Source organism: Camelus dromedarius, chromosome 6 (assembly GCF_036321535.1).
Source record: "Camelus dromedarius isolate mCamDro1 chromosome 6, mCamDro1.pat, whole genome shotgun sequence".
NCBI classification, from domain to species: domain Eukaryota; kingdom Metazoa; phylum Chordata; class Mammalia; order Artiodactyla; family Camelidae; genus Camelus; species Camelus dromedarius.
Window position 1 is genome coordinate 26,926 of NC_087441.1, and position 71,070 is coordinate 97,995.

The 71,070-nt window shown below is 42.3% G+C and overlaps 3 protein-coding genes across 8 annotated transcripts; 2 read left to right on the forward strand and 1 right to left on the reverse strand.

Annotated features, from left to right (window-relative positions):
- The first annotated feature begins 6,284 nt into the window (after window positions 1-6,284).
- On the forward strand, window positions 6,285-14,727 carry PDCD2 (programmed cell death 2). 2 transcript variants are annotated; one of them, XR_010381168.1, is made up of 7 exons: window positions 6,285-6,625; window positions 7,055-7,297; window positions 7,671-7,802; window positions 9,095-9,198; window positions 10,424-10,537; window positions 11,772-13,969; window positions 14,168-14,727. XR_010381168.1 is itself a non-coding variant. In XM_031456765.1 (6 exons), exons 1-6 carry the CDS (start codon window positions 6,343-6,345, stop codon window positions 11,928-11,930), a joined length of 1,035 nt encoding a protein of 344 aa, XP_031312625.1. In that variant the 5' UTR covers window positions 6,285-6,342; the 3' UTR covers window positions 11,931-14,727. The 2 variants fall into 2 exon arrangements, 1 of the variants encoding a protein (XP_031312625.1); XM_031456765.1 differs by having other exon boundaries at window positions 11,772-14,727.
- Window positions 14,728-15,685: 958 nt separating this feature from the next.
- On the reverse strand, window positions 15,686-35,095 carry TBP (TATA-box binding protein). 5 transcript variants are annotated; one of them, XM_064486436.1, is made up of 8 exons: window positions 34,803-35,095; window positions 30,249-30,451; window positions 26,884-27,263; window positions 24,376-24,463; window positions 19,582-19,673; window positions 18,625-18,792; window positions 17,297-17,391; window positions 15,686-16,612 (listed from the first exon to the last, which is right to left on the reverse strand). In XM_064486436.1, the coding sequence occupies exons 2-8, from the start codon at window positions 30,300-30,302 to the stop codon at window positions 16,533-16,535; spliced, it is 957 nt and encodes a 318-aa protein (XP_064342506.1). In that variant the 5' UTR covers window positions 30,303-30,451; window positions 34,803-35,095; the 3' UTR covers window positions 15,686-16,532. The 5 variants fall into 5 exon arrangements, with proteins under 5 accessions (XP_064342506.1, XP_064342507.1, XP_031312626.1 ...); XM_064486437.1 differs by having other exon boundaries at window positions 30,249-30,454; XM_031456766.2 differs by lacking the exon at window positions 34,803-35,095 and adding an exon at window positions 33,418-33,653.
- A 55-nt stretch (window positions 35,096-35,150) lies between these two features.
- Window positions 35,151-49,785, forward strand: PSMB1 (proteasome 20S subunit beta 1). The gene is made up of 6 exons (XM_010985815.3): window positions 35,151-35,324; window positions 38,644-38,751; window positions 41,583-41,664; window positions 43,944-44,073; window positions 48,393-48,499; window positions 49,502-49,785. Exons 1-6 carry the CDS (start codon window positions 35,206-35,208, stop codon window positions 49,685-49,687), a joined length of 732 nt encoding a protein of 243 aa, XP_010984117.1. The 5' UTR covers window positions 35,151-35,205; the 3' UTR covers window positions 49,688-49,785.
- Window positions 49,786-71,070: the final 21,285 nt, after the last annotated feature.

Below are 71,070 nucleotides of genomic sequence, written 5' to 3' on the forward strand. Positions count from 1 at the left end.
AACGACTGTGAATGAAACCTGGAAAAGAGAAATGAGTTGATAAAGGGCAGATGGTGGGATCCAGGCTCCTCGCTGTGGGAATGGGAAGTCACAGATGAGCAAGGGGAGAGCCTTGGCCCTCATACTCCTGGATCTGAGTTTCCTAGGTGGGATGGCATGGGGAGTGGACTGGCCAGGGGAAGGCACAGCTCTTTACCCTGGGAAGGTCCTGCAGATGTAGGAACCTCACACCCCTTCCTTACCCCCATACCTGCTGGAAACACCCAGACCTGTGAAATCAGCCAATGCAGCTTTTCAGACATTCCCACCCTGAGGCAGATAAAGGAGACTGAGGGTCTTGCACTGCTACCCAGCTGTCCCAGAATCCAGGCCCTGGAGGGTGGAGTCAGGACGGGGTACCTGGATCTCTGACCAGCACGTCAGAGCAAGGAAGAAGACCAGTCCTGACAGCAGGGGTCTCCTAAAGTCTGTGAGCCTAGTGCCCTGATGAGGTTCATTCCCTGTGGGGACATTGGCGGGACCTGCAGTGGTTCTGTTTTCCACCTGAGCCCCTTGGATGAAGCCAGGGCTGCAATGGGCTCAGGAACCCCCTGGCAGTGTTTCAAACTCTGACACAGTGGCTTTACAAAGGAACAGGAGAGTGAAGCTGAGCACCTGACATCCAGTCCTCTCACTCTGAGCTGCTTCCATCAGGACCACAGTCCCCTGCATGGAGTCTGCTGTAACTCACCTGCCCCGACCTGGGCTCTCTCCTTCCTCCCTGGACCCATCCCCCAATTCCGGCCACCTCTCCAAACCCTGCATCCCCCTCTCACCTTAGGACTAACAGGCCCCTCACAAAACTGTGACCCTGCTCCTCCCCACACCCCAGGAGGCAGCCAGGCCTCCCCTGGTTGCTGAGCCCAGACACCTGGGGCCTCCCAGTCCCCCAGTTTCCTTGTGCCCCAGTGACTGTCAGCTCCTCCTCTGGAGTCTATGGCCAGTCCTCACAATAACAGCACTCTACAGCCACAGGCTTGACGGTGGCCCAAACCAATCTTGGGCCCGGCTCCTCCATCAGGCTCTGACAAAGCTCCTGCCCCCATGGTGCATCTCACATCCCATCCCAAAGTGGATTTCATAAACCAGAAATGAGACTGTGACTCTCTCCCACCTGTAATTCCCCAAAGATTCCCTCACATTGGCTGGGCTGTCTTCTGGAAGGGACGTCCGCTGGGGCCCGGAGAGTCCCCAGCACCCTCGCTAGGCTGCTAGCTCCCATTCCTGGGAGGGGCCTGCCCTCATGAGTCCCATGGGCTGCTGGGTGCCTGCCCAGGTGAGCTCCATATCCTGGGAAGGGCCTGCCCACCTAAGCCCCATGCTCTGGGAGGGGTGTGTGAACAAGCGTCCTCTTTTTGCTGCCGGCACAGAGGTGTTTAGCAACTCTCCCATGGGCAGTACTGGGATGAGGTGAGAACCAGGAGATGCTGCAGGTCCCTGAACCCCGCCTGGGCCCACCCAGCAGTTGGGTGCTGGCTGCTGTGCTGTATGAGGGTGACTCCATAGGTACCTCCTGTTTCTTCTACCTGATGCCACAGAGGCCTCCTCAGGACAGAGCAGACAGACTGACTCAGGCAAGTGGGGGTTCCTGGTGACCCTGCAGGGGACACAGGAGAGATGGACCAGGCAGAAAGGGAGTGTGTGCCCAGGCAGAGCTGTGGGTCTTGTGGTCCATGGGGCCCTTTCTGGGCCTGAGCTGGAAATGGACAAGCAGGTGGTGGGTGTGGGTAGTGACCTAGGAAAGCCTTCCTGGTGAACCCATAACCTTAACCTGAGTGCAGGCTCTGACCACATCCATGAACTTGCCCAATTTCTGTCCAGGGGACAGTCAGCCTCAATTATGCTGGAATAAATTGGGGTTCCTTGGAGGCCCTGGGTGGGCTGTCCAAAGCTGCAGTCTTTGGAATGCAAAGAATCACTTTCCCTCTCATCTTTTTAAAAAATTTTTTTTCATTGAGGTTACTTTGGTTTATAACACCTTATGTCTTCATGTGTACGACACTATAGTTGTACTTTTGTATACACTACAGCGAGCACACCACCAGAAGTATATTTTCCTTCATCAACATACAGTTAGCCCCCTTCACCCATATCTCCTTTTTCCCACCCCTTCCCCTCTGATAACCACTGCTCTGTATCTACCTGTTTGTTTTCATTTGGCTTGGTTTGTTCATTATTTTGTTTGTTTATATTCCACATGTGAGTGAAATCACTCAGTATTTGTCTTTCTCAGTCTGACTTATTTCACTTAGCATAATGTCCTCATGGTCCATTCATGTTGTCAGAAATGGAAAGATTTCATTCTTTTTTATGGGTGAATAGTATTCCATTGTGTGTATGTATACATACAACACATCTTTATCAGTTCGTCTATTGATGGGTACTCAGGTTGCTTCCATATCTTGGCTGTTGTACACAATGCTGCAGTGAACATATGGGTACATGTATCTTTTCTAATTAGTGTTATTATTTTCTTTGGATAAATACTGAGGAGTGGAATTACTGGACGGTATGATAGTTTTATTCTTAAAGTTTTGCGGGATCTCCATACTGTTTTCCATAGCAGCTGCACCAATTTACATTCCCACCAATAGTGTACGAGGGTTCCCTTTTCTCCACATTCTTACCAATGCTTGTTATTTCTTGTCTCTTTGATAAGAACCACTCTGACAGGTATGAGGTGATATCTCATTGTGGTTTTGACTTGCATTCCCTAATAATTACTGTTGTTAAATGTCTTTTCCTGTGCCTGATGGCCATATGTATGTCTTCTTTGGGAAAATGTCTATTCAGATCCTCTGCATGTTTTTTAATTGGGTTGTTTGCTTTTTTGTTGTTGAGTAGTATGCATTCTTTTTATTTTAGGTATTAACCCCTTATCAGACATATGACTTGCAAATATCTTTTCCCATTCTGTAGGTTGTCTTTTCATTTTGTTGATTATTTTCTTTGCTGTGCAGAAGCTTTTTAGTCTGATGTAGTCCCATTCATTTATTTTTGTTTTTGAAGTGTTGGGTTCCTTCAAAGGCTGAGATTCCACTTTCATTCCTTCTCTTTAGAGGCTCTAGTCTAAGTTTGTGGATCCCAGTGCACCATCAGACTCGCCTCTCTGGGGTGCTGGTAAGACATTCAGAAGCAAACCAGTAAGTCCAGCTCTGTCAGTGATGGGAGGCCCACGTGCTCCTGGAGTGGTGCCCTGTGAGGACCGTCTGCATCTAGTGGGTGGGCGTGATGGGCAAGGCCCCAAGCCACAGCACAGTGGGAGCGAAGCCTCCAGAGGGGAGGCCTAAGCTCCTGCTCACAGTGGCTGTGCCTCCTGCTCTGGGCTTCCCCGCCCTCTGCTCCCAGCCCCTCTGCCGATGAGTTCTGCTGGACCTCATTTTCATCTCATTAGGTCCCTCCAGACCCACAGGGTGATTCCAACTGAGGGGTGTGTGGCTCAGAGGTTCAGACACCTGCCCAGCCTGCTGTGGTCCCGGCCGACCAGGGCCCATCCAGCCAGGGTGCTGTAGCCTCGCCTCCCCGCCTATCTGGGGGCTGTCCTCTGCCTGCATGATCCAGCCAGTGTGTGGTTTCCTGGTGATGGTGCAGGGTCCCTGTGGATCCTGTGAGATGACACTGAGCTAAGGGAGAGGAGACACTACCCAACCTGCACCCAGCAGCCAGCTCTGCTCTCAGCTGCCTAACACATGGATCATACCAGCCCTAACCCCTAGCCCTGACCCAAGCCCTGACCCTGACCCTACCCCTAAACCCCTAACGCTTAACCCTAAAACCCTAACCCTCTAACCATAACCCTGACTCAGCCCCTGACACAAACCCCGAACCCTAAACCGAACCCAAACCTCGAACCCTATTGAACCAAAATGTCGAGCCCTATCAAACCCGAACCCAAACCAGAATCCGAACCCTAGCCCAAGCCCTACCCTGAGACCAATCCCGAACCCTGAACCCTCTAACCCTCTAACCCGAACCCTGAACATGACCCTTAACCCTGACCATGAGCCTTTACCCTGACCCTTACCCTCACACTGACCCTCACCCTTAACCCTGACCTTAACCCTCACCCTTGTCCTAACCCTGACCCTACCCTAACTCTCACCCTAGCACTCAGCCTAGTCAAAACCTAGCCCTAACCCTATTCCTAACCAAAGCCCTAATGCCAGCACTAACCACAGCCCTAAACCTCAGTCTAACTCTTGCCCTCAACCTATACCTAACATTAATGAAAACCCTAACTCTAAATCTAAGCCTAGACCTCCCCCTAGCCATCACTGTAGCCCTAACCCTAAACCTAGCCCTAACCCTAGCTCTCAACCTAGCCCTCACCCAAGCCCTAACCCTAGGCTTAAACCTAACCCTAAACCTAACCATAACCTTCCTGCTAGGCCTCACACTAGTCCTCACCCTAGCACTCAATCTAACCCTCAACTTAGACCTCACTCTAGCCATAAACCTAGCCCTAGCCCTTACCCTAACCCTAGTCCTAAACCTAGCCTTAACCCTTGCCCTCACCTTAGCCACCAACCTAGCCCTCACTCTAGCCCTCATTGTAGCTGTAGCACTAAGCCTAACCCTCACCCTAACACTAACCCCTGACCCCTCCCCAATTTCCCTGTTTATTAATTTCTTAGTGTGGGACATTTGTTACAGCTAAAGCCTGTAATTTGCCTCAGGGTTCAATCCTAGGGTTGTACAAACTGTGGGTTTGGACAAATGTAGGTTACGTCCACCATTAGTGTCTCACAGAGTAGTTTTGAGATGGGAAGGGTGCAGGGCACAGCCATTCAAGGAATGCTACAGCAATTAACATCAAAATGGTGAAAATATTCAACCTCCAGTAGGTCTTGAGGCTCAAGATGAAGAGAGATTTAACTTCTAGCAGATCTTGAGCTTCATTATATGCCCATTGTAATATATTAACATGGTGAATAACATGCCCACAGGCACCATGGCAGTCCCAAGGCTAGCCACAAAAGGTCAAAGAGTGGGAAGTGGCCAACTTCCTGGGAATCCCAGCCCCTTCCCCAGGCTAGTTAGACTGGCCCTTCCACTTATAAGCACATGAAGCCACCAAGCCCATAAAAAACAGCAACATGGCGCCTCGTGGCCGCCCTTCTCTCTCCCTCTTCAGAGAGGCCCACATACTGTCTATGGAGTGTGTACCTACTTTTAGTCTGAGAACCCAACCCCCACGCCTTGTGGCCTTTCTCTTGCCTTTCAATGTATCTCTCTGAATAAATCTACTTTCACTCAACTGTGGCTCGCTCTTGAATTCTTTCCTGCCCGAAGTCCCAGGGGCTCAACCGAGACCTGGGTCACAGCCCTCCTCATGCCCCACATTTGTTTTCCTGCATCATTTCCATGGGCTTCGGCCAGCTCATGAGTTACTCAGTTTTTCCATTGTTGGCCTGAAACAGATAGCCGGATATTTCTCCAGCAAAGATGGATTTATTCAGGACCTGGAGAAACTCAAAGCTTGTTCTGCAACCATGGCAACCCAGCTGCCAGTCCCCACAGTCAAGGGAAGGCAAATACTTTTTCAGGAAGGAAAAGGAATTTGCGAGGGTTACAGTAAACAGAGTACACAGCTTTTCATCCGCTGCGTCCTTGCCAGGAGAGAAGAGGAGTCTTTCCACTTACTGTTGCGCTCTGGTATTGCAGCAAGGAATGAGAGCTCCCCTTTATGATCTCCCAATCCTATTTAATTGAGGTTTCTATTAATTTTTACAACTCTAAACTCTTAACCCTCAGCCCCTAGCCCAATTCCTAAGCACAACCCTAACCCGTAAGTTTATCCCTTCCCCCTCATCCTAAACCCTCTCCCTAACTGTGCTCTTCATGCCACCCGCCACCCACTTCCTGAACCAACTGGGTCAGTGACATTTAGGAAACCTCAGCATCTCCGCCCTGCTTCTTCCGGCCCCTTACAGCCCCGCCTCCAGAGACCAGACATGGCTGAAGTCATCGGCCCATAGATGAGCAGAAGGGTGCTCCCGGGTCAAAAGCGCTCCAGAGTGTCTGCAGGACATACCCAGACTATCCCAACGTCAGAGACCGGGCGGTCCACAGCACTTCGCTCACCTAAACGACCACCCCTGGGAGCCACGTGGGCGCGCGCCCGCGCCCCCACACGCACTACAAGCCAGGACAACGGGTTGGGCCCACGCCCCGCCTTCCCGTGGCCCCGCCCCCTCGGCCCTGCTGTCCAATCATTTCTGGCCCGCCGTCCTCCGCGCCTCAGGCACCGACTTCCGCTTTCGGCCGCGCTTCCGGAGTCCGGGGGTCCCGCTACCTGCGCCCATGGCTGCCGCCAGCGCTGGGCTGGCAGAGCTGGGCTTCGTGGAAGCGGCGCCGGCGTGGCGGCTGCGCAGTGAGCAGTTCCCCAGCAAAGTGGGCGGCCGGCCGGCGTGGCTGAGCGCTGCCGGGCTGCCGGGGCCAGCGGAGCTGGCCTGCGCGCTGTGCGGCCGCCCGCTGGCCTTCCTGCTGCAGCTGTACGCGCCGCTGCCCGGCCGCGCCGACGCCTTCCACCGCGGCCTCTTCCTCTTCTGCTGCCGGACGCCGCCGTGCTGCGCCGGCCTGCGCGGTGAGCGGGCCCGGGCCTGCGGGGGTGGGGCGCGCGGTTCCCCCGGGCCGCGTGGTCGCGCAGTCCTAGGCCCCCGTTTATGGTTAACCAGTAGTGTTAGGTATAGTTGGTTACAGTCAGGTAATAAAAATCATCACATATCGGAAAGCCGGGTCCCAACAGATTTTTCATATTTCCGTTGTGTGACTTAAGCTATTACTCTTGTTACTAATTTTAAAAAGCTCTAAGAGCCTACTTAGTTGTGTGGACTTGAAAAATTTCTCGTTTTCACCTCCTTTTTTTCCTCCCAGAAAATACACTCTCTAAAAGCAAAAACTTCCTTCTATCTTTTTTAAGAACTGAGCGTCTTTTCGGTCTGTGTGAAGGCTCAAATATTTAAATCGCTGTATTGTATTTTAAGTCATAATGTTTCCCCTCGTCTTCCCTTAGTTTTTAGAAATCAGCTGCCCAGGAGAAATGACTTCTACTCCTATGAGCCACCTTCCGAGGATCCTCCTCCAGAGACAGGAGAATCCGTGTGCCTCCAGCTCAAGTCTGGTGTTCATCTCTGCAGGGTTTGTGGCTGTGTAGGCCCCAAAACATGCTCGCGATGTCACAAGGCACATTACTGCAGTAAGGAGCACCAGACTCTGGACTGGAGATCGGGACATAAGCAGGCTTGTACACAAGCAGGTCAGTCCGTCCTTTTTTTTTTAATTTTAAAATCTCAACTCAGTTTCTTAGCGTCTGGCAACCCAAATCTTTCATTTCGAGGATGAAGGTTAATATTGGAAAAACTGTAATGCTTTTCAAAATCTTGGTTAACTGATAACATGAACACATTCATGAAGGAGGAGCTGTGGGGTCTTGCCCAGTCACATGTGTTCCAGACCTGCTTAATGTAGTCATTTAATTTATGACCCATAACCTAAAATGCCAGAGCTACATATGTTAGTTTACTGGGGAAAACTGTTATGCCATGGAATACACTTCAGAAATAGGAAATTATTCCACTTCCAGAAACTAAATGATTGCTAGTGATGCTAATTACTTTATTTTGTTTCAGATAATTTGGACAGTACAGTTCCAGACCACAACTTCCTTTTTCCAGAATTCGAAATTGTAATAGAAACAGAAGATGAGCTTATGCCTGAAGTTGTGGAAAAAGAAGACAAATCAGAGATTATAGGGAGCATGGGTAAGGAGTCAGTTTCAGAACTTCATTAAGTGATTAATGCTTCAAAGAAAGGGCTTGATATGTCAAGAAGAGAGGTACTGAGAGGAAAAAGTCAACTCACTTTGGAGGCTGCAGCCTGTACTTTACAAATATTGCCTTATTTGAAAATACCCTTTCTGTACCTCCCTGCCTTAGCATATATAAGGTACGTTCTGGTTCCTATTAAAAATGTGTTAGAGGAAGTATCCAGGCAGGGCTGCCCAAGATGCTGGAAACTTGGAAAGTTCATCGGCCTCCAAGATTTGTTATTTAGATTGAGATGGTATATGTGACAGTGCCTGGCACAGTGTTTGGTGGACGGCAGGGCCCTTTAAAAGTCAGTTTCTCTTTTATCTGGCCAGTTTCAGATAGTGGTTTTGTCAGTTACCTCAGGATTTTCACACTCTAGAGCAGTGCCTATGCTGAGAGACTGAGTAGCAGCCAGAATTTATCCAACACTTACTCTGCACCAGGAGCTTTTTTGGGGGCAAGATCTTATTAAAATCTTGACATCCCAACAATATATTAGAAACTGTACCCCATTTTGCAGTGAGGAATTTCAGGTTCTGAGTATAACTCGTTTGGTCATGTAACTGACCAAAGTTGTTAAGTTTTAGAATTGGAGTTTGAGCTCACATCTTACTGACTCTAGAACTTAAGCTCTTAAACAGCACAAAATGTAGATTTTAGAATCTAAGTTAGATTTCAGGTTAGAATGTCAGCTTTCTGGTTTAAGTTCACACTCAGGGTATCAAAAATCTCCTGAGCTACAAAGACTAAATCCTGCTGGAGACAGGTAGCTGGGATTGCAGACGTGTGTGAAGAGGAGTGAGCTGGTAGGTCCACAGTGAGCATGTGGTGACGTACCAGTGGGGAAAGGAAAGACGAGACACAAAGACATTTGAGATAAGACGGTTGAAGGACAGTAGTGACCAGAAGGGCTCATGTTTGCTGGCTGTCCCATCATGTGCTGGGCACTGCAGTCCTGAGCCTGAGACTTAGGTCTGGTCTTTTAATTGGAAACTTTAAGGAGAAGCTCTTAAAGTAGGAGCCTGCATAATAATAATGCTTCATGGAGTATCTGGAAATTCAGATGGTCTTTTTAAAGCACAAACATTAATGAATTAAAATAGGGAAATCCTGTGGAAACATCTGGCCTTCACAATCTGATTGAACACTAAGTTGGTTGTTTAAAGCTGGCTTCCCTCAGCATATGTGAATTATCTAGACATGGGGATTATTCCTATTGCCATAATACATTGATGATTTTTCAGATGAAGGACCTGAGGAAGAATTGGACTCCATGGCAAGACATGAGTCTAGGGAAGATAACATTTTCCAGGAATTTAAAGCTAAAGTATCCCTTGAACCGGAACAGGTAAAATAGAACTCATCTATAGCTTCTTCTTGTGTTCTTTTGAGGTGGTGTTTTAGGGGTCTAATCCCTGTGTAGAAGTAAATCTGTATAATAAAAGTAGTCTCATGTTTACAGGAGTCCTTGACACAGATGGTCCGTATGGAAAGGTGTTTCTGAAGTGCTGATCCTTTTAATAGTTGTTGAAAGACTAAAGGTTATACTGTTTATCATATAAGATTCATTTTCTAAAACCATGAGGGATAGAAGAGCAGTGAGATGTTGCCCGTGATACATGGAATCTGGGCGCCAGTGGGGAAAATAAAGAAAAGAAACTTCTGACAGTTTTTCCAACAGGGACCTCTGCTTACAAAACCAACCTAACACTTTAGCACAAAGACCACTGTGGCCTTGTGAAAAGAATTACGGGCTTTGGTGTTATGAAAAATTCTGGATCCTTGAGTTACACAATGACCTTCTGATGTAATCGTATCTATGGTGCAGAAAAAAAAAAAAAAAAAGACGGTGGTTTTAAGGATTAAGGTAGATTACAGGCTCATAGTGAGTATTCGGCAAATGTTTCCCTTCATCTCTGTTCTTCCATTAATATTATTCCCCTTAACTTCCCTCATCATTAACGTAAGTCCATAAAGAAGACTCAGCTAAGTTCCCATAAACCAGTCACTAGATCAGATAAATGTCCAGGAGCTTTATAGGAAGAATAGATTTAGGTCCCAAACACTGAGAAGGTGGTTTTAGCAATGCATATGCTTTTAACAAGATACATCTAGGAAAATCACTCAAGTTGTTATATACGATCTTATTATCATGAAATTTACTTCTGTTGTATTTATCTAAACACTGTTTCACTTGGTATTTGTCCCTTTCAAAATTTTAAACTAAGGTTCTTTTATCTGTGTGAAGGTAAGCACAGGCTCTGGGCTGCATTTTAGATGCACAACCTGAAATAGGATTATTGTTAGTTCCTTTACAAAATACTCATAGCATTCAGATTCTAGCCATATTGTCATCTAAGAAATATAATTTTGACATCCTGAGTCAGATAGGCTGGAAGAATGGCTTTGATGACACTGAGGAGGCATTGGTGGTGCCAGGTCTGAGGAGGGAACAGTAAACTGGCTTTCAGATGGCTGTTTCATCAGCTATAGGAGTATGTATAGAGTTTCTCTAGATGATCCTCAGGTCACGTGAGATTTTGGTGATTTAAACTGACCCTAATTGATTTTAGGTTCTCAGATATGGCAGAGGGATTGCCCCCATCTGGATCTCTGGTGAAAATGTTCCCCAAGAAAAGGATATTCCAGATTGCCCCTGCGGTGCCAAAAGAATGTTTGAATTCCAGGTATGACCTTAAATAAGTACTATTTTAGCATATAATTACCCTGATTTATGGTTTTAAACATTAAAAAACTTTGCCAAAGTAATACATGCGCATAGGCCCTGTGGTATTATGGAAGGTGCCCTGTAATGAAAATGAGTAGTTTCCAACTTCACCTTACAGCTTGTTCTTAGGAGGGAATTAATGTTTTACTGGTTTATCTGTTAGTTATTTCTATCTCTAAATAGCATCCTTTGTCTGAGACTTTTGTCAGTTAACTAGTTTTTAGACATTATCTGCTGACTCACTTCTGCAGTAATGAGGCTTTACACCATCTAGACCATTCCCCACTTTCCAGTGTGGTTTTATCATTATTTCTAGTGCCTGTGTTGTTGACTTTGTAATTTTAAATGACATACCTTCTTTTATAGTCTTTGACTTGGTGAGAGGAGTGTTTTAGAATCCTTGCTCTGTTTAGTCTTGGTTTGTGGATTTGGTAGGAAAACAAATGGATGTAATCATTAAGACAAAATTTTTTTTTTCCCCAAAAGAAATAGTATCAGAATGCATTGGGGCTGGGTGGAAATTCTCTTGCACTGTGGATTCTCTAACCTTACAAAGTGGTATTTGTTTCCTAGAATAAATAGGGAATTTTGAGGACTGTACCCGAAACGGATTGGTTCTTAGTGCCAGAGCTCTTGATGCCCAAGACCGAGCTAACTGTGTGTGTAAAGCAGTTTCACATGAGTGGTGGCAGTGCTGCCTCTTATCTTCCCCAGGAGGCCACTGACTTCTAAGACCTCTTTCTAGTCTGTTCAAATGCATCAGCAGAGTTCCTTTTTGTATTCATTACCACTAGTTAGGGTCTCTTCAGAGTCACAGTAACAGCACCTGGTATTTAGGTTGCCTGAGTAGAAGCCTCAGCTGTTTCGTGGCACGTTATTAATAAAAATAATTAATCAGGTTAACAGTCAGGCCAACTAGATCAGCTGACCTTATTGCACTTGGGAACTTCTTTCTCAAATGGAAAAGAGAGATACCAGATGAAGTAGAGAGGGGCTTTAAAGAAACACAGAATTGCAGAGTATTTTTAGATTGTTAAGTATGTTAATAGTGTAGTATCTGTAACCTTGCTGGGCAATGTGGAGACTGAAAGAACAGGATCCCTGTAAGTGCTGGCAGGGAAGTTCTGGTCCTCTGAAAGCAGACGTGCTCCTCACCTCCAGGCGTGGCTCTAACTGTGCCATCCTCTTCTCAGGTCATGCCTCAGCTGCTCAACTACCTGAAGGCTGACAGACTGGGCAGGAGTGTCGACTGGGGTGTCCTGGCTATCTTCACCTGTGCCGAAAGCTGTAGACTGGGCACTGGCTACACAGAGGAATTTGTTTGGAAGCAAGATATAACAGATACAGCTTAAAGGCAACATAATCTCGTAGACCTTGTGATTCCATTTCTAGGACTTTATCCTAAGGAAGTTATTGTACCAAAGACATACAAAGATGCTGTTTTAGGTGTTGTTTACATTGTCTAAATATTAGACAAAAATGTCCAGTGACAGGGAATTAAGTAAACTCTGGTGTACCTATCCAGCAGGAGGCTATGTATGCAGTCTTGATACAGACCTACATGCACATCAAATAAGACACAGGTAGACCCCAAGATAGCATTAATAGATGGTACTCATATGTGATCATGTTCTTATAAAAATACTTATACGTGTGTATGTGCACAAAGAAAAAAGATCTCAAAAGATACACACCAAATGTGAACTGGTTAAATGAATGGTGGGACTGAGTGACATGATGTTTCTACTTTTATGCATATTTCTTTCAACAAAAAAATGGGTTAAGTCAAACTGTCACTCAAGAGCATTTTCCCTCTAAAATTTGCAAAGTTAAAACAAAGAGAAGAAATATTTGGGTAAAACCCCAAGAGACTTGTATAATAATCAGGTGACTGTCATGGGCTCCAGTTTACATGGGAAAATACTGAACCCCACTAACTAGTATGGTGAATACAATGAATGGGATACCCAGTCATTCTGAAGCAGCAGAGTTGGCAGGATCAAAAAACCTGACTTTGAAGAGAAGCTCTACCTCAAAACTGACCTTGGTCAGCCAGTGGCACTGCTTACAGACCAGAGGCTGAAAGGCAAGAGCAATGGTCTTCTCTTCCCATCTGCCCATCTTGTACCACTGTCCACACGCAAGTAAACCCAGTAAGGATGCGAGAATCAGCCACTGGAGTTTCCCCAGGTCAGCCCCAGGGACTGCCTGGCCTTAGGGGAGCTGCCAGGTGTGGGATGTTGTTTGTGCTGCCTCTGTTTATACAGATGGGTCCTAAACCTGTGCCAGTAGCTGTGCTACAGCTCCTTCTAGCCCCTAGCCTTTTACACTTGTGATGCTCAGTTCTCTCATCAGCAGTGAACCAAGACAGACCCGAGGAGACACTGCTGTTGATCACTGCTTGAAGACCAACAGCTAATTCTGTAGCATCCCTGTTAACCCTGAAATGCACGGCTACCATAAACACATCTTTTTGGAGGTAACATCACTTAATGTCAGTGACTACCTGGCTATTTCAGGATACTTTCACATCAGAAAGTCTTGGCCTTTCAGTCCATCTCATGTCTGTGATTACAGTTACACGTAGCACCCTATGGGAAACTGCAGCATGGAATTGCCATGGGGAGCTTGTTACTGGGCTAATTCTAAATACAAATTTCAAAGAGGGAGGGAATGGTGGTGTCACCTCACTCAAGCTAGGAGTGCTAAATCGGTGACAATCACCCATAGTTCACGCCCTGTGCCTACGGAGGGAAACATGGCAAGAGTCACACACTTGGTAGGAAGCTCAGTGACTTACGGAAAACTAGACAAATGGGAACTTCATAGTCCAAACTAAATAATTCAGAAGTAAGTTTTCCAAAGTAGACCACTATCCTGACTGCTAAGGACTTTTCAAGCAAATTCATTGGGGTCTGTCTGGAGACATCCCCAGGTTATGCTGCAAGCACACTGACCAGTCAGGCTGTCCCAGGTGTGTGTCCCTGCCAGGGCCCTTCCCTGTGGAGACACTATTCCAAATCACCAGAATCATAGCACTGACTTGGCAACCATGTTTAAAAAAATAGAAACTACATTGAAAATAATACAAAATAAGATAACAATTTAGATAAAAAAGCAACTCTGTTGCCTCTAGAAATGTTAATAAAAACAGAAAACACCACCATGTCACCCATGAAATGATGGCCACCTCTCACCCAGCGACAGCTGTCGCTGCTGCCCAGCCATATACCCCATCGTCCCCCAGACCTCTGCATGGCTGGCGCTGCCTGATCAGGCAGCTCACTCCTCCCTGCTGCAGAGAGCAGTGCATTCACCTCTTCTTTATTTCAGATACCGAGTACCGGTCTCATCATCCTTTGAGAGTTCAGAGCGCACCGCAAAGAAACAGGTTTCAGTGCTTTTGATAATCATACTGTTGGTAGTATTCTGTTATTAACGTACCATCCCATGTGTCCTTAGAAATTAAGGATTTTCTCAGTGTAAAAGATAATACAGAATTGACCAAATAAAAGCCCTGTAGTCTGATTTTGAATTGGATATATTAGTATGAACTCACGAGGTATTTTATCTTGAAAACTTTTAAAAGGAAAGAAGCATTTATCCTGCTAGATGAAGTATACCACCTCATGAAAGTATCCCAATGAATAAATGAAAAAGTGATTAGAATTCCATCTTTCACAACCCACTAATGAATTAACGGATCAGTGAGAAGGCAACCAGACACTGACTCCCAAAAAACACCACTGACAGTTTCTGCAAAGAGATCAAGCCCAAGTGCAGCACCGCAGGTGCAGGAAGCACAGAGAACTGACGGGCACACTGAACTGCACCACCCTGAGTTTGCTAACGGCAAGGCTGAGAAACTACCAGATAAACGGTCTATTAATGTATTGAAAATGGAAGACAGAGGTGTTTAGGTAATTATTGTAAAAGGATAATGGTTATGGGAGGGGCGGGGGGGGGAGCTGTGGCTGGACTGGAGCCTAAGCTTCTGGGATCTGGCAAGTTTCTGAGTTGTGGTTGCTGGGGTGCCTGCCTCTGAATAATACATTATGCTAAACATTTGTTAGGTTTCCTCTGTACACTGCATTTTGCAACTATAAGCTTAATAATCTAGATAAGCGGAAATAAATATATCAACCATGACTTTAAAGTGCTATGAAAAATTCCATTTATAACAAACTATAAAATACTTAGGAATCAACTTGTATGGAATGTAAAAGCCCTATATGAAGAGAATTATGAAACTTTACTGAAGACTCTAAGGGAAGACCTATGGGGAGACAATTAATGTCTTTACAATTAATCCATACATTATTGGCATCACTCATGATTGGGAAACGCAAGGAAAGGGCACTCGTGTACCTGGACCACAATCTGGTGTGGAGCTACCAAAACCTAGGGTGCATACGTACTCTTTAGCACAGCGATTCCTCTTCTAGGGATGTTACTGCAGAAACACTGTACTCATCCACAAATACTCATATAAGGATGTTCCCTGCAGCACTGTTCATAACAGTGAAACACCACAGATAACGTAAGTGACCATGATTAAGGAAGTGGCTACATACATTAAGGAATATAAGAGATGATGTTACACCATCAGATTCCACGTCGTGGGATTGTTTGTCATGGAGATCTGTGTATGAAAATGACTAAAGAAAGGCTATAGAACCAAACATATACTTTCCTATTTTTTCCAAAAGTGGTATCAAAAGCACCCCCAAAGGAAAGAATCTGCACAGAAGAGGGAGATAACCCGCCAACCTGGTGCGAACCCAGGGAAACAGGCAGAAGGGAGAGGAAGGAAGAAACTTCCCTTCCTGGCTACACACCTCTGAGTTGTTTGAAAGAATATTTTTACAGTTAAAAAGAAAAACACATACCCAAACAATGGAACCCAAGGACTTACACGTTTACCTGATATTCATGAGAAGAACAAAGATACACACCTCACCAGCCTGTGGACTACCCCAGTGTTCATACTGAAGGCCTTCGGCTCAGAGCTCCTGTTTGCCACGTACCTGCTCGGGAACCTGGGCAGACCCTCAGCTGGGGCCTGCCCGGCCTCACCCACAAAAGAGCAACGAAACAGAACTGCAGGTTCTGTGAGAAATTAAGACAATGTATCTGGGACACAGGAGGTGCTGCTCAGTATATGGGACATAATAAATACATGTCTTGTGAGCAACTTTAAATTTTCAGGCAGTTCATCCATTTTCATTGCAACAACAATGAAATGTTGATTGAAACAAACAACAAGCAAGCAAGCAAACACTGAAACGGCTGCAGGCGTTATATCTAAAATACAACTTTAACAGTATGATCACGTGAATCTTACAAGGTTTCATTTATAACATCAATCTAACACTTTTATAAACAGCATTTATTGTACAGAGTACTCTGAAGGAAGAAAAATATGTACAGCCATTTGTCTGCATTAATACAGTTCTACTCTGTCCTGCAATACTGAAAAGGCGGAATGTGTCTGGCACAAAAATAACCCCGAGGAGTTACAAATTAGAAAACAACACTTCTAAAAAAGATATTTACTTTTCTGGTAGAAATATAAAAACTGTGGTTTATGGGGAAGAAATTAAACAAAATAAAATAGTCCAATCAATTGTTGAGGAGGCTTTAACACTTAAAGTTTTGTCCCTTAAACCAACTTGTCAACAGCAGTAAGTATACAATCTAAGTATAAATAAATGGGCAGCGCTGCCCAGATAGCAGCACAGTACGAGCAACTTACAGCAACGCTTCGGTGTTCTCTGTGCGTCCTGGCATCCCTGCGGGGTACACGGCAGAAGAGCCTCACCTAGTGCCGCAGCCCTCAACGCAGCATCATCCTCACCATGTCGCTGCCCACAACGCCACTATTTAAATGTACCAAACTGATTTGTTTTAAGAAAAAACAAGTTGGGGAGGGGGGCAGGAGTACACAACAGGCATTACGTCGTCTTCCTGAAACCCTTTAGAATAGGGTAAATGTTCTCAAACGCTTCATAGATTTCCGCTCTGACTTTAGCACCTATGAAAACAAGTTGGAGTCGAGTCTGAAATGGCATTTTTTGACAAAACAAAACCACAAGCACAATTCTTTCCACACCCAGCAAGACTAAAAGATGCAGGCATTAAAACATTCATGATGGAATTCCTTACCACAATCCTATTTTTGTTTTTAAAGCAGAGTTTTCTTAAACCGGCTTTTTAAAAAACTACAAAAGCAAGGCCCAGGTGACTCCTTGTCTGCACCTTGCCCCCCTGACTGGCTTCCTGCAGGTCAGACCGAGCAGGAGAGCAGTGAGAATGGCTGGATCTTATTCTCCTAATTACTGCCTACAACCAAGCTCTTCTGAGCCTTCCTCTGTTGTCTCGCAGTGGTAATGCTGATGAATCCCACAGTCTTAGACAAGGGCATTCAACTTAAGATGCCATCTGTCAGGCAATGTAATGCTCACATCCTCCCCCCCCCCCCCAAAGGCCGTGCTTCAGCTGCAGGACCTGCAGGCTGTGGCTGGACTTTCCTGTGCTCATCTCCTCTGTAGGGTCTACCTCCCATCAGAGTTAGGGTGGGGGAAGAGGAAAAAGGAGGCAAAGCTTCTCACAAGTCACTAGCCGACTGCCCAACATTGTGACATTATTTCTTAGCGCTGAGAAAATGACACTTTTGAAACTTTCAAAACTTCAGACACTACTTCCTGTTACAACTTACCTGTTAATACGACTTTTCCAGAAACAAAAATAAGGAGAACGATTCTCGGTTTGATCATCCTGTAGATTAAACCAGGAAATAACTCTGGCTCATAACTAGAAGGAAAACGGCAAAAACAGTTTAGAAATTAACAATTGCTCATGCCTTTATTAAAAAACTGAGGACCTGAACAAGGGAAAATACTGAGTAAACAGCAAACTAATCAGTTCTTCAAGTAGCACCACAGGAGAGAGTACCTGAGGCCAACAAGGCTGACATGTATTGGCACCTGAAGACCAACTAACTCTATTTCTAATAATCTGGATTTCTGGACATAAGGCTAACAGCTTTAAAAATGAATTCTTGTTCTCTGACAGTTATCAAGTTTCATTCTGGCCAAGTTTAAGTATATCGACTTATAAGAGCCCAATTAATTGTTTCTTTCTAAGATAGTCACACAGTTTACCTTCTAATCATTCACATCTCATCCCTTAAACTGAAATATCCTCTACCTGTTAACTTTGGTCAGGCAATTTAACCAAAGTGATAGAAAAAAAACTGGTTGGAGAACGGACCTTTCCCTAACTTTGTTGTCTGATGAAATGCACTATTGGTATGTTTTATTCTACTCGAGTACTCTCATTTTGTTAGTTAGACTGAAAACAGTCAGGATATGTGAGTGTGTTTAGCCTAGTGGAAAATTCGACACAAGCTTCCCCAAGGAAGAGAAGCTTGGGTGGGTATCTGAAATGCCAGTGGGAGTTTCCCAAGGTGAAAAGTGAAACCAGAGTGTGCCAGGTATAAAAGCAGGTGTGCAAGGGCCCTGGTGCAGGAAGGGCACGAGAAGCTGGGGTGCTGCAGGCAGAGAGGCTGGAGAGGAGGGCAGGCCACCTGCCTCGTAAATCTTCACCAGGAAGAGCAGGGAAAGTCAATGGGAAGAATATTCATATCAGCTTTACACTTTGCTAGTTGATTTGATATAGTCTTGACTAGAACAGAAGACTCAAACAACTGGGGGAAAAAGTGATACAAGAAGCTGTGGATTTAATTCATGCATTTAAGATGTATTTATTGAGCAACAGAATGATGAAAATTACAGAAGGAGAATCAACTCACCCCAGTAAAGGGGGGTTTTGGGCATCATCAGGTGAAATGGGAAGTAGGAGGCTGGTAAGAATAGTAGGTATTACCAAAGATGCCAGGAAGAAGCGTCCATAATAAATGCACCTATAAGTGTATCATTTGTTCTTAGAAACTAATTACTTTGCATGTGTTTTATCATGAGCAGTGTTTAAGTAGATTATAAATTACTGCCTGCCAAAAGCAATCACAATCCATTTCAGACTTACCTACTGAACTGTTGGTGGGTGAGCACAAGGCCTTCTAACCTAATAGGGAATTTGACATCACAGCTCCCCACCATGTTCTGAATCTTGAAGTCTAAGAACTTGGCTGGAAAACCCAACTTCTGGACAACTCTGGCATATTTTCTTGCTGCTAGTCTGGACTGTTCTTCACTAGGGAAAGAACAAGTAAGATATGCATACTCAAAGGCAGCTAAAATAATTTTTAGGCGAATAACTTAATAAAAAGTCCAAATTAGGAAAGTTATTTAAAATAAGTGTCAACTAGTCACCCCCTTCCAGTAAAGATCAATAAACATTAACAGTTTTATTTATAAAGTATTCCCATGTCCTTGATTAAAATGAAACTTTTCAGTTCACCACATCATCGCTGAGCCCAAGATGTCACAGACGTGAAGCACAGCATCACCACCACCATCAATACTGTTGTATTTCAGCCCACAAACTTCTACTGAGATGAAAGCTCACAAGCTTTACTTTAACAGGAAAATACTGATGAGATTTATACTTGAAGAATGCACACACTAATTTCTCTTTTATGCCAAGTCTTCCTTTATCCACTCCTATAACCCATCTGTTGGATAAAACCATGACTGAGCAGTGACTTAGCAGGACAGGGCTTATGTAACAAAAGCAGGAGGAAAGCGACAGTGACTTCACCAACAGGAGGCCCTCAAGTACAGGGTCGGGAGTGACAAAAGTCAAGTGCACATACATGCTGAACTGTATGAGAAAAAGATGGTAACACACATCCTGAACTCATGCCCGATTTTAAGAAAATGAAATCACTACTGTCTCAAGTGATGAGAATCAACCATTTTAACAAGAAAGCAGTAATAACAGTTTATTAAAGTATCAGCCTAACACCTAAAAACCACGAGACACAGCCATTTCTTTCATAACATACATACAGACCAGGACGGTGAACTCCGCTGAACCCACCTCTTGGCTCCCGTGCACACCATCTTGCCAGAACTGAATATCAGCGCCGTGGTCCGGGGCTCTCGTATTCTCATGATTACAGCAGCAAACCGCTGAAACAGTCAGAGACAGCCTTAATGAGGCCATGCCAGCCTGCTGACTTCCTGTAGGAGAACTAGACATGGACAGAGAGCACCAGGTAGGAAGGAGGACCTGGGACTCGCACAGTTATCAAGGCTTCTGACTGCTTCTACACAGGACTCCCTCACACCGCCACGTGGCACGTGTGCATTCGCACAGGGAGCACACAAGTGAACTGACTACTGAGGCAGCCAGACCGAGATCTGTGTATTCCGCCACATGTGCCAGCAAGTGGAGCAAAGTGATATTTGCAAAAAATTTCTCCTTTAGGTTTTTGTTTCATTAATGACTTTTTAGGCAAATCAACCAATAAACCTTTCCCACTTCCAGAAGGAATGAACAAATCAGATTACAAGCACATCAACGCATAGTGAAGTGACCTGCTTTCAACAGGCCTTTAGCAATAGTATTAATGTATTGGCATTTATATAAATGCAATGGCCTCAGCTCTAGGTTATGTGATATAAAGCAAAAAATTACTTTCAAATAACTCTAAAATTTTAATATTTGATATTTAATTACATATAATAAGAGCATATAATATTTCTAACCATGATGACTCTGACAAAATAGATTGCTGTAACAATTTGTTTAAAAAATGCTTTTTGTGACAAAATTCAACATCTAGTAATGATACAAATGCTCAATAAAGTTGGCATAGAGGGAAAAATAACTGCTGCATGTCTTCCCTCCGATTTTACCACCACGTAAAAATGCTACCATGACATTCTAGTTTATACAAGTCCCAGGAAGTGCCTAATTATTTTGCATTTCCTAAACTCCCTCTATCAGTTTGATTGGTTGGATAACTGATATTTCATTAGAGACTATAAAACTGTAAAATAATATATTCAACTTAATAAAATTATGATAGACAAAAGATTAATTCTTATAATGCTACACTCATATGGACTTGCCATGGTGGTTAAATGGTGACTTCCAGACCTTAGTTACCTTGGAATTTTAGACAAACACTTAAATGAAATTTAATATTTAGGTAATTTCTTAAGAAAAAGGTAAAACCATTGGCCAACAGATTTTATTTGCCATTTACTCTCATGTTCACGTTACATAATGACCACTCTATTAATTGGTGAAAGGATTATGCCACTGTGAACAACTATAAAAGGAACGTGAATGTGCACTGAAGGACGGAGAGCTATGTATTTCTTGGTTATCTGCCTTCTAGTTTTCCTTGTGTTTGGAGGAAACAGTATTGGACTGTTTTGGCTAAAGGTAATAACTAATATGAATGGTTGACATTATACCAGGTACAAAAATTAATACAAAATATTTCCTTATTAAGGAAACTGCTTATTAATATCATGAATTCACCATGATGTACACACTCTTACAATATACTGATATTATATTTTAAAGTCAAAGGTAAAATGCTTAAATAATGAAAAATTTCAATAGTTCTGACAAGTCTTTCTTAAATTCTCACTCTAAATTCAAAATAATAGAACTGTTTTTATACCAAATCTTTGTGGTTTCCTAAATGGCCACTGAGTAACCATAAAAGTTTATTCTCTCACTGTAAAAAAGAAGGGATTCTAAAATAATTAGGAATATTCGATGTTCTCTATATTTTAATTACTTCACCAAGCTGACCAAAAAGTCTCAAAAGCTAAATGAGCCATTTTCTTTCTTAGCCATTTATTAGAGCAACTCTAACTTTGGGTATTTATACCTAGGCTAAACCTTTCTAACTTGCACATAAAAGACAAGGTTATGTTTTAGAGTTTTAGAAACTCATTTTCATTTTCCTCTCTCTACCTGTATCTTTGGTCTGTTTACCACGTAACTATTAAATCCTACTCCAGTCTCATCTTTACTTCCTTTCTTTAAGAAAAAGTAAACAAAGATCTCTTGATTACCAAAATGAATCTAAAACTGCCTCATTCTCACTGATATTTTGCTCCAATGATAAACCCTAATGGTCAATAAATAATGCTGCATATATTTGAAATGATCAAGGTATACTTTTATGTTGATACAGTATGACTTCTAACTAGAGCTATAAAACATTCTGTTACCAACAGCTCATCCTACTAAGAGAGCCATCTTATTAGCGGTTCATGAGTAAATATTACTAGTTGATAAACTTTTGGGTTTCTGTCATTATGAAAATAAAAGAATTTTCTTTCTTCTTTGGTTATTTCCAATTAAAACATTAAAATAAATTAATGATTCACTAGAGGAAATCAAACATTTGAAGGAAATATCAATTTTAAGAGTACAGCCCATTCTAAGGAAAGTGGCTCCTCTAACTCATGTAGACAGCAGCTCCTTACTAGGTTTAGCCACCTCTAACACTACAAAGATAAACTTTTTTTCAGACCGAGTGGGTAGCAGAAACTTAGTCATCATCTTTTCTCTTCACTTTATTTAAATATCTCAAAGTGGCTCGGTCACTCTAAGTTATCTTCAAATACTAATATGTATGCAAGTGCACACAGTTACAACAAAAAGCAACCACCACCAAAAAAAAAAAAAAAAAGACAGAGACAAATATATACATTGACTCAAACTTTACAGAAATATTGGTGGGGATACTTTACTTGAGAAGGTTAAGGGGCTTCATGTCTTCAGTTATTACAAGGCAGAGAAACTGAAATGGGTGGCAGGGTTCTGGGCTCCACTTAGCTTTCATTCAGCGCCCAAATCAAAGAGCTTAGATATGCCTAATAATAGTATGTAAGTTGTTTTTCTGTTGATTGAAACTTCGTTTTGTTAAAAGGCCAAGTTTCCAAAAATAGTTTTATTTTCCTTGGCCTAAAGTTTTAGCATCGATGAACTCCAAATCCCACAAATTCTTACCCTACAAAACTGTTTCTGAAAAACCTATAAGGATTGGCCTGGCTCCCCCCAATAGCCCCCACCTTCTTATATACTGACCTCGTCTAGTACCATCCAACCAATGTACACTGTCATATGCCCAACAGGGTAAGCTACATTTTCAAAGCAATCACCACCCACATGTCTGGACATGATATACAGGCAGCAGACAGTAAGATGGAAAAGACACCAATGGAGGTGAGCCTTCAAACTGCCTAGAAGGAAGCGTTTGAGACTCTCCTAACTAAAATACTGTTTTCAGGCATCAGGATACAGATGAATGGATACCTTCCCCAGTTTCCATGTACTTAGAATCCAACTGGATAGATCCTGCCTGAAGACTGACCCCAAATCTACTAAAAGGTGATGACCCCTGAAAATACATCTTCCTTCCAAGACCTCTAAACCAAGACCCAGGACAGGACAAAGGACTTAAGTTTTATTATTTACTGCCTCTTCTTTCTCTCCCTTCTTTTCCTTAGTATTAATCCTTTCTTGCCGTTTGGTCAACCGATAATTTTATCTGGCTTTTCCAAGCATTCGAAACAAAAACCTCAGGTACTACATCTTATTAAGATGCCAAGAGTCACTTATCAAAAGAGGTACAAGAACATGATTTCACTGTTTGTACTAGATTTGTGTCCTCGATTAGACTTCTTGAACTAAAATACGTGACCCGAATTGTGGCTCAAGGAACAAATGAAACAACTCACCCAATGAACTCTCATAAATCCACTGGCTAAACCAGAGCCAGAACATAGAACCGTTCTCACGATGCACTGGCCAGCCAAGGGGTGCCTGTACAACCACTAATACATCTTTTAACACTTGGTAAATATTTTGGGGGTAGGGGGTAGGGGAAGGAGAGCAGAACAATTTATCACTCAATTAAGAGAAAATACTTTGTTCCTAAAATTGATCAAGCTGATCCTTATGAGTTAATTCTTCTGGTGAGGCATAAGCAAACGAAAATCTGGGCATGAAGTGAGTTCCACATACTTCTTATAACACTTAAGATTATTCTTATTCGTTTGCCCTTCTCCGTGATCCAGTATCTGGGCGCTCAGGTGCTGATACATGGTATTGTTTCAAGATGACATTAAAGTAAACAGCATTCCTTTGAGTTACTTGCTGATAGGTGCTCGCACTTGGAGGGAGCTGTCCTCTGCAGGGCCCTTCAACCCCATCATCTTCCAGACTCAGATGCCTGGCTTCTGCCCAGCCCTCTAAAAAGGTCCACTCATTTCTGAATGCAAACGTTTACTAGTTTTTTAAAAACAGCTTTTCTACTAGTGCAGGGACTAAAGCCTTAATATGCATTAGGCTGCTATCTTAAAGGTAGAAAACTTATAGTTATTTTTCCCCTAATCTTTTTATTATTAAAAAAATGCGACAGTTAAAGGTAGAAAAAATATTATAATAAATTTCCTTGTACTTATCATCCAACTTTAATAATTATTAACTCGTGGCTGATCTTGTTTCATCCATGTGCCCCCCTCCCCAGTACTCCAACTGGATTGTTCTGAAGTAAAATCCAGGTAGCGTGGCGTTCTATTCTACACGGTTTTCAACACATAAGTAGGCTCATGCTATGCATTGTCCTCTAACTCCACATGGCCCCCATCACACGGGATATAAAACTGCATCTTGCAGAAGGCTGCATTCCCAGAGTCTCTCACTCAGCAGCTACTCAACAAAAATGATACACATTTCACTTTAAATTCTTGTTTTGTTGGTGACAAACTTAAACATGACACATTCTTTTTGATCGAGAGACCTTTAGAAGAAAAACCTTGTATTATTTTAGTTTGAATACATTAAATTTGCTCTGACCTTCGGATTGTATTCAGCATTTCGGGCACGGAGTGCAATGGTCTTTAGGTCAAGTTTACAACCAAGATTCACTGTGGATACGATATTTCTGCAAGAAATGTGAAAAGAAAACATTATTTCTTTAACTATCAGTATTAGATGATTACCTAGAAATTGGATTCTTTCACTAGAACTAATTTAAACTAATTTAATTTTTTAAATTAAAACTTTAAAAAATGCTGACATCTATTAAATGTTTAACAAGTACCACACACCATGGCAAACATTTTACATAGATTATCCCACTTAACACTTACAGTGCACTATGAAGTAATAACTATTAACTTCTGATGAAGAAGCTGAAGCTTAAAAGGCGGTGGGGGGTGGGTGGGGCGAGGTGTTATGTAACTTGCTCAGAATACACGTGGTCCCTAAGTGGTAGGCAGAGTTGGGATTTGAGTCTGCCTATCTCCAGAGCCAAGCAAGCCTAACCTTTCTCCTCTACTGACTCAGCTCACCCATGAGCTCTGAAACAGTGCCACCACCATTCCCCCTAATCCTCAAAATCACTTCTTTTAAATAAAGTACGAAGGTGCGATTTTCTCACTTCTCTCAAAGTATCTTTTGAAACAAGAATTCAATTATGTTTGACAAAGGAAGAAAACCTGCTTTTTCTTCTGATTAACCTTCAGTAAATCAAGAAAAAAAAGACATCACCATTTATTTTCTGGGTCCATGAACCCCTTTCATTTTTCAGTATTCTTATATAATTTTATGAATAATTTATAAATAAGTTGTACCATCACTGTCCTGTGAATACTGACCCCAGATTGCAAATACATCTCCATCCAGCTAGCTCATGGCTATCTCTGGTTTTCTTACACTGTCAAATGCAATACCTTTGAAAACTTAATGATTCACAACTTGGTGAAAAGACGTTGGGTGTCTTCTTTAATACACAACTGTAATGCCAATTAGGATGATCAATTCAGTGTTTTCATTTCTACACCGTCGATTTCCTTCCAGTCAGTTTTATAGACACAAATTCATAGTATACTCTCTTATAATCTTTCTTATTTCTGCACAATCGGTAGTAACAGTCCCACTTTCATTTGATTTCAGTCATTTGAGTCTTCACTGTTTCTGTTGGTCCACTAACTAGAAGTTTGTTGATTTTTTCCAGAGAACTTTTTGTTTCATTGATTTAATCAACTGTTTTTCTTTTCTGTTTCATTTCTCTGCTCTAATCTTCATTATTCCCTTCATTCTGCTAGCTTTCGGTTTAGTTTGTTCTTTTTCTAGTTCCCTAAGTTGTAATGTTAAGTTATTGGTTTGAAATATTTCTTATTTTTTTAATGTGAACATTTTTAGTTATAAATTTCACCCTTAGCACCACATTCACTGCATCCTATATGTTCTGGCATGTTATATTTTCATTTTCATTTGTCTCTAAGTTATTTTCTAACTGCTCTTGTGATCTTTGATCCACTGACTTTTTAAAAGTATGTTATTTAATTTCCACAATTTTACAAATTTTCTGGGACACTTTGTGAAATACCAGAAATATAAGGTGCTGGTAAGAAACAAACGCCACATCTGAACTGGTTACATTTTTATGATTTAAACGAGAGGTACAAACTTAAATGCTCGTGGGAGCCAGATAAGTGTGCAAAGCAATAGAGTATGGTATTTATAAAGATAAACTAACAAGTGCTTATCTTTCTAAATCATTAAGAGCAAAATTACTTTGTTTTTCAAACTGTGTCAGATCAAACACCCAAGGCAAGATTTAGGTCCCTGGATAACAGTCAGGTTCCATGATTGAACATTACTTAGTTCTAAAACTGATTAGAAATGGCTTATAAGAAAACTGGGTAATGCAGCTGTTGCAAATACTCCTTCCATTTGGCCATAAGGTTCCTAAAGGCAAAAGCTACATACTTCTCATTGACAGATATATGAGAGTATCTGCCTGTTTTTCAGGAAGGACAAATTCCATCCCCCCACTTCCCACCCCCAACTCTGTTACATACAGCACCCACTGCAACTAGGCAGAAAAATCCAGTTAGGAAAGAACAGCCATCCCCAGCTTGTGGGAAGGATTTACATGCAGTGCTTGTAACAACCAATGGAGAAAGACAAGGACCACTATGAGAGAGAAATTCTGTGACTAAGTAATTAATCTTTCCAAAGACTTAAAATATCACAAGGGAAGGAGGCTACATAAGGCTTGATTTGGTAAGCCAACTACAGAGAAATGTCTATAATAACAACAATGAAATCCAGGTTGGACTTCATTGGCCCAAATGTATAAACACAAGCTACTAAATTTCTGAAGATGTTATGAGAGCCTTTTACTAAGGGCACTGACTCACTAAGATAGCTCTGCTTCCCTTTCCCAAGTGAGACACATGATCACCATTAGTGACACACACTGAGATAAACCAATCCATCTGAAAACAAAGACAGCGGTGCAGCTCCAAGGGACATGTGCAGGGCAGGGGAAAAGGACACGACTCAAGTACTCACTGCAGCTGCGGCACGATCCCAGAGCTCTCCGAGGCTGGCGTGGCAGGGGTGATGGGGGTCATGGGCGTCATAGGGGAGGGATACAGGGGCGTGGTGCCCGGCAAGGGTGCCGTCGTAAGAGTCTGTGAGTGGAAGAGCTGTGGGGTCTGGCCGGAGGCCCCCTGCGCTGCCTGCTGGGATGGCGACTGCTGGACGGTGGCCACCGCCTGCTGCTGCTGCTGCTGCTGCTGCTGCTGCTGCTGCTGCTGCTGTTGCTGCTGCTGCCGCTGCTGCTCCTCCAAGATGGACAGGCTGTTGGTGTTCTGAATAGGCTGCGGAGTCAGTCCTGTGCCATAAGGCATCATTGGACTAAAGATAGGAATCCCAGGAGTCATAGCACCCTGTGGAAAGTCAGGAGAGAAGAGGGTTAGGCTGACTGGGGCTGAGCGTTTGCAGGACCTCCCTCGTAGATGAGCAGGTGAGATGCATAGACAGGCACCGTCCGAGCATAAACGGGGTTACCAAGCATGAAGAGGGAGGGACTTGCTGCTTTTAAACACACCAGTAACATAGTAGGTAAGAGCTCAGGATCTGGAAGTAGACCTGAAATCCAACTCTGGATTATACTTATAACGTGAGAACCTGAGGAAGCTGCTTAACCCTTCAGACGTATCCAGAGGACAACAATGCACAAAGACCCCTAGAGAGAATAAAGGACATAACTGGAGTGACCACACACCATCTGAACTAGTATCCACTTCACTCTCAAAGCCTCTGTCCTAGTGTCGATGATAAAGTGTACGGTTACCCCAGAACCAGCCAATTAAAGCGTTTAACATGACGGCGGTACAGAGAAAATGCTGACAAGTGCTAGAACACTACTGAATAAAAAACATCAGAACACTGCTCAAAAAGGTCGGTCGTTTGCTCTCCCACAGTGCACATCAATAAAACCCAATGCGTCTATCAGAATGCTATCCATTCACTTTAATACACTGTTTCTGAATTTTTCCAGACATTATTACATTTATTAATTTATCTGAGTCTCACAGCAGCCCTTTAGAAAAGGCAAAATAGATGCTGTTCTTCCCACATTAAGGAGAAGAAAACTGACACCAACAGAAGTTAAGGGTTTTGCCCAAGGCCACAGATGTCAGAGGTGAGACGGGACCACAGCCAAGCTCCCCTGAGCCCCAGTGCCGAGCCTTCCCACAACACCAGAACTCATGCAGCCCATGGAGCCTGCAGAGCTTGTGACAGGCTGTCTGAACCTCTTAAAATTTACCCAGCGTTTCTACAGAGAAATCCATAGTTTTCAATATATTCTCAAATGGGTGTAAAACTCCAAAAGAGTGCCACAGTCCTTTCTGACTTCCACCACTTTATTTAGAAGAAAATATAAACTAAAAATGTCTAAGATATTTCTGTTAAATTGTTTCACCAACATATTGGCAGAAAAAATACAGAAGGACCAAATTTATACAATAGTCCTAACAGCACAGGAATTATTCTATTGCGCCTATTACTTATTTCTATAGAAATACTGGCTAGAAAAAAAATCAGCTTACACTACCCTAAAAGGGCTAAGACTAAAGTTTTGGAAGGTCTGCATTTCTTTATGTCATATATAAAAGTGGACCACAGACATACAAAAGCTAAAACTATTAGAAGAAAATCCTTAAGGTTTTGGGTAGGCAAAGACTTTTTAGACAGGATACAAATGCATTAACCATAAAGTAAACCTGACAAACAAAGTTCAGAAAAATTAATAATTCCTACTCTTTGAAAGATACCATTAAGAAAATTACAAATTAAGCCACAGACTAGTAGAAAACATCTAGCATACAGTATATCAGAGAAAGAACTTGTATCTAGAATATATAAAGAACGACCATGATATATATAAAATAGTTAAATATAAGTTTATATTGTTTAGCACAGGGAACTATATTCAATATCTTGTAGTAACTTACGGTGAAAAAGAATATGAAAACGAGTATGTGTATATTCATGTATGACTGAAGCATTGTGCTATGCACCAGAAATTGACACAACATTGTAAACTGACTATACTTCAATTAAAAAAAGTAAAAGAGAAAAAAGAAAAAAACTCTGCAGAACTTATTATTAAAAAAATTTTGGCATCTTGTATGTCCTTTCTACACCCTCTTCTCCCAAAGCAATAAATCCATGATTTTCTCTAAGAAAAAAAAAAATTCAATAAAAGATGAACAAACAGACCAATAAAGAATGGGCAAAAGATGTGAAGGTCATTTTTTCAAATGAAGATATATAAACGGCTAATAAGCATTCGACAAGATGCTCAAGATCATAAGTCAACAGGAAAATGCAAATTAAAACCACAAAGAGATACTCCTAGGCAACCACTAGAATGAATGGCTAATATAAAAAAAAAAAACCCAAGTGTTGGTGAGGATGCGGAACAACTAGAACTTTCATTTCACTTTCTTTACACTGCTAGTGCAACTTTAGGGTATGCCTGGCACTTTCTTATAACATTAAACATACACTCACATAGTGACTTAGCAATCCCACTCGTATTTATCCAAGAGAAATAAAAACATAGTAGACATGAACACTATACACAAATATACAGCACCTTTATTCATAATGGCCCCAACCAGGAGACACCCCTAATGTAGAATGGACAAGCTGTGGTACCTCCAAACAACAGAGTGCTACTTGGCAATACAAAGGAATTTGCTGATATACAAATATGACGTTAGGAAAAGAAGACAGACACACAAACATCATATACTGCCATGATTCTACTTGCATGCTGATCTAGACAAGGCAAAGCCTTCTCTAACTCTGGAAAGCAGGTAAGTAGTTGCATGAGGCTAGGGGCGTGACAGCACAGGGGCAGGAGAGGATTTTTTGGGTAAATGAAATATTCCATGACTGACACAGGTATACACAATTATCAAAACATACACTTAAAATGAGTGTTCTTATTTAAGCATGTAAATTATATCCCAACAGAAGTTATTTAAAAAATTAAAAAACAGACATGTTATCTGGAACTTTAAACATAAAAAGGAAAAGATAAAAATAGAAAATAACTTGGCTAGAGTTACTCTCAAAATCAAATACCCTATAATCACTTGGACCACTTTCATAAGTGTTTATCAAAAGATTAGGTTTCATAGACAAATACACATTTTAGCTTTTACATAAACTCCCCAAGTTAAACACTACTGTGCCTATTCAAAGCTTAACAGAACTTCTCAACAAAATAAGGGAGGCTTAAAGAAAATCCAAACCCATTTTCAACCAAGAGATTGTTCAGTTCCCTTCCTTCCCTTTTACACAGTGTCTAACAACTCAGGCTCTGCCCTGCCTGCACCCCACCTCCAGCTGCGTACCTGAGGGGAGGCCAAGCCCTGAGCGTAAGGTGGGAGGCTGTTGTTCTGATCCATGGTGTTCACTTTCCTCTTGGCAAATCCAAAACCTCTGGACTGGAAACCACCTCAGCATTCAGTCTTTTCCTAGAGCACCCCAGCACACTCTTCTCAGCGACGTCCTCACCTCTCTGGGTGATCTTCATGCACACCAAGAAACAGCAACGCTGCTTTGAAAAGAGTCTGAGGTTTAATGCAACAACACAGGTAAGCTGTACAGTCTTATAAGCCAGTGTCATGGTTATACAAAAAACGAACAATGAAGCCATTTTGAAACGCATTTCTTTTTTACCTCATAAAGCTGAAATCTTACTCCTTTATGTTTCCAGTGATTGCATGCAAAATTGCTAACAGAACAAAAATTGTTTTGTTATGTGTTTAAATATTCTTATAATGTTAAAATTAAGGTACATAATAAGCATTAAAAACTTTCGGGAAAAACACCCAGGGAAAATGAATTACTATAGGAACTGTCGTATCTGAGTAGAAATATACATTAAGCACTGTGCACACAATGCTATTAGGCTAAGTTCAACTTTTTAAATTTTCCGTTGAGCTTTATATCCTCCACAATGTCTTGGGCATTAAGTTTAATAAATACTGAATTGGATCCAATACATTTCAGTGTGATCATTTATTGAGCTACTACTTTTAATGAAACACTGGAATAGAAGCTAGACATCCATAAAAAATAAAACATCATGTTTTTATATATGTAATAACTCTACCTCTTCAGCACACATAAATACAAACTGTGCCCACATCTGGTTTTCCTTAAGTTATCTCTTTACTGGCTACACATTTAAAATTCCTTTTAGACAAAAGAACTAAGTGACTGCTGAGAGACCTTTTGCTCAGCTTACTTCAGACAGACCCTTAACATGCTCAGGGCTGCTGTGAGGACGGACTGACTGATTAACACACCAAGAACAACATCTGGTTACCAGACAGGAGGCACAGGATAAAGGTTAGCTGTTATCATTAGCTTTTAGTGTAAACATTATCATCTAATAGATATTCTCACACAGAACTTAGAAGTCTCAAAGTTACAAGTTACATGTCAAAGAGACACATGTACCTCAAGCTTGTACTTGTATAAAGTAAGAACTCAGATTGTTGTTAGATGAATGAAAGAATCTCACAGTGACTTTGAAAGGACAAAGGACCCTAAAAACTATGTATCTTACATACTCATCAATGAAAAACATCAAAAAAAAAAAAAAGGAGAAAAGTCAGCTTCAGAAAACGTCAGAGATATAAGAAAATTACACTCTTTGACACTGTTATCCTATTCTAACAACTGAAGTGATGCAAATATAAAAATGAAGAGGATATAGCCCCTGGCATCAAAAAGTTCAATTTGAAGTGTATGCTAATATTCACTGCAAAACTTAAGTGCTAGAATAGCACATATGCACTATGCTAAGCCCCTAGAGTGCAGAAATCAGCATGATTGCCTTTGCAATCCCTGTACTTAGTACAGTGCCTGGCGTACAGTAGGTGGACCTGAATGAATGCATACACACTACAGAAAAAGAAGACAATGTAACTGCCAAGTGTTCTGAAGAGTGTATTCACAAAGTAAGGACCATTTGACTTGGGTGTAGCAAACTCAGTAGGAATTTACAAATCAGCACTTCAGGCAGAAGAAAGATCAAGTACAAAGAGACAGAGATTGAGAGAGCATGCAGTATGCAAGCAACAAACTCAGCAGGACTGCATGGAGTGTCCCTGCAGCGGATGAGATGGCAAGCAAAGTGGGGCCACACTATCAGGAGTCTAAGTCATTATTACACAAGCAATAAGCACAGTGACAAGGCTTTGAAGTGCGCCAGGAGTAGATCTACTTTGGCAAGAGTGTGGATGGATTTCCAAGAGATAAAACTGGAGGCTGGCAGTTCGGTTTGAGTCGCTGCTAGAGTTGAGGCAAGAGTTAATAAGGGCAGGAATTAAACTGCTCGTATATACGACTACAGATTCATCCCGAAAGTGGTGGCTCCAGACCTGCTTTTGCAAACTAAGTCTACAGAAGAAATCTGAGGAACCAGCTGGAGATCAAATGTTACCAAAGTTTAGAGCTCACCTCTCAGTACCGGTGATGGCACTGACCAACTTTCCTCACCTGTGTCATTAAAACTGCACAGCTATTACTGCACTAACTTATCCTTAGAGAAGAGAGCTGTTTGCAGAATGTCCCCATCTTTTGGTACTTGAAGCACCAAACTCGATACTTTCGGAGACAATCACTGATAAGGGACTAGAATCAATTAACTCTGCACAGCCTCCTACTGTATGCATAACTCAGTCAAGGATAGTCTTTTCAGAGAAGCCTACCTAGAGTTTTCAATGAGAAAACCACACTGTCCAGGGCCTAGACAGGGAGGCCTTGTAAATAAAGTGGTTTGTATGTGGGGTTCTTTTTCCTCATCTCACTTCTTATTCTAAGCAGCACAATCTGCAACTTTCAAAATGAACGTTGTTCTTATGAACTCTGTATTACTGACATTCATAAAGCAGAATGCAAACTCTTGATTCATTATTATATAAACAACCTTCGAGTAAGTCTACATATTGTTTAAATTTCCTCTACAGAAGTTGAATGAATTTAAAGTCAACATCTATACATCGTTGTCTTTCTCACCGTCACAGGCATGTATACTAAAGTGGTGCATACTTGTATCCTACACTCTACCGTGCTTGAAGTCTCCTGCCTCTGAAAAACGTTAAAAGGTCTCAAGAGCAACTTTATCATAAAACCACCCCTGCTGGCTGCAAAACAAGTGGACACAGGCCAGGGTGAATCTGCCTTCCAATATCGAAAAGAAGAAACGGATGGCAGGACATAAAGACTCCGGGTCTAGGAAGCGCGAGGCTGTCCTCTACCAGGCCCCTCCCGGCACCCCGCACCCCACGCTAGTACAACTGGAAGCCGCTTTCGAACCACGGCACAGGAGCGCACGGGCGGGATGGGCGGCCGGTACAGGCCAGAGCTGCGGCAGCACGAGCCGGAGGAACGTTCCCCGCGCGGCCTCCCGTCCACTCCGCCCCTCCTCCCGCCGCCGCCCCAGGGCCTCTCTGCAGTGGTCGCTTCTGTACGAATCCTCAGAGAAGAAAGGAGCTAAAAAGGTTTTACCTGGAGTCACTACTGAGACCGCTACCGGCCCGCGAAAACGAAGTGAAGCAGCAAGCGGCCCAGGCGCCCGCCACGGCGACCCTTCCCGACCCTACAGAATTCCCGGCGCGCGTTGATAATGTCACTTCCGCCAGTTCCGCCCTCGGCTTCCACAGGTAGCTCAAGCTGGAGCGGCGGCCATGGGAAGTGCGGGTATGCCTCACTTCCTGTGTTTCCTTGGGAACTCGGCTTATGGGAAACAAGGGGCGGGGCGGAGTTCTTCAGGCTTCCGGGTGAGGCCACCTAGCCAGAGCATTTTGTGATTGGTCGTTGCTAGACGTAGGCAAGATAATGATTTTTAAATGTTGACTGTTTAAATTGACTAGCAGTGTGACATTTAGCAAGCTACCAGACCTCTCCGCCTCAGTTTCTTCGTCTGTAGGATGGAGTAATAATAGCACTTGTCCTCTAAGGACATTGTGAGATGAATTAAGGAAATGCACGAACAGTGCTTGACACATGGTAAGCACTTAGTGCATGTTAGCTTTTCTCAAACGTGTAGAATGGTAAGAAAAACAAAAACAGCCTTGTTTACAGATTTGATTATATTTTAATTCTGCTGCTACCATCTTATGCAGTCTTTTCACATTTGTCACAAAGAGATTATAAGTAGTTGGACTTCAGAGTACCTCTCCTATGGTTCATTTAGGCATAATCACATGTTGTACTGCTTGTTAATTTACTTCCTTGGTATTTCATATAGTCAATGAGGTGGTGAGTTCCTTAAGGATAGGAAATATTTTATACATTTTTTTTGTATACAGTACAGTACCTGAATAAGTACAATACTTCTCTGTTCATAACCATCAAAGAAAATCCTTTGTTTTATCCTTTGTTTGTTTACAGTAAAATATGGGGAAGTTTTAATTTAAAAAGTACTTTTCAAAAATCTTTTCTGCTTCCAGGATTGCATGTGTATATCAGGTAGGCCATCCTATATTAGCCAATAGCTTGCTTGGTTTTTAAAATAACATTTTAAAACTGTAAAATATATTCATATAAAGAAGTACATAAACACATGTATAGATTAACAGATAGTATTAAATCAGGTAAAAAAAAAACCAGTATTGCCAGCAATGGAACCCCCAACCCATGCCCAGCCAAACAGGCCCTTCCTGCTGTGTAATCCTAAAGTATCAAGTACGTATTCTTTCGCTCAACGTTATAATCCATGTTAACGTGCCTCCCCTCTAGCTGAAGTGGGTTCATTTTCTTTGCTGTGACACACCCCTCTGTTGCTTTATCCATTCTGCTCTTACGGACATTTGGCTCATTTCCAATTTGGGGCCATTAGGAACAATGCTTTATGTACATTCTTGCATATGTGTTTCTGCCAGGGTACATACCTCGACGTGGAACTGCTGGGTCATAAAGTGTGAATTTTCAACCATGCCAAGTGACGCTAATCCGTCTTCGAAATGTGGCTGTATCAATCTCCATTCCAATAGAGTATTCCAGTTTCCGTTGCTGCATAGTTTTGCCAATTTCCTTGTAAGGTCAGACTTTAAAATTCTTGTTCATCAGGAGTGATTTCGAATGTTCTGAGGGGAGAGATAGTCTTTACCTGTCAGCTCTCTCGGAAGAGCAGGCGCCGGTTACCGACAGGTAGGCGAGGGCGCTGGCCTCCAGGAGCCGCGACGTGGGCGAGATAGAGCGGCCGGAGGCAGTCTGCGGAAGCCGGACGTGACGCAACTTCCGCCCGGCCGGGCCGCCATTCTCGCCGTGAGACAGCAGGAGCGGAGCCGTGCGATGCTGTCCGCCGCCGCCGCCGCCGCGTACTCGGGACCCGGCAGAGACCTGGCCATGGAGCCTCACGGCGTCGCGGGCCCTCTGCAGCTGCGATTTTCGCCCTACGCTTTCAACGGAGGGTAAAGCCCTGAGGGCGCTGCTTCCTCTTCGCCCCCTGCGTCCCTGCCCAAGCTTTTGGCGCGGCCGCCCGGCGCTGCCCCGCCGCCCGCAGGCCTCCCTCTCCGCGGTGGCTCGTTCGGTCTTGTTCCTCAGGGCTTCGCCTTCCAGGCCGGTCACCGGTCTAGATGTGGACCGTCGAGTGTGCGTACCCTGCTCTTCGCTGCAGTGAGACAGTAGATTGGCGCGGAGACCTGGCATCTGCTCTGGAGGAGCTTTAAGCATGGGCCTAGCCTTTCCTTAGTGCCTGGACGAGTTTCTCGCGCCAGGAGGCGAGGGGCAGGTTGAGTATCTGAGATTAAAGAGTTAGGATTGATTGGCCGTGCCGTTAGATGTGGTTGTGTCTGTAGCTGAAAGGGCTGATCCACAACTTAATCTTTTCTCTTATTTTAAATAGCAGGGAGGATTAGTTGGCTGGACTTAGTTTCATAGATCAGTGCTTGTTTTTAAGGGTTAGCGGAAGTTTAGAGGAAAAAAAAATACTCAGAAAGGGGACCTTTGAATACGTATATTCTTGAGTGTTGCATTCAAGTTGTCTTCTTTTTTACTTACCGGCTTTATCTTAAATGATGCTTGTCCTTGATAGTACACTAAAAGAAGGAGAGTTGTGGAAAGACACTGTGTTTAGGGCTCCTAACAATGAAAAGCTTTATATTTAAGGAGTGTTTATAGTTTACCAACCAGACTTTGTGCATTAATCATATCCAATTAGAACAAACAGTTGATCCTTTAAGATAACCAGGTTAATTAATCAGGTCCTTATGGTTTTGAAATTTTAATGTAGGTTTTTGGTTGCAAAGAGAGTGGAAGGTTGTGATTTTAGCCTTGTTTCTGCCACTAAAGGGCAGTGTGATCTTTGGGTACCTCTCAGCTTCTAGAACCCAAATTTCCTTATTTTCCTTAACTGCCCATAGTTTGGGAGAGAATCAAAAAGAAGCATTTTGTAAATTGAAAGCAGTTATCTTTTTTAATCCTCATGATAAATGAATGCTAGGTGGTATACGCCTCAGTTTTACAAATGAACCTGGGCCCTTAGAAATTTCATTAGTCATGGAGCTGGTGTGAAGTTGAGCCCCAGGACTTGACTCTATAGCTCATTTGCCACTGACTTTATGTATGCTTTTACGATTGCTCTTTTAAATATTTCCTGTGACAGCTAATGAAGTAGTTATATCATAAGTTGGGTTTTTAAACGCATTTCATGAGTTCTGTATAAGACTTGTAAGGTGTTCAGTATTCAGTACTCATTACTTTGATATTTATTGCTGCTGGCTCTTGGGCAGCCTTTGCTTCCGCAAAATAAGACTTAGTCCTGTATCTTTTCCTGTTCAGACTAAATGTGGTTAAACTCCAAGTGACTGGCCTCCACATTTGTCACTGAGCACTCTCACATGTCTCATTTATGGGATGATATTCCCAAATCTGTTTCTCCAGTTTTCCCCCCGATTCTGGCTTTTTAAATAAAACATTTGCACCTGGGTTTTCTGCTCTCACCGTAACTCAGGGTGTTAAAACAGACAGCAGGCTAAGCATTCCTCTCAGTCACTTCTTTGACTCCTTACGATTGTGCCTTCATGCTGCTCCTCACAGTTTAAAACCTTGGTTGTCAAAATTGGCTCTTCCACGTTCTAACACATTTTGGTAATTACAATTTGTGTGTTTCTGGCTTTTGGATTTACCTGTTTCTTCCTGTTCACATTGCTGCCTTCCTATTGCGTTAGTCTTAATGGAACACTCTCCCCCTATTTCACATGTAGTGCATACATTGTTACTGCTGCAGTGGTCTCCCTGAAACTCTGCTTTGCCAGTGGAACTTCTTTCAGTCTTGCTCATATAACCTTTATGGTTCCTCACAGAAATTCCAAAATCTTTACTTTTACCTTTGGGATTTCCTACAGTTGGATTTCTGCCCATCACATAAGCCTTATGTCACACCACTTGTGTACACAGAAAGGGACACCTGAGTTAAGTTGTTGGACTAATAACTTTTCCTTTATTCGCTGTTCATGTTATTTAGAATGCCATCCTTTTCTACTTGGGAGCTGTAGTGCCACCCCACCTCAGAAAAAATTACAGCTAAAGTTTTCTCAGTGGTTACATTCTGTGAGGCATGGTGCTGGGTGCTTTATGTGGATTACGTCACTTAACTCAGTCACCTGGTAACACAAGAACTGCTAATGTCATCGACTTGAACTTGGATAATTTGTCCAAGGTCACAGAGCTATTAACTGGCAAGGACAGGTCTCAGGTAACTCCAGAGCCTAGGTTCTCAGTGATCACATGCTGCTACACTCTGCTGCCTCATACGTGTGCCACAGGATCAAGCTGACTTTTACTGGAGGACCAGTTATGTTTCAGGCACTAGTACAAGGGCTTAACAATTATTAACTCATTTAATTTGTGTAACACCCTAATAAGGTAACTACTGTTGTGATCTCTGATCTACATAAGAGGACATTGAGGCCTTGGAAAATTAAGCAGTGTACCTGCAGTCTCTCGCTAAGCAGCAGACCCAGACCCAGAGCCCAGACAGTCTGCTTTTAGAGCTGGTGCTCTAGGCCTCCAGAGACTGCTTGCGTGAGTTGTACAACCACAGAGAGAAACGTTTGTTCTTTGTTGGTCCATTTTCCAGCAGATTTGGGTGTCTCCTGAGTGCTGAGGGCTTGGATATAAAGAAATGGAAAACACTGAATCCCTCTTCCCTGAGCTCAGATAGCTTGTGTTGTGGTACCACTGCCTACACCTGACCTCATGGGCAGGGCCATGGCCTTCGGCTGTTTTATAGTATCAGGAGATGTTTAATTAAAAAAATATTTTTTAAGTTTTTTTTTCTTTTTTTCTTTTTGGGGGGGAGGTAGTTAAGTTTGTTTACTTATTTATCTAATTACTTATTTTTAATAGAGGTACTGAGGATTGAACTCTGGACCTTGTGTATGCTAAGCACATGCTCTACCACTGAGCTATTACCTCCCCCCAGATGTTTAATTTTTGATGATTGGTGATCATTCAGTGGTTTTTCCGTTAACTTCTGCTAAGAGAACTTTGCTTTGATTCAGGCTTGTGTCTTTTTAGGGAGCACTTAATGTTTTTTTTCCAGATGACTTGTGGCCAGGGATCTTTTCCCCCGAACTTTCCTTTTCCATCTGGACCTTGCACTCGCTTACATGTAGTGGATTTTATCTTAGGATATGCTGTGGAGCATTCTCATGTTGGGAGAGGTGTTATTACCACCCAGAAGCATTCATTTTTTTTTTTTTTTTTTTGTCTCTCTTTTTCCCTCAGTACTGTACTGGCAATTGCTGGAGAAGATTTTTCAATTGTTGCTTCTGACACTCGCTTGAGTGAAGGGTTTTCCATTCACACACGGGACAGCCCCAAATGCTACAAATTGTAAGTAAATATTTCTAAAAAAATGTTTCTCAGCACCTTGTGATGATTTAATGCTGCAGGAGATTCAACTCCTAAATAATTTGTTCCATGAATTTTCAGATTGCTTGTTTGGAGCTTAGCTTGCATTTTTGTTTGGAAATACTAATGTAGGAAATTGTTTTCTAATAATTCAGTATGTAGTCTGAATGATATTTGCTATACTTAGGAACCAACAGTGCTTTTGGTAGCTTAAATATTTTTTACCTCAAATCTTATGAAAAATTTCAATTATACAACAAAGATAGAGTAATTTTGTGACAAACACTCATATATTATCACCTAGATTTTCTTAGCATTTCATTATTATTACTTTATCGTATATCTTTTCATCCTTCTGTGCATCCATTATCTTAAATTTTTAAAAATTTTTTTAAGTTTTTTTTTTTTATTGAAAAGTAGTTGATTCACAATGTTAGTTTCAGGTGTATAGCAAAGCGGTTCAGTTATACATATGCATAAATTTTTTTTCAGATTCTTTTCCATTATAGCGTATTGCAAGGAATTAAATATAGTTTCCTGTGCTATACAGTAGGTCCTTGTTTAATTTTTTTTTTAATCTGCACCTTTTAAAAAAAATAACCTGAAACATTGTTTATCCATATCCTAAGCATTTATATCCATGACTCACAGTTTTAATGGGCTAGCTGTGTTTTTTTCTAAAATATAAGAAAATAAAGTCATGTATACTGGAAAAAAAAAAAAGTCTGCATAAATTATGTAAGTGCACCTTCAGGTTAGCAATGGTTCGTATTTAACGTTTTTGGACACAGTTTAAAATGGTGGCTAATTCCTAGGTTAGTTCACAAGAGCCTGTTAAACCTGAATTGTAATAGGAATGGAATGATGAGGCTCAGGTCCTCTGGACGGGGCCTTGTGGTGATGCAGGGAGCAGGTAAAGGAGAGAGTTCTGTCTTCTTTCCTGGCCCAGGGCTGGCGCACATCATAACCTAAAGAACAACTGAACTTTGTCTTCATCATCCCAGTTCCCTTTCTGTCCACTTCCGTCTTTTGATGCCCCTTTGTCTTCTCTGATTCATGGCGCACACACACTACCTATTTTCTTCTGAGGTGTAACCTTTATAATTTGAAAGTAGTAAATGTCATAAATAAAATTTTAAAACAATTTTATAGACACCATCCATGTGCAAGATTCTGCTCATCTTTGTAGTGTTCTATTTTAGTTTGTAATGAAATACTTTAGGTTTAGAAATAGAGACAACATTAGAGATGCCTGTGTTCCTGTCATGCATCTTAAGCGCTAGGCCATATACGCAGTGGCATTGCCTGCCTGCCCCAATCACGTGCCATTGGGGCTGACTTGGAGCCAAGCCTGCCTCTTCTCCACCTGTTTGAGACTTGCATTTACTCTTTATTCTTTGTATGAAAGATCCTTTTCATTTCTATACCTGGATATTTGACAGAAGCATTTTGAAACTCAGATTTTGTCCTACCCTGTTGGTATTGTCAGCACATCTCAGTAGCAAAGGCAGTGAAGCCTTACAGAAGATTGGAGGTCTTTAACTCAGTGCAGTGCAGCTGGTTGTAGGGTGGATCAGGACATGCTGGTGATGCCCCTAGATGCGTCAGTGGTCCCAGTAGTTGGACAAGTATGATTTGTGTGTCATTCGTACATTTCTGAAAGTAAGGGTGTCACATGGCCTTTGCTGAATATTTCTTGATGAGATTGGTCTACGTTTCCTTATAGATACTGAGATTTAGGAATTAATTTTTGAAACATGGATATACCGAAATTTAATCAGTGTTTTTTGTTTTGGAGAGCCATAAAAATAATGTGTATACTTACACGCGAGAGAACGTAGAGCATGTCTTTGCAAACTTGCATGGATAGATTGATTGGATACATTACTAGCGGTGGAATTATTGAGTGAAAGTGATGTGCATGTAAGTTTTTACGAGATACCACCAAATGGCCCTCTTAAAAAGTTAGATCATGTACACTTTCTCTTAGTATCTGAGAGTACCCATTTTCTACAACCTCACCAGCATTAGGCATTATTAGTCTAATAGGTTGAGATCATCTCTTGCTTAGATTTGAATTCCTGAGTGAGTTTTTAAATATGTTTATGGTGATTTGTGTCTCTTTTTATGACTTTCAAATAACTTACTCATATTTCCATCGTATGTTTTTTTTTTTAATTGGAGTACAATTGCCATATAACATAATAGTTTCAGGAGTTGAGCATATGACTACATATTGGTATATATTGCAGAATGATCACCACAATTAGTGTGGTTAATATTTATCACCACAGCCAGTTACAATATTTTTTTCTTGTGATGAGAACTTATAAGATCTGTTCTCTTAGCAATTTATAAATATACAGTACAGTGTTAGTAACTGCAGTCACCATGCTGAGCATCACATCCCATGACCCACTGTGTTGTTAATGCTTTCTGCATTTGTAGGACTCATTTGTAGAATGAGGAAATTAAAATTAGACTTTGGTCATGTGTACTACAAATATATTTTCTTAGTTCTTTTTTAAAAACCTTTGTTCATTATATTTTAATAACAGTTTTAATTTTTTTATGTGGTCAATTCATGAAACTTTACTGTGTGGACATTGGGTTGTATCATATTTAAATCAGCTACCCTCATTTGAGGTAAGGTGTGAGATGTCAGCATACAGACCACTCCCCCCACCCCCTGCAAAGGGCTAACTGGGTGTCCCATTACAGTAATGGGAATGGGAGTTTTACCCCCATTACCCAAGATGTGTTTTGCTTCACTGTCAGACCAACTAGTTTCCTGAAATGTGTTTTTTTTACAGAACAGACAGAACAGTCATTGGATGCAGTGGTTTTCATGGAGACTGTCTCACCCTGACAAAGATTATTGAAGCAAGACTGAAGGTAAATTCTTTTGTACCTACATCGTGACTCTTGCTTCAAAAGCTGGAGAAGAACTAGTTTAGCAGGTGGAATTATACCCTGTCCTAGAAATGAGATGGTGTTGGTATACAGCATCGTCAAAATAGGATAGTGTGAAACTACAGCAGGTCCCAATTGTTAAAATATAGGTACAATGTAGAGGGTTCTCTACCCTTTATGAGGTAGACTGGGAGGGTTTCTTCTGAAGATAATGCTTCCCTGTAAAACAAATCAGTTTCTGCAGAGAAGGCAAGCTTTTAGACTGGGGCTTAGTTCTGAATGCTATGAGCTGACATGCTGTCCCTTTTCACAGCACTGCACTCTTAGCGTGAGCGAGAATAGGAAGGAACCAAGCCAGCGGTCTGGACTAGAGGGGCAATCTAACCCCGCAGCAGGCTGTAGTTGATAGCCAGCTGAGGAAGGAGAGTGGACACGGGGTGGATGGGGTGAGAGAGCAAAGGGGTACAGTCAGGAAGCAGAGAGAGTTAGACTAACCTATTTTGCAGTTTCATGGGGCTGACACTGTCACTGCCTGCATGTCTTGTGGGAGCTGGGGAGGCATGAGGAACTAGGATCACTGACTTGATTAAAACACAGGCATGTCTGGAGTTCTGTTACTGCCTGTCCATGTTAAGCTGTGTTTGCTTCAGATAGTTTCTGGGAGAATAGACTAGGAGTAACTTGGACTGTATTGAAGTGGGTTTTACCTGTAATAAAACCAGTGACCACACTCTTCTTAGTTGGTGACAGTATAGGATCGGAGTAGGATTCTCAGTCACCATACGTCAATATTCAGAAACATAGCTCTGTTTCTTAAACAGCTATAGCCTAGTGAAATTTTTTTGATTTACTTTTGATGATATTCACAGTATCGACATTATGTGCCCTTAGTTTACTTATTTAATTTTGTAGGGTGTTGGTTAAGTCCAGCTGGTACATAACAAAGTTAGCAGGGTTGGTCATGGTCTGTTTTGCCTATTTGTGAATAACCCTTAAGATCATTTATACTTAAGAGTGATCTCACTGGAGTATATAGTGAATTTGTTTAAATGGTAAGTCTTTATTTATGTTGAAAGCTTGAGTGACTTACATTTATTGACATTTTTATATGACCCCTAATGCATACTTTATTAGTGGACTTTAGAGGATGAAAATAAACATGACGTGGACAGTAATGTTTTGTTAATAAAACAAGTAGAAGTGAGTTCAACTTAATGCACAATCCTTGGAATTTTTCTTTCATACATTATTGTATAAATGATGAGGTGAGTAATGTTGGTGCTTGGTTTTAAAATGAAATGAAATTAAGAATTTTTTTATAACCTTGGAAAAAAAATGTTTCTATATACCTATTTGTCCAAGTAGCTCATTTCTAATCTTAATTCAGTATTTTAATTGTCATGTTTGATTTTATAGTACTTCTTAGGTTTCTCTTTAGAGATGTTTGCTATGTGACTGACAAAGAAATTGGTGACCTTAAATTTATTTTATTGGATAATTTAGGATTCCCAAGGATGTAGTAAATCTGGTATTGGAAATCACTAAGATTCTATTTTGGATACCATGTTCTTCAATGTAGATGCTTCAAGGAGCAGGACCACTGCCTTATACTAGACTCGTGCAGAGTGAGGGTGCTGACCTCACCCATTCTGTTCTCACAGACCCCTGCTCTGGAAAAAAGTGAGAGGGACTTACATCTGAGTCTAATCAGGGGTCAGCATAGTAAATATTTTCAGCTTTATGGACCGTTTGATCCAAGGCAGCTATTCAACTTCACCTTCGTAATGCAAAAGCAAACATAGACAATATGGAATGAGTGAACAGGGCTGTGTTTCAATAAAACTTTATCTTTAGAAACAAGTGGTGGGTTGACTTTGACCCACGGGCTGTACTTTGCTGAACACAGTCTAGATGCACAGTGGAGAGCTGGATTTGGAACATCCTGTCCAGGGTGCCTCATGTGCCGTTTGTGTATTTGCTCTTGAATTTGCAGTGCCTGAGATAAGGATGACATGGAAAATAGTCTTTAAACCAGAGAGCTGAAGGCGGACTTAGCATTCTTTCCCTTAGAGATGTTTGTAGCCCCCAGAATGATAGTACATAGTAAACTATCATTTTATTTTAGTAGTGTTGTGCGTGTGGTTGAAGGAAACAGGCATCCTTTCCCATTGCATCAAGATAGGCTTTTCTTTTTACTTTACTGTTCATTGTTGTAGTATATTCGGCCTCTGTGTGCCTGTTGTTTTCGTTGCTCGTTGCAGATGTATCAGCATTCCAATAACAAGGCCATGACCACCGGGGCAATCGCTGCAATGCTGTCCACAATCCTCTACTCAAGGCGCTTCTTTCCGTACTATGTTTACAACATCATCGGGGGGCTCGACGAAGAAGGTAGAATTGATTCTTTCTGGGAAATGAAGGGGGTGGTATCTTGGGGATGTTGTGTTTCTTCTGGAGTTGGAAAGAACCACAGATACCCTTCTGCCCAACAGCCTCATTTTCTCACAATTAAAGCAGTGACGAAACTGAAGCTAAAAGGGAAATAAAGTATCATCCAAAGACACAGCAAGGGGTGCATTAGGCTTTAATAGTGAATGAGCAGTCATTTATTTTATTCTTTTCTCAAGATCTTGCATGAGTTCAACAGTAGATAACTAGCATTTTAATCTTATAGAAAGAAATCTGACTTGGAGAAGTTTGACCTAAGTATGATTCTAAGTAATAAAAAATTTATTAACAAATATATTTGACTTCAGAGGTTTTGGGTTTTTTTTTTTTTTTTTTAAATACTGTGTTAGAAGAAATGCATTTCCACCAGTGTTTTTGGAACGTTTTTGAAACACCGCTTGGATTTTCTGTCAGAGTCAGACCAGGAGGTCTAAGAAAATCAGTCTTGTTACTTGATGTTTCCATCCTGGTTTTGATCCAAAGCTGTGTTACCCAGCAAGGGCAGCAATGTTTTTCACCAGGTCTGATTTAAGTTGACTTTTAGTTGCTTCCAAAAACCAAATACAATCTCCTAGGACAGATCTGTGCCACCAGTTAGAATAGTCCATTGTAAAAAGTTACAGAAAAGTCTGGGTGAGGACAACGTTGAAGTAAGTCTATCTTTTTGAAAGGGAAGATTTCCAGGTAGGAAGGAATCGGGTTCTTTTCATCTCCTCTCTTTAGCTTTTACTCCTGTCCATTTCTGTTCCATGGGTTTTTTTGTTTGCTCTCCCTCCCTTTCAACTGCGACCCCTGTATGTGACCTCTGGGAGTATTCAGATCATTTTACCTACTATGGTTTATGGGTACACAAATTAGGTTGACACAGTTTTCTCAGACTTCAAACTTGTAAACTAAGAGAAAATATAAAAGCACAGAAATGATGAATAGAACTTAACTACCCTTAATCCAGGTAATTACATTCTAGCCACAGATTATCTTGCCTAACCCAGCATGTTGGACACATCCAGTGCCTGTTTTGACTTCAATTATGTCTGACTTTAATGTCAGGTTAATAAATTCAGATTTTAGCACCATTCCTAATAGCGACCAGTGGATTTCAGGCAACGTCCTTTGAGTTTTTCTGAGAGATTGATTTGGGAAACCTCACATGAACTAAATGACAGAGCTAATAAGGTTTGGGTTCAGATCTGTTTGACTTCAGAGCTCTGTTCTTTGATTTCCACGTGATGACACTGCTGCTTGTTCTGGTGGTTTCCTCTCTCAGGCGTTTCTAACCGTCTTTTCTAATTTTGTCTGGTTTGCTTTGATTGTTCTTTAAGTTAGTATTTCTTGGAGGAATTTATGTATGTAATAAAGCAGTCCTGTCTGCTTTTTCTGTTCCCCAAGGTGGTCTTCAGCTCTTCCATCCACACTAACCTCTTTCTTGGTTTATTTCTTTGTTTATTTCTTTGGTGGTGTGCATCTCCTGAGAAATTTCTGGAAAAAAGAAATCAGGAGACCTTTTCTGAGACTTTGCCTTTAGAGTGTTTTCTTTATCCTGGTGTTCTGAACGGTTACAGGGAGACTCTTCATCCAAAGTCTTACTTACTTTCTCTTTCTCCACCTTCTTGCCTCTCCTCCTCCTCGCCCAGCCCCCACCTTCTCCACAACCACCTGGGTTATAATCCTGTAGTTTCTGATTCTTCTCCCTACATACTGTCCACTTGTTGGTTTTTTGTTCTGCTCTGAAGATGTCCTCAACTTTAGTGCCTTGTTTACTGAATTCTTTCCATTTATGCCATCATTAATTTCCAAGAGCTTTTTCTTATTTTCTAGCTTCCTTATTTTTTTCTTAACTTTCCTGTCATTGTTAGATTTTTTTTGTGCTTCCTTTGAAATGTTCCTGTGTTCTCTGCATTTTATCAGATTACTTTTTTTGTCTTGTTTATTTATTTCTGGCTGTCGCCTTCTATGGTTGGAGGCTTCCTTCAGATTTCATTTGATTTTTGGCTAACCATTCATATTGAAGAGTGATGTATCAAAATCTGATCATAAAGGTCTGCCCTGGAGTGGCATATCAACTTCCCATCCAACACTTCTGTTTTTGTGCCTGCCTTTTCCCCGTGCCTGAGCCTGGTGCCTCCAAGTCCTGAGCCTCTGCTGATGTCTTTTGTGTTGGTGGCGGTGGGCTGTGCTCCTCATTGAGACCTTCAGGGCACTGGATCAGCAGCTGTCTGCTTTGACCTTTGACTCTCCAGTGGCAGTCATGTCCTCTTAAAATTTTTTCCCCCAGGTTAATAGTGGCTTTAGTTTTTCTGTAATGAAAACAATAATACTTGTAGGAGTGTTGAATAGTATTAGAAGATACAAAGATAAAAGGTCCCCCCAAACCCTGTCCTAGAAGTAATTACTGTTAAACGTCTGGTGAACATGCTTTCAGATAACTGCTTTTCACACGTACTTGTGCACTACCTGAGTGCGCACATTTCTCCAGGATCGTACGGTGGGTGTGCTGGCATGGAGACGGGCTTGTGCTCATGAATAGACACACGGCAGACGGTTAGGTGTAGCTGCCCCATGCTTTGCCCACGGTCCTCTGGGGTCATTCAGGCTCCTCCCGGGTTTTCCTGATGTAAACAAGATGATGAACATCCTTACACACACACTCTTATGTGCTTATCTCCCTGGAGGACATTCTCAGAAGTTGAGTTTCTGGGTCAGAGAACATCATCTGTTTAGCATTCACCACGTCCTCATCCTTCATAAAGGGTGGTCCTGCACCCTTCCAGCAGGGGTGCAAGCACCTCTGTTTGTTTTGCATCCTAACCGGTATCAGTATTTTAACACACTTAAAGGTCTTTGCCCAGTAAATACTTTGTTATTTTAATTTGAATGTGTTTTTTGCTTATGGAGGTTGGGCATCTTCATGTTTACTGCCCTTTTCATTTCTCCTCTGGAGGTTGCCCCGTGTGTTAACTTTGCTTATTGCCTCATTTGCAGGTTAGTCTCTCTCTCTTACTGATCTGTGAGAACAGCTGTGTCAGCCCTCTAAAACACATGTGGTAGGTGCCTCCCAAGGGTGTTGTTGGTCTCTTGCATTTTGGGAGGTATCTTTGGCTACACAGAAGTTCTGAGTTTCATGCAAACCTGTCAGTCGTGTCCTTAGGGCATTGATGTCTGACTTTGTTAGGAAGGCCTCCCTCTTCCAAGGCTTACCTGTTTTTTCCTAGGACTTGTCTGGTTTTATTTTTCATTTTGACATCATTGCACTTTTTAAGAATTATTTTGATGAAGAAAATAACTTTATCTATTAAGATTCATGCCATTTACTGATCTTTTCACTTTTTGTGTACTTATATAAACATGTGTACTGTTTACTTAGTGCCTTTACATGAAAATGAGATTGTGCTGTACATAGTACAGAGCTCTTTTATTTTACATTGTCCTGCAAGTGTCCCCTGGTCCCACTTTCCTCTTCCTAGGCTGTACATTGCTGTGTGGACTTACTATTTTCTGTTAATGGATTTTAGGTTGCTTGTAAATTGTTCCTCTTGTAAGAGCTGTAGAAATGATCTTGTACATACTGCTTGGTGTGTTTATGTAAGCGTTCTTATAGGTAAATCTTAATTCTGCAAGTGAAATCATTACTGGGTCACAGGGTACGTACTTTTACCTTTTGATAGATCCTGCCACCAGATTCCTTATCAGAAAGTGGCATGACAGTCTGCTCACTTCAGGAGAGCCTGCGAGCCCATTTATCCATCTGCTGACAGTTGTTTGTAACTGCCACGTTAAGAATGAGTGGGCTCGGATTTTGTTTTTCTTACCCACAAAAATACAATAATTCTTCATCCTGGTAGTGCAGAGCAGATTTTTAGGCAAAACTAATTTATTACATGTGACATTTGTGGCAAAACTAATCTTTTACATGTGACATTTGTGTTTCTCTGAAATTTCTCCTTCATTAAACTGATTTTTTTATGGTGCTGATGGTAAGGAGTGTGCCTACTAGTTTAAAAACACAGGAAGTTTTTCTGCAACGTCTCATGTTTAACACTTAGGAAAGTCTTAAACTCGTGTCTGTACTAGAAGTGCACCTGTTAGTTTTTAGGAATGTTGTGGAGTTTGGTGCAGAACTTGGAGCAGGACTTGTGAGGCCACGTGCATACTGGGAGCCACAGGTGGTAGTCGGTGGTGCTGGCTTGAAGGGAGCATGAAGCTCCTCTGGGAAGACACTGTGATGCGGACACATCCTTATGGGGACTGTTCTCTTTTTTAAGGGAAGGGAGCTGTGTACAGCTTTGACCCAGTGGGGTCCTACCAGAGAGACTCCTTCAAGGCTGGAGGCTCAGCCAGTGCCATGCTGCAGCCCCTGCTCGACAACCAGGTAACAAGACTGCGTCCCGGTGCTGGCGGCATGAACACGAAGTGCTTCCCTCCATGTTCTCCTCATTGACTGAGGGGAGCCAAGAGATCAGGGCTTTCCCGGGAACCACAGCAGAGTTTGCTTGGCTGATTTGCCCCACCGAGACCTCCTTGTCTCTGTTCTGCCGTGACCACTCACCCCCATGGCTCCGGCTTCTTCCTTGTTCTCACGACTCCAGGTTGCTTCTCTCTGCAGCGGTTGGTCCATGTTTGCACATCTCCTCTTGCCGTTTTTACCTGAATATCGTGAAAATACATTTCTCCCCCATCTCAACATTTCTGTGTCACCTGATTTTGTGTTCTAACTTCCAAGTATATTTTTAATTTGCCCCCTTTTTCGTTACTGCTGGCTACATTCAGACCTGTATGGAATCTTGCCTGGATGGATCATTGTCTTTATTTCCTAACATCCTTTTTGCCTACAGGCTTACTTCTTGAATCCATCCTCCTTGCTTTTCTAAACTGTGTTGTATGCAGTCTGTCTCCTGTCTTTCTGTGTTCCACCCAGACCCTTGATGTGCTGGGCCTGCCCATCTCCGTGCTGTTGGACATACCACAGCCCCCGTCTGGAGTGTCATTCCATCCTTGACTCCAGCTTACCCTTCAGCACTCCTCTACGCCAGTGGTTTCTGCCAAAGCCTTTTTCCTGGGAGATTTAGTTACGATAGCCTGGGGCTTTCCTGGCTCTTTTTCTTAGTTACAGCGCATTCTGTAAGGATACTCTGCTCACATATATTCACTCTCCATTATGTGCTTCTCAGGAGCGGGGCTTTGTCTCAGTGGGTATTTGTCAGGTGTTAGGTATGTGGAATTCAGCAAAGTCTGGAAGTGTTTCAGTTGAGGGACATTTTAAATTTATGTGATGTATTCATTCTGAATCCTGAGACATGTGAAAGTATTGGGGGAGACTGAACCGCCTCTGTATCGTCACATGACGTCTCATCCAAATTTCTCATCCCACTAGGTTGGTTTTAAGAACATGCAGAACGTGGAGCATGTCCCACTGTCCTTAGACAGAGCCATGCGGCTCGTGAAAGACGTCTTCATTTCTGCTGCCGAGAGGGACGTGTACACTGGTGATGCACTCAGGATCTGCATCGTGACCAAGGAGGGCATCCGGGAGGAGACCGTTCCTCTGAGGAAGGACTGATTTCTGTGCTCTTAACATTGATCAGTTCAAAACTGGTTAACTTTGTAGCTTGAAACTGTCGGACTTTGTTTTATTAAAAAATAAAACTCAGAGCACTCGTTTTGTTATAACTTGTCTTCTTCCAGGACAGAACAAGAAAGTAGAATTTCCTCTTTCTTTCATGTTCGTTCTTCCCGTATTTTTCTATTACCTAGAGCTATTTTTGTATTTTAAGGATACAAACTCTTTTAGTTTACATCTATGAGCAAGAAATTTATCTGGAAAAGTTGACTTCTTTGGTCAGCTTATCATCTTACGATTGCCCATGTTATGAAGAGGGTTCTTTGAAATGTATTTAGTTGACTCAACTTGCTTTGAAGGGCAGATTACCTTTAAGCCATCTCTGTTTTATTAGGAAATTAATGGGTTTGAATAGAATGTTAAGACTTAACATTCCTGGGATTGTTAAGCAATCTGGAATGACTGTTTTGGAGGAAAATCTTTAAATCAACCAGAAAAGATGAAAATTGTAAAAGCAAATAGCCTTTGAATTGGCCTTAGCCAGAAATCTGGGATAATTTTTATAAACACTTTAGGAATTTCAAATCGAGACCCAAATTTTGATAGAGCTAAAGTTTTTGTCTTAGAAGTATTAAATACGGTTTAACTCCATTACATATAATACTGGAGTAATTTTCTTGATGTTGAACAAGTCAAATTATATATTATCTAGGGATATGATTTGTGTCCTAACAAAAATGGAATTTTACTGTTGGCCTTCTGTTAAGAATTTGAATTATCAAAACCCCTTAGTAGATACACATTTTAAATTTTGTTCTACAAAAATTTATTGACTACTGCCACAGGCGCCCAGGAGACAATGGTGAGATCTCATTCATATTTCTCTTATAGCATCATATCTGGAAACTAGACTATCCCATTGCTGCATCCAGCGCAGCTCGGGACTGTGTCTGAGGACGGGCGACGCAAGACTTAGGAAACAAAGAGACAAAGTAAAGAGCAAAGATGGGACCAGGGGACTCAAGATCTCGTGGATCTAGAGCCCCGAAAGCCTGGTCGACATATTTATTAGGAGTATACAGCTCAGAAAAAATGGGATCAAAGAGGTGGGGCTTTAGATATTCCATGTGATAAGCACTAAGTTCTGCTTGCTGGTTAACTGATTAATTTCAGGCCCATCCCTTCCAGAAACAATCACCCTCCTGGGAGTATGCAAAATCTCTGAGTCTATCCTGTCATTGCCTCCGGGACATCTCAAGATAGCAAATACTTCCCCTGGGTTCAACAGCATGCTTTCATGCCAGAACGAAGTTCTGTTAATGGACGAGCTGGCTTCCCAAGACCATCCATTGTTTCACCCTAAGGAATTATCTGCCCTTCTTCTTGCCCTCATGGTCAATGTCAGGATTGCTCACCACACATTTTCTTTAGCGTAATACGTGCTATAGATCATCTACTGTGCAAAACATTAAAGCAAGCATATGCATTTTAAGCAAGCAAGTGTGAATGTAGTATTTTAAGCTCATGGAAATTTAGGAGTGGCTTCTTTTCTAGCTGCTTGTTGTCTAGCAGCTTGTTTTCCAGCAGCTTGTTTCCTAGCATCCCATCCAAAATACACGTTTGCCATCTTCATTGCATCAGTTCTCCAGAGAAACATAATAGGATATAGAGAGATTTATTGGGAGTAGCTGACTCACGTGACTGGGGGCTGACAAGTCCTATTACCTGTTGTCAGCAACCTCAAGACCCGGGAAAGGCAGTGGTGTAAATTCCAGTCCAAGTGCGAAGGCCTGGGACCAGGAGAACCAGCGGCGGGAGGCCCTGTCCCCAAGGACAGGAGGAGACTGCTGTCCAAGCCCAACGGGGAGAGAACAAGTGGTCCCTTCTGCTGCTGGTTCTCTCAGGCCCCCAACAGACTGGGTGATGCCCACCCACAGGGGAAGGCAGCCTCCTTACTTGGACCAGTTCAAGTGCTGATCTCACCCAGAAACCACAGACACCCAGAAATAAGATTTAGCCAAATACTTGGGCATCTTGGGGTCCAGTAAAGTTGATGTGAAATTAACCATTATGATCATATAAGCTATAGATACATCTTTTTTTTTCAAAGGATTTTCTGTTGATTGGGATTCAATTTTTCACTACTTAAAATTATATAAATTGTTTGTCTAAAATTTTCTGTAAATTCTTCACTTCCCAAGGTTTCAAGGGAATTCTACAGCATGATTTTTTTCCCCACCTTCAGGTACAAACTGTTTAAATCTAATATTCCTCTAGACCTTGAATGTGGTCTCCTCTGAGGCCTGTGTCCACACCACCTTGTCCAGCGGTGCTGGATGTGGGTCCGTCTAGAGCTACCTCTGACTCCAGGAGTTGGGGTGGCTTTTATAAACGGTTCAGTCACAGTCCTCACCTGGACAAGATAGCCTTTTTGCACTTGATAGGTTAGAAGTATAATTTACTTTTACAGTTAGCCAGCCTTTAAGGTTCTGATTAGAAAGCTGCCGTTATGCTGACACTTTCTGAATAGATTTGATTGACATCCTGCCTGCAGCACAGGATGAAAGGAATTGAAGGGATCTGACAGTGTTAGAAACTTGGGGAAAAGAGTGCCTACACTTTGTCAGTGTCACACGCTGAGTTGGAAGGCTGTGTAGATGTTTGTGTTTCCTCTTACAGCACAAATGCTTCCCTGTAGTCTGCTCGGTGGGGCTGCCGAAGGGTTGTGCTGGCTCAGCTGAGCCTGGGCCTCCCTCCGTGTTTCACACACAGCCACATTCCCTGCTCTCACTAGGGACAGGCAAATCAGGCTGAGACAGTGACTGTGCAAGCCTACTTGGAGGAATATGAACAATTTAGTAGGAAAATGGTCTATTACCAAAACATCTGTTATCACCCTGACAGCTTCCCCCTGCTTTTCTGTGCCTGTTACCTGGGAAAGCCTTTCAAAGACAGGCTTTCTGACTCCAGGGTCTCCTAGTCCCTCTATTTGTGACTTTCAAAAGGACTGGGGGGATCCCCTACATCAGAATTACGCAGAGTACTTGTTAAAAACTAACTCCTGGGCTCACCTCAGATATACTGTCCTAGTATCTGGGCTGGGACATGAACATTGCATTAAAAAGAAATACCCAGGTGACACATACAATTTGAAAACTCCCTTAACTCCTCTTCAGACAGGCTCAATCAGAGGAACAATCCCTAGGAGACATAATGAGGGATTTATGGAAGTTCTGACCTCATATAACTAAGAGGAGTTAGTTAGCTGGTTTGTGTGTGTTTAGTGCTGGAGCCGAGAGTCCACAGTGCAGCCCTGGCAGTTGTGAAGTGGGGACACAGACAGACAGAACCTGTGAACTGGGGCGTGAGGACCTGGACACCAGACCTCCCACTTCAGTGATGTACAAGGGGTTGGGCCAAGCACTCACACACAGTAGCTGTGGAGAAGCCACAGAGAGTCTGGCAGGAGCTGGAGGCACCACCAGCCCACCAGGTGGGCACAAAGCAAAACGGCCGCCTCACCTCCACCTGCCAGTCCCTTCCTGAGCTGGCAGCTGCAGCCCACACTTAGACGTGGGAAGGACCTTTAGGCCCCTGCTCCACGGGGAGGTGGCAGCTGTGTCCACGGATAGTTTGGCCTGTAGGGGAGCCCAGAGGCAGGCAGAGCAGGGGTACAAGAGCCACCTCCTCACCTCCTGCCGACTGAGGGTATGAGAGAACTGTCTGCCGGGGGGTGTCTGTTGACACCTGGGGCTTGTTTTCTTTCCTGGGCAGGGAGGGGCTCATGATATCTGTGGTGACTCTGGGTGCAACTAGCGGAGGGAGAGGCCCTGCTCACCCCTGCCTTCATCACCCTCCGAGCAGATGCCAGCTTCTGTCCTGAAGGCCTCTGTTCCTCTCTCTCCTGCACCACGAGACTAGCTCTCCCTGGTCTGAGTGGCTCCTTGGAGCTTGTAATTGTCTTTGAAAAAGATTTTTTCTATAGCAGGGAAATCTCCATTCAATGAATGACACGGGGCATGGGTTGGTATCTACAGGGCTGACTCGGGAAGAGGAGGTGACCTGGAGTGTGGTCGCACACCCTCTGTCCTGGAGCAGACCTACATCCTATGTCTGCTCTGCAGTGAGACACCACAGGAGAGGCTCTGCTGGGAGCTGTGGGTCTGGAAGAGGAGCTGGCTGCAGTCCAGGGAGCCATGGCTGTCAGATCTGCAGGCCCCTCTTCCCGAGGCCACCGGATGGCAGTGTTGGCTTGTCCAGCTAGCCATCCTGCAGCTGGGGATCTGGTGTTCCATAAAGAAGCAGGTTGCTGGCCAAGTCCTCCCTGAGCACCTTGCTGAGCTCCTGAGAGTGAGCCCTGAGACTAAAGGCAAACCCTGTTTCTTAACCTGGAAGGAGGGTTGCCTTGCTACACTCTAAGTCTCAGTTCATCCTCCTGTCAAAGTGGAAAGAACAGGAGATAAACCCAGCAAAACTGGTCCTAATCTATACTGGCAGAGATAAACCAAAAAATTGTAATCTATAGTGGAGTTCCTGGGTGTGTAGGGGTGGAGCAGGGGAGAAAGAAAGAGAACAGAAGAGAGGCAGGACTGGTCATAGTTTGGGGAGAAAAACATCAAAATACAGAATTTCTTTGGAAATGGAGAAACTTGTAGGGCTTGTCTAGGCAGCCGACTGGTGGCAGAACTGGGATTAAGAATCAGTATTCAGGCAGAAGGGACCAAGATGGTGGAGTAGAAGGACACTCGTAGCTCACCCTCTCCCACAAATACACCAAAACTCATATCCACAGACCCACCCAGCCAACCAGAGCACCTGCTGAACTCCAGTAGAACATTGCCCTCTTCAAAAGACAAAGATGCGACGAATCTGGTAGGGGAAAAGGAAAAAAGAAAGAAGAAATAGCAAAACAGTGCAGGACCGGTCCCGCGGGGAGGGAGCAGCAAAGGAGGACTAGTGCTCGTTCGCTGGGTCTCCCCTTCTCCAACGGAGAGGTCAGCGGGATGGAGGGGGAGCCTCTGAGGCTCTGATTTGTATGGAGCACCCTTTGACCGACAGAACTAAGTTAAACGGGCACAAAGTGTCCCTGCAACACCCAGCCTGAGATGCGAGCCAGCAGCTGGGGCTGGGACAGGCCATCCAAGCTGGGCGGAGGACGGGGGCAGCTGCACTGAGGCAGCCCCAGGGGACTATAGGGTGCTGTGCATCATGGCTGGGAGGGGATACAGAGCAGAAAAACCTGGGCCCCCCATAAACTACAGGAAAAACAAAAGCAAAGCAACACTGCTGGTGTGCCCTGGAGGGAGGGGCGCCGTAGCCTTTGTCTCCTCAGACCCGCGGTGCCATTACTGGCGTTTCTCAGGAGAAGACAGGCAGGGTGCAGCCACAGCCTCCATGTCCTCCTGTGCTCAGAGCACGGGCAGGGCGGGGCCGAGACCTGAATCCACACCTGGGGCTCCGCAACCTCCTAGGCAGGACTGAGACTTGTTTACAGCCCCAGGCAGATAGGATCTTTCAGAGAACCTGTGCCGCCAAGACAAACAAGGAGCTGAGTTTTGGCACGGAGCAGGGGTGGTGCTGTTCTGCAGTCTTCCCCAAGCCCGCCTATGGAGTGCCAACCCAAGGCAGAGTGGGCAGCTGCACAGAGCAGGGGAGTGACCGGCGCTGGGAGAGGGCAGGCGGCCACCCACCTTCCTGGCAGGAGCATAGCACTTGACTGCAGTGCTGAGAGGGGTCGCGATCTGCCTACCTACCTCACCAGAGCAGCATCTGACTGTGGCATTGGGAGGGGGAGTGACCCACCCACCGCAAAGGAGAGCAGCACCTGACCGCAGTGTTGGGAGGGGGTGTGATCTGCTTGCCGACAGGCACTGGGAGCAGCACAGAAGACGTCACCAATGGAGGGCCTCTGGAAACAGCAAGCTGAGTTCACGAAACAGGGTGAAGACAGAGACTTCTTGATAAAATCATTAAGAGTGCACAGTGTCCAGAACACATCCTTTTTTTAAAAAAAATCTTTTTTATATCTGTTCTATTTTCTATTACCTTTTTAATCTTTACTTTTTAAACAATCTTATATGTTTACAGTTTTAATCCCTTTAAAATTTTTCTTTTAAAATTTTAAAATTATTATTATTTTTAAAAATCCACATCATTTCATTTTTATTTCCCTTGGTTTTGATCTCCTGTTATTGATTATACACAGGTTTCAAATATTGTTTTCTGATCTTTTCTCCTTTTTTTAAGGTTTTTAAAAGACATCTCAACTCAATTGCTATTCTGCTTCAACTTGCTCTCCTATTATTGATTATACACTGTTTTCAAACCTTTTTTTCCTCCATTCATTTAAAATTCTTTCTCTTTTTTTTTAAAGTTTTATTCCTGCATAGGCTTTAGATAGATAAATAAATAAACTCCTTAAGGACCATAATAGATAACTGATATTCCTTAAGCCACAGTGCCAGAGAGATATGAGTAATATGAAGAAACAGAGGAACCATTCCCAATTAAAAAAGCAAGAGAAATCCCCTGAAGGAATGATCAATGAAATAGACACTGATGGCCTACTAGATCAAGATTTCAAAAAAGGAGTGATCAAAGTACTGAAGGAACTAAAAGAGATAGTGTTTAGAGATATAAAATATGTCAAAAATGAAATTGAAGCTATAAAGAAGAGCCAAGTAGAACCGGTAAACTCATTTGCTGAGATGAGAGCTGATCTAAAGGCAGTACAAAGCAGGCTACATAATACAGAGGAATGAATAAGTGACCTAGGAGACTGGACAACAGAAAGCACCCAATTATAACTGCTGAGAGAAAAACAAATAAAAAACAATGAAAACAATATAAGGGAACTATGGGATAATATAAAGCATGCCAATCTACACATAATAGGGGTCCCAGAAGGGGAAGAAAGATCAAAGGGGATTGAAAAGGTATTTGAAGAAATCATGACTGAAACTTCCCAAATCTAAAGAAGGAATCAGATATCCAAGGACAGGAAGCTCAGAGGGTCCCAAACAGGAAGAACCCAAACAGACCCATACCAACACATATCACAGTCAAGATGGCCAGATTCAAGGATAAAGAAATGATCCTAAAGGCAGAAAAAGAAAAACAAAGAGTGAGTTACAAGGGAACCCCTCATAAGGCTCTCAGCTAATTTCTCTACACAAACACTACAGGCCAGAAGGGAGTGGCAAGATATATCCAAAGTCCTAAATGAAAAAAGATTCATCCTAGGATACTTTATCCATCAAGGCTATCCTTTAAATAGAAGGAGAGATAAAGAATTTCACAGACAAGCAAAAACTAAAAGAGTTTAGCAACACTAAACCCATGCTAAAAGAAATACTGACAGGTCTGCTCTAAATAGAAAAGCAGCAGGATGCTACAAAAATGAGAAACTCATAACTGGAAAGGGGATAACTACCCATGAATTACAAATAGAACACAAAATTGTAAAAGAAGACATCTAAATCATTAAGAGTGAGAGACGGAAGCAAGAAAATACAGAGGGGTTTTTTTTTTTTTTTCTCTTTTAAAAAATTTTTGTTCTCAGTAGGATGGGTTTGAGATTATATTACTATCTGTTTAATACAAACAGTTATAGTAATGGGTTAACAGACTTACAAAAAAGGGTAACCACAAGCCAAAAACTTACAAGGGAGTCACAAAAACTAAATAAAATCCAAGATAATACAAAGAAAAATTACCAAACCACAAAAGGAAGAAGAAAGGAACAAAGAGGAAATACCAAATCAACTGCAAAAATAAGTTCAAAATGGCAACAAACACACATCTATCATTAATTACTGTAAATGCTAATGGACTAAATGCTCCAATCAAAAGATGTAGAGTGGCAGACTGGATAATAAAGCAAGAACCTTCAATATGCTGCATACAAGAGACCCACTTTAGGGAGAAGGACACATATAGATTGAGAGTGAAAGGATGGAAAAGGATATTCCATGCAAATGGAAAAGCCAAAAAAGCAGGTGTAGCAGTACTGATTTCAGACAAAATAGACTTTAAAACAAAGGCCATAAAGAAAGATAAAGAAGGACATTTTATAATGATTAAAAGAGTAATATAAGATGAGGATATTACATTAATTAATATATACGCACCCAATATAGGAGCACCTAAGTGCATAAAACAATTACTAACAGAGATAAAGGGGGAAATTGATGGAAATACAATCATTGTCGGAGATTTTAACACTGCATTAACATCACTAGACAGATCTTCCAGACAGAAAATAAATAAGGCAACAGAGAAATTAAATGATACAATAGAAAAATTAGACTTGGTGGATATTTTCAGAGCATTACATCCCCCCCAAATAGGACATACATTCTTTTCAAGTGCACATGGAACATTTTCTAGGACTGATCATGTACTTGGGCACAAAAGAAACCTCAACAATTTTAAGAAGATAGAAATTATCTCAAGCATCTTTACTGATCACAAGGCCATGAAACTAGAAATCAACTACAGAGAAACAAAAGAGAAAAAAAGGAAAGCATGGAGATTAAACAACATGATGTTAAAAAAAAAACAATGGGTCAATGATGAAATTAAAGTTGAAATTAAAAAATACCTTTGACAAATGAAAGTGAAAACACAACCATACAAAATTTATGGGACGCAGCAAAGGCGGTGCTAAGAGGGAAGTTCATAGCGATACAGGCTTTCCTCAAAAAAGAAGAACAATCTCAAATAAACAATCTAACCCACCAGCTAAAAGAATTAGAAAAAGAAGAGCAAAAAAACCCAAAAGTCAACCGAAGGAAGGAAATAATAAAGATCAGGGAGGAAATAAATAAAATAGAGATTAAAAAAAAATAGAAAAAAATCAATCAAACCAAAAGCTGGTGTTTTGAAAGAGTAAATAAAATCAACAAACATCTGACCAAAGTCACAAAGAAGGAAAAAGAGAGAGCACAAATAAGGAAAATAAGAAAGGAAAATGGAGAAATGACAACAAATAAAATAGAAATTCAGAATATCATATGAGAATACTATGAAAAACTATATGGAACCAAAATGGGTAACCTAGAGGAGATGGACAAGTTTCTGGAAACATACAGTCCACCAAGACTGAATCAAGAAGAAACTGACCACTTGAACAAACCGATTACTAGAAATGAAATTGAATTAGCAATAAAAAACCTCCCTACAAATAAAAGTCCAGTACCGGACGGCTTCACTGGGGAATTCTACCAAACATACAAAGAAGAACTCATACCAGTACTTCTCAAACTCTTCCAGAAGATTGAAAAGGAGGGAGTACTCCTGAACTTATTCTGTGAAGCCACCATCACCCTGATACCAAAACCAGGAAAAGACACTACCAAAAAAGAGAATTACAGACCAATATCACTGATGAACATAGATGCAAAGATCCTTACCAAAATATTAGCAAATAGAATCCAACAGCACATAAAAAAAATTATACATCATGGTCAAGTGGGGTTCATCCCAGGGACACAAGGGTGGTTCAACATATGCAAATCAATCAATGTAATACATCACATCAACAGAGAAAGGACAAAAACCACATGATCATCTCAATAGATGCAGAAAAAACACTTGATAAAATTCAACACCCATTTATGATTAAAAACTCTCACCAAAGTGGGTATAGAGGGAACATATCTCAACATAATAAAAGCTATATATGATAAACCTACAGCCAGCATAGTACTCAACGGTGAAAAACTCAAAAGCTTCCCACTAAAATCTGGGACAAGACAAGGATGCCCACTATCACCACTCCTATTCAATATATTCCCGGAAGTCCTAGCCATAGCACTCAGGCAAGAGAGAGAAATAAAAGGGACTCAAACTGGAAAAGAAGAGGTAAAAGTGTCACTATATGCAGATGACATGATATTGTATATAGAAAACTCTAAAAGGTTCAAACTACTAGAAATAACCGAAGACTTCAGCAAGGTAGCAGGTTACAAGATTAACGTTCAAAAATCAGTTGTATTTCTTTACACTAACAATGAATCAACAGAAAAAGAAAGTAAAGAAACAATCCCCTTTAAAATACCACCCAAAGTGATAAAATACCTAGGAATAAATCTAACCAAGGAGGTGAAATACTTATACACAGAAAACTATAAAACACTCATTAAGGAAATTAAAGACTTTAAAAAATGGAAAGATATCCCATGCTTCTGGATTGGAAGAATCAATATTGTTAAAATGGTCATACTGCCCAAGGCAATCTATGGATTTAATGTAATCCCTAGCAAATTACCCAGGACATATTTCACAGAACTAAAACAAATCATAATAAAATTTATATGGAACCACAAAAGACCTAGAATTGCCAAAACATTACTGAAGAAAAAGAAAGAGGCTGGAGGAATAACTCTCCCAAACTTCAGACAATACTACAGAGCTACAGTAATCAAAACAGCATGGTATTGGTACAAAAACAGACATATAGACCAATGGAACAGAATAGAGAGCCCAGAAATGAACCTACAAACTTTTGGTCAACTAATCTTCGACAAAGGAGGCCAGAATATACAATGGAATAAAGACAGTCTCTTCAGCAAATGGTGTTGGGAAAACTGGACAGCAGCATGTAATCAATGAAGCTAGAACACTCCCTCACACCATACACAAAAATAAACTCAAAATGGATCAAAGACTTAAACATAAGACAAGATACAATAAACCTCCTAGAAGAAAATATAGGCAAAACATTATCTGACCTACATCTCAAAAATGCTCTCCTAGGGCAGTCTACCCAAGAAATAGAAACAAAAGCAAGAATAAACAAATGGGACCTAATGAAACTTACAAGCTTCTGCACAGCAAAGGAAACCAAACCATAAGTAAAACAAAATGACAACCTACGGAATGGGAGAAAATTTTTGCCAATGAAACCGACAAAGGCTTGATCTCCAGAATATATAAGCAGCTCATACGACTCAATAAGAAAAAAATAAACAACCCAATCCAAAAATGGGCAGAAGACCTAAACAAGCAATTCTCCAAGGAAGACATACAAATGATCGACAGGCACATGAAAAAATGCTCAATATCACTAATTATCAGAGAAATGCAAATCAAAACTATGATGAGGTATCACCTCACACCAGTCAGAATGGCCATCATTCAAAAGTCCACAAATGGCAAATGCCGGAGAGGCTGCGGAGAAAAGGGAACCCTCCTGCACTGCTGGTGGGAATGCAGTTTGGTGCAGCCACTGTGGAAAACAGTATGGAGATTCCTCAAAAGACTAGGAATAGACTTATTGTATGACCCAGGAATCCTGCTCCTGGGCATATATCCAGAAGGAACCTACTTCAAAAAGACACCTGCACCCCAATGTTCATAGCAGCACTATTTACAATAGCCAAGACATGGAAACAGCCTAAATGTCCATCAACAGATGACTGAATAAAGAAGTAGTGGCATATTTATACAATGGAATACTATTCAACCATAAAGACAGACAACATGACACCATTTGCAGCAACATGGATGTTCCTGGAGAATGTCATCCTAAGTGAAGTAAGCCAGAAAAAGAAAGAAAAATACCATATGAGATTGCTCATTTGTGGAATTAAAAAAAAAACATAAATACAAAACAGAAACAAACTCATAGACATAGAATACAAACTTGTGGTTGCCAAGGGGGCTGGGGGTGGGAAGGGACAGACTGGGATTTCAAAATGTAGAATAGATTAACAAGATTATACTGCATATAGCACAGGGAAATATATACAAGATCTTATGGTAGTTTATAGCAAAAAAAATGTGACAATGAATATATGTATGCTGAGGTATAACTGAAAAATTGTGCTCTACACTGGAATTTGACACAACATTGTAAAATGACAGTAACTCAATAAAAAAAAGTTAAAAAAAAACAGTATTCATTTTATTTTTCTGGTCTCTTTCTTTCTCTCTCTTTCTCTGGGTTTTCTTTGTTTTCTGCTACCAGCAACAACTTTCATTTTGTATGCTTTGGTAATTTCCTTACAAATGATCCATGGTGCAACGATGATCTAAGGACCCGAGTCTACAAATACCACTGAGAGCCTTCGTTGGGGATTTTGTGTAGGCACTCATGGTAGAAAATGTCTACAGAGTCGTGAGCACAGCCTCTGATTAAGAAAGTTCTAAATCCCAGAGGGAGATTGCTTACTTCAAATAGAAGATACACTACAGGAAAGACTTGCTTTTCTTGCATTTAACTTAATGCTTTTTAGTTTAATAGGATTTGGTCGGCACTGCTTTCCTTTCACTGCAAGGGGTACATGCATTTTCCTTGCAAACCACAGGTAATTTTGCCTTCTTTCTCTTTTGCTTAGAAGAGAAATCTAGTAAACTTGAAGCTGGATTGCCCTAACTGGAAATAAAAGGAAAAAGTCTATTACAATGACTACATTTCTTAGCCAAAAGTTGAAACATGGTGTAATGTAGGGTCTGACCAAATGTTTCAATTCAAGGCTGTCTGTGAAATACTGACACTTGTAATAGACTTGTTAAGAGTCCCTAGTTTTTTTCTTTCCTAAGATTTATTTTTAACTATTTGAAAAGCCGTACCTGGATTCTGTTTTCTTCCACATTCTCAACTCCTTACTGATAGTCTCATTACTTTTTGAGTTGACTGTTGAGAATGACGGGAGAACCTAGAAGGTGAAGACACTGTTGCTCCATCTGGGACGATGTTGCCATTTTTTCTCTTTATCTAAAATGTTAAGGACGTTCACCTACAAACCCCGAGTCATCACCCTTGGACTGCACCAGCTCTGTTCTTACTGCTTCCTGGGAGGTGTGCTGTTCACAAAGCCTCTGGAAGCTTACAGGTGCAGGCAAGACATCCAGAACTGCCAGCGACCTTGCTCCTGGACTCTGAGGCTCTGAAAGCGTCAATGTCATAGAGTCTTCCCAACATGTGATTTCCTTGGCGAACTTCTCAGAAGGAATGTCTCCTGAAAGCTGTTTGTGACCGCTTGAGTGAGGCCACCATCTCTGAGGGGAAGGTGTGGACAGAGAGAAAGGCACGGGGTCAGGGACGGGGCCCTGGGTGGGGTCAAAGAGCCTAAGTGATTGGTCACATTCCTTTCTGCAGGCTCTGAAAAGTTTAGGAACGATGACAGCTGGGTCTGGAGAACAAGGAAAAGCCAGGGATTTGAGGATCTTGGGGATGAGTTTGCAATGTTCGTTTGTTCCTCTAGATACCAGCTAGGCACCTTCTCTGTGCCAGGCCGGGGCAGGGTACAGCATTGAACAGACACCGATTCTCTGGAGAAGCTCATCTCATTATAGGGGGAGGGAGACGGTCAACACAGAGAAAATGTGTGTCACAGAGGTGCTGGCGGATGAGGGCAAGAGAGGAAAGTAAGACCTGTGAGAGTCCCGAGGGGAGGGGCTGTGACTGTGCTTGGGATTCTTCCTGAGAAAGGGGCCAAATACGTTGTGATTCTTGTGCTGTGCCTCAGCGTGAGACTGAAACCCTAACAGTAAAACTGTCGATTGAAGCCTCCAGCTTCTTGTTGTGCAGGGCGGTGCCTCCCTTTGAGAAAAAGTCTGGACCGCTGCTGGTGGGGGCCTGGTATGCAGCGCCTCCAAAGAAACAGCCTCGTCTCAAGAGGAGAGGAGAGTTTAATTTTAAACTCCTTATGAAACAACACTTGGGATGGGCTGGGCAGTTACGGAATACTGACCACGTGGGAGTCGTGCAGCCATTAAACGCACTGCCCGTGGGGCCCTTGCAGGTACACGGCAGAATGTTAGGGCAGAACGTTACATGAAAAACCGCAGAATCAAATTTGCTTGTGCACCATGACTATAGGTATGTGAAAACAGGGACAAAATAATGCAGAAGAAACATCCAAATTAACATAATGGAGCGGCCACCCGATGTGGGTGGTTTTCTTTATTCTATAGACCCCCATAACGACCTTTTATCATTTAAAAAAAATTAGGACAAAACTTTGTAAATTTAGAATTCTGCATTTAATAACTTCTCTTCCATTTTTGCCACCCTTCTCAAAATCTTATTTTGATTGTAGATTCAACCTAGTAATCAACTTAATGAAAAAAATATTTAACAGGTAACTTGGTTTGAGTTGGTAAAAAATTAGGTTGTTTGACAAGAATGTCTCACTTTCAACCAGCCATGTTGACATCAATAGATATTTCTGACCATTTCCTAGTTAGTACCTGATAAAGAGGACTGTTTTCAAAAGGGTGGCTGGAGGGGGCAGGATGGGACTAACTGCAGAGGGTTAAAGACTGTTGGGCAGTTAGGTGATGGCGCAGCCGGAATGATAGTCTTTCCATCTTTCAGACTACAAAACTGAAGCTGCAGACTTTTTAGACAGACACATACAAAGTCTCTGGGTTGTCTGGAGAAAACCAAACAATCCTGCATCCCCTCAGCTTTCATGAAGGTGTGAGGAACTTGGGTTTTAACCTTCAGCACACGTCACAAAATGCTCATAAAGAAAATGATATTGGAGGCTGTGGAGTTTCCCTCCAAAGGATGCAGTAATAAAGGCTTAGAGGCAGTATTTTCCCCACAAAAAGTTAAAGGTAAATCCACAGGGAAAATGACTGACGCCTTTTTTATTCCATTGGAAGCTTGGAGCAATGTCAACTCTCAACACTTCAAAAACAAGAAATAAACACATTCTTTCTTACAGTTGGAGGGAAACAATTACTGGTCAAAACTTAGGAAGTTTGGTGTAGGTTTGGGGGCAGCTTTACTTTCTCTTGTCCCTTTAATAAATGTATGCTGTCCCATATCCCTCATAATTCTATGAGAAAAATACGTTTGTGATTTTACACTGGAGACAACTTTGATATGAGATCTCCATTTGCTCAAAGCCGACAGCCAGTTTTGAGCCCTCCTGATACTTCAGTGCCTCCTCCTCAGGCCCTCCTGCCTGAGCGGTCATGGGTGCGCTGCCTGGATTAGGGAGCGGGAGAGGGTAAGGCTTGTCTTTGTTTATTACAAGGTACAAGCTCTCTTTTCTCTTTGAATTCCTCCAATGTCTCATTCACTCATGTATTTTATTACGGAACATTTCAAATGTGTACCAAAAAAGTTAGAGAGCAGTCTAATGAAACCCTGTGTACCCCTCGACCCTTCAGTAACTGCTCCTGGGCAACTTGGTTTCATCCCCACACCCCTACACACACACCAGATTATTCTGAAGCTACTCCCAGAAAGCCTGCAACTTCAGCTGTGAATATTGGAGTCACCTAAAAGATAACGATCATATTTTAAAATATAACCACAGTGCCATAATCAGATCTCTAAAGATTAACTATAATTTCTTAACAAAATACCCTATTTATGTTAAAATTTCTTTGATTGTTTCATAAACGCCTATTTACAGTTCATTCCAATCTGGAGTCAAATCAATCAGTCTCTCTCTCTCCCTCAGTCTCTCTCTCTCAGTCACTCTCATTCCTTTCAAACTCCGTTGTCCAAGAAGCCAGGTGACTGGTCTCCCACTTCTGGATATGGCTGGTTGCACCCCTGCAGTTTCTATGCATGTCTTTTCCTATAAATTGGTGATTCATTTTAGAGGCTTGATCAGAATCACTTCAAGTTTTCATCAGCAGAGCCATCTGTGTCTTTCCAGTGCTTACGTCAGCAAATTCGACCTGTTTCTATTAGTCAGACAATAATCACTGTGTACGACACACATCTGAGCTGTGTATCACCGATTTTCCAGTTTATGCCATTAAAGATTCTAAAAAAAGCCACAGCCTTCTTTCAGTTGTAGGCCCTGGACTCAGACCCGCAGGGCTTCAGGCCATCCACCTGAGCGTGAAAGGTGTTCCTTCCATCTGCCCTGGGGGGCACCTGGTCTTTGCATGAACAGGTCCAGGAGTGGGGGCTCATCCACCTGGCCTGTCCCCTGAGCCATGGGGGAGAGCCTCCTCACAACATCTCAGCTTCTCCCTCGGGGCAGTGCATTTCCAAGTTTTTCTGCTTTTGTTTTAAATCAGGGTCTCTGCTCTATCGCACTGCCCTGCCCCATCTGAGTGATGTAAACATCACTTGCTTTCTCAAATAACAAACTTCCCAAACTCTCTGGCCCACTGCCTGAGGGTGTTCTGCTTGCTCTTGTGATCCCTCTCACAGTTTAGCCCCATACTCAGCACTGCTGCCTGTGCTCTCAGCGGCCAACCCCTTCATTTACGTCCTGTTGTGAGGGATAATAGTACGAATGCATTGCTATCGATCTCACCGCCACCTCTGTCTTTATCTTTCCTGTTCCTGCGTTGGGACTATTTTTGGGAGAGGGTCTCAGTGATGGCTGGCGGACATTCTTACCCTGCCAGCTGAGTGTCTTACACAGGGAGCTCATGCCGATGGCTCCTCTGGGCACATGTGGCAGCAGGTACGTGTGACTGCTGCTACCTCTTCTGGGAGGCGCAGGTGGGTGGGTTCCCTTTTAGAAACTTCAGAGTCAAGTTATTCATAGTGATGACTCCTGGTGCTCCAGCTGCCAGCTGCTCCCTGCGGGGTGCTCAGATCTCTGACGCCCTTAAAAGGAGAGGCTTGCGAGATGCTGTGGAGTCGTGGTGGGCTGCATGGGCAGGCAGGTGGCAGCTTCTCTCTGAAAGTGCTGAGGGAAGAGTTTGGGCAGCGAGAGGGTGCCTCAAAATAGCCTGGTCGTCCTGCCCTTCCCTTAATAGCCGGCTGTGAATCAATTGTCCACATCTGTTTAATCCTTTGTAAACTTATTTATATTTTGTTTGTGCCACTGTGAAAGCAGCTGAATTCACACTGTTATTCCTGAGGCATATTGTTGTCTCCCATTTTCCTTAAAGGCCTCTTTAAGTTTCGGGCGTGTCATCTTGCCTCTGTGACCTGGGATTGGCTGGAATGTGACAGTCACATCTCATTTATGTGCCATGGGCAGGTCCAGCCTCATAGGTGACACCAAATCACTGCCTCGTGCCCTTCAGTTGGAATACTGGGTGGGTGGGGGGGCTACACGAGGCCCAAGTGACATCAGTTTCTGGGCAGAAACTAAGTGTCTTGCCTTTTGGAGTAGATTCCATCTCAAAGAATTGTCCAGAAAAGGAAATGCTTGTTTATCTCAATTTCCTCCGTGACTACATTCCGAAGTCAGCCTCTATAGGACAGCATTCCATGCAAATGTGGCAGATGGCCTCGGCGAGATCACAGCCACTCTCCTTCCTTTACAGCTGTGACAAATGTGTGTGCCAGGAAGTGGAAGCAAGGATGACTTTAAGAAAAGTTACAGACTGGAAGCGAATTTATGTGGCTTCCCACCCAGAAGGAGGCAGAGCTGGGCTCAGTCAGCAGCGGAGGCAGGTGTCCGCAGCGAGCCCCTGGGTTTACACGACACCAGCTTAGAGTGGGGGTCCAGGGACGATATTTTGGAAAACCTAACATGAATTGAACATTTATGTGAAATAAGGACCAAGGATACCCTCCCCTTTCTCTGCCTTTGCAGTGGGGGCTACTCTGTCAGGGTCCGCACTGTGCTCTGCGCACCCCCACCCCTGCCACCCAGGGGTGTCAGAGCAGCAGGGGAAACCACCCGCACTCTGGGCCCAGGTCCCGGCCGCCTTGCCTCCTGGGCTTCCCACACCCGTTTCCTGGCGTTGCCCAGAGAATCTTGCAGAGGTGGTGCCTTTGGCCCTGGGACCAAGTTCCACACCATACGGCCACTTCCCCAGCCTCGTGACCTCAGACACCCGGAGCCATGATTTCTTTACCGGTGAGCAGTGTGATGCATCAGCATCCGCCCCGTGAGGAATAGGTGTGATGTAAGTGCTGGGCCCAGAGCCTGGTGCACAGAGAGGCCTCAGTGAACTGCAGTGGTGTGCCCACATGCTAGTCCTGTTCTCTGGACGGCCCACAGCCCAGCTCACCCTATCTGCCTGAAAACTCTCACTTACCCTTCGAACACTTCAAGTTCTGGCTCAGGGATGCCTCTGGGAAGCCACCCACCCTGCCACTGCCTCCTCCTCCTCCCATCTCCTCCTTCTCTGGCCTCCTGCACAGACACTCTGCAGAGGATAACTCCTCACTTAACGCTGACTTCTGACTGCTGTCCTGAGGGCAGTGACCTCATCCCCTGGCACCCTGGCTCTGCATCCATGTCTACCATTATTGCTTAATAAATAGTTCTTAAAATAATTAAACTAATCCAGGCCTTCCTTGCATAAAACTTTGGCTGGAAGCTACAAATGTCTTTGATTCTTGAAGAACACACTGTTACCAAGTGCAATTTTGTAAGAAAAACCTTCCCAACAAAGTGTGGGTTGATAGGGGTGGGCTGGAAAATATAAAAAGAATTCTTGGTGGTAGGAAGTTTGAGGGACCGCTGAGCCAGCATCTCCTCCCCACCCAGTGGAAGCTTGACCTCAAATTAAGCATTTGTTTCTGAGCTTCGGAGGCAGCAGCTGCCACAGAAGGTTAGGATGCAGTGCTTTGCCGCTGACCAGGGCCCTTCCGTGATCAGCTCCCCAGTGCCTGGTGCGCCACCCCTGTTGGCCTTCTATGGGCTGGGCTCCGGTCCCTTGCCACTCCCTAAGGTCCCTTGGGTTCAATTTGCTGCAAACAGCCCTGAGGTTTGGGACCAGCTCCTCTCATCTTCTGCCTCTCATCTTCAGTAAAAATTCTATATGTGCACAATTTTGTGAATGATCCAGCATGACATGGTGACTCTATTTTTAGACCCCCAAACTGATTTTGTTGATCAAGGACTGGTTTCTGATTTGCAAACTCATTTACACGAGAAGTTTTGTAAAGTTACAGGTATTAAATCATGTTTTATGATGTATTCTTTTAAAAAAAAATGTGGACTATGATTTAAATTCAGAACTGTTTCAGAATATCCAAAACACGGAGACCACATAGGTAAAGTCAGATCTGCAGTTTATTCAAGCTTCAATAACTCAGATTCACAAATTCACACTATAAATGGGACCACTTTTCTGACACGGTGCCCCACAATCACTATCAAATTTTAAAACTGAGTTAAAAACATCATGTTTTTTCCCCCAGTCCTTGGCAGTCACTGATCTGTTTTCTATTCCTTTAATTTTGCCTTTTCCAGAAAATCATGCAAACTGAATCGTACATTAGAGTAGCCTTGTTAAAGATGAACCTTTTTACCTTTGAGGTAAGTACAGTCCCACAGGGAGCTGGAATAACACGAGGGACGCGGTGGACCCTTCAGCCTACTTCCCCCACCACACACTCCTGCCCTACCCCTCCAGATCTCCTGGAAATCACTGTGTGGTCATTGTAAGAATGCTATGGAAACGAAATCGTACAGTATGTAGCCTTTAGGACTGGCTTTTCTTACTCGGCACAATTGCCTGGAGACTCGTCCAGGCTGTTGTGTGTCTAGACCTCACTTGTCTTCCATGCTGAGCAGGGTTCCACGTGCAGATGTGACTCTGTGTCTATACCTCTGCCAGCACCAGAGTCGAATATTGCAGCTGTATGATACACCTTGAAATTAAGTAGACTATTCTTCCTACTTGCTTTAAAATTTTTTTTTCAGGTATTTCCTTTGTCTTTCCAAATAAATTTTAGAATAATCTTGTCTATCTCTAAAAAAATCTTGCTGGGATTTTTATAGAAATTTTGTTAAACCTGTTAAAAAATACTAACATCTTTATTATGGTGAGTCCTCAGCGTGTCTCTCTTTAAATTTTCGTTGATTTCTTTCATCAGTGTTGTTCAGTTTTCAGCATATAAGCCCTGCGCACGTTTTGTTAGATTTATAGCTAGGTATTTTGGGTTTTTAGTGACTGTAAACAGTGGTGTGTTTTTAACTTTGGTGTCCGTGTGCTCATTGCTGGTACGCGGTATTACAGTCGATGTCTGTATGTTGGTCTTACTTCCTGCAGCCTTACTGAGCTCACTTGCTAGTTTTGGGAGTTTCCTTTCATAGGCTCCTCAGGACTTTCCTTGCAGACATTTCTATCATCTGTAGCTACAGACAGTTAATTTCTCCCTTTCCAATTTGTTTTCCTTTTATTTCCTTCTCCGGCTTTGTTGCACTGACTGGAACTTCCAGCACTACGCTGAGTAAGTGTGGTGAGAGCAGGGTTTCCTGCCTTGTCCCCAGTATTAGGGGGAAAGCATTTAATCTTTCACCACCAAGTACAATGTTAGCTGTAGGTTTTTTGCAGGTGCTTTTTATAAAGTTGAGGAAGGTCCCCCATATTCTTATTTTTCTAAGAGTTTTTATTATGAATGGTGTTGGGTTTTGTCAAATGCATTTTCTACATCAATTGATGACTATGTGTCTTTTCTTCTTTAGCCTGTTAATATGGTGGTTTATTTCCAATTCAAGTTGATAAAATTTAATATAATTTAAAATTAAATTAAAAGTTATTGAATTTGAATATTGAACCAGATTTACATTCTTGGAATAAACCCAATTTGATCATGGTATATAATTTTTGGAATATATTCCTGAATTCTATTTGGTAATATTTTGTTAAGGTTTTTGCCTCTCTTTTCATGAGGCACATTTGTCTATAGATTCTTTTTTGTGCTGTCTTTGCTTTTGGATAAGGGAAATACTAGCTTCATAAAATGAACCTGAAGGTATTCCCGCCTCTTCTATTTTCTGGAAGAGATTGTGTAGAATTGATGTTAATTCTTCTTTAAACACTTCTTAGAATTATCCAGTGAAACATCTGTACCTGGAGATTTCTTTTGGAGAAGTTTTAAAATTACAAATATAATATTAAGACTTGTAGGGCATTTCAAATGATCTATTCCATATTGAATGAGTTGTCAATTATATTTTTTCAAGAATCAGTCCATTTCATCTAAATTGTCTAACATATGTGTGTAGAGTTGTTCATAATATTCCCTTATGATCCATTGATGTGTGTGGGTCCCTTAGTGACATTTCCTGCTTCATCCCTAATACTGACACCGCTAATTTGTCTCTCTCTGTCTCTCTTTAGGCAGTTTTTCTAGGGGTTTGGCAATTTTACCCATCTTTTCAAAGACTATGTTTTGGTTTTACTGATTTTTCTATTGCTTTAAATTTCATTGATGTCTGTTCTTATCTTTATTATTTTCTCTTTCTGCTTGCTTTGTATTTATTTTGCTCTTTTCTAGGTTTTTAAAGTGGGAGTTCAGATTGTTGATTTGAGACATACAGAGTGTGTCCTGCAACCACAGCAGACTCAAACTGGGAATCAATGACAGAAAAAATCTCAAAGACAAAGCCTCAAGGGAAATACAACAAATACATTGAACTGGATAAAAAATGAATGTACAGCATATCATACTGATGTGTATGTTTTTAATTCTTTTAAATTTGTTGAGGCCCCCTCCACCAAGATACCGTGGTATATCTTCTGTGGGTACTTGAAAA

What these genes read in the sequence shown, in the direction of transcription:
- TBP (XM_064486436.1), bottom strand. Translation starts at nt 30,302, where the DNA reads ATGGATCAGAACAACAGCCTCCCACCTTACGCTCAGGGCTTGGCCTCC. An exon ending in ATGCTGAATACAATCCGAAG is followed by an intron (nt 19,674 to 24,375) that starts GTCAGAGCAAAT and finishes TGACTGTTTCAG; the next exon opens with CGGTTTGCTGCTGTAATCAT. An exon ending in GTGTGCACGGGAGCCAAGAG is followed by an intron (nt 18,793 to 19,581) that starts GTGGGTTCAGCG and finishes TTCTTTCCCTAG; the next exon opens with TGAAGAACAGTCCAGACTAG.
- PSMB1 (XM_010985815.3), top strand. Translation starts at nt 35,206, where the DNA reads ATGCTGTCCGCCGCCGCCGCCGCCGCGTACTCGGGACCCGGCAGAGAC. An exon ending in TTATTGAAGCAAGACTGAAG is followed by an intron (nt 41,665 to 43,943) that starts GTAAATTCTTTT and finishes TGCTCGTTGCAG; the next exon opens with ATGTATCAGCATTCCAATAA. An exon ending in CGGGGGGCTCGACGAAGAAG is followed by an intron (nt 44,074 to 48,392) that starts GTAGAATTGATT and finishes CTCTTTTTTAAG; the next exon opens with GGAAGGGAGCTGTGTACAGC.
- PDCD2 (XM_031456765.1), top strand. Translation starts at nt 6,343, where the DNA reads ATGGCTGCCGCCAGCGCTGGGCTGGCAGAGCTGGGCTTCGTGGAAGCG. An exon ending in GCAGGCTTGTACACAAGCAG is followed by an intron (nt 7,298 to 7,670) that starts GTCAGTCCGTCC and finishes ATTTTGTTTCAG; the next exon opens with ATAATTTGGACAGTACAGTT. An exon ending in AAAGAATGTTTGAATTCCAG is followed by an intron (nt 10,538 to 11,771) that starts GTATGACCTTAA and finishes TCCTCTTCTCAG; the next exon opens with GTCATGCCTCAGCTGCTCAA.